This window comes from Mustela erminea, chromosome 18 (assembly GCF_009829155.1).
Source record: "Mustela erminea isolate mMusErm1 chromosome 18, mMusErm1.Pri, whole genome shotgun sequence".
NCBI classification, from domain to species: domain Eukaryota; kingdom Metazoa; phylum Chordata; class Mammalia; order Carnivora; family Mustelidae; genus Mustela; species Mustela erminea.
This window is the reverse complement of record NC_045631.1, coordinates 41,130,383-41,201,845: the sequence shown is the minus strand read 5'-3', so window position 1 is coordinate 41,201,845 and position 71,463 is coordinate 41,130,383. Positions and strand designations below refer to the sequence as shown.

Below are 71,463 nucleotides of genomic sequence, written 5' to 3'. Positions count from 1 at the left end.
TATATATAGCTGCCTGCAGTCATATCAATATTTATATGCAAATCTTCAGAAAAAGCACTAAAAAGGGAAAGGGGAATATTAGCAGGATATCTTTATTGTGGGGTTATAGATGATTTTAATTTTCTTGTTTTTAATTTTTTGTATTTTCCAGAAATTCCACAATAAGCAGGTATGAAATTCATAATGTAAACATTATTTTATTATTATTATTACTTAATTAAATCATCAAAGGCTAATGACAGTCTATAAAATATATTTATAAATCATCATACAGACCAAGCATTCATTTTCTATTTCACAGAGCATTCTTCTCAAAGTGAAAAGACCAACAACCCAACAGAAAAATGGACAATGGTTATAAAAAGAAATTTAGAGAAGAGGGAACATAAATAGAATTTAAGCATATGAAACATTGCTTAATCTCATTCACAATAATAGAAATGCTATTTAAGATGATTGTCAGATCCTATCTTTCTTCTATCAGATTGGCAAGATCACAAACTTTGATTATACATTTTGTTGCTGTGGTTTGAGGAGACAGGTCCTCTCACATATTGTGGATGGAAGTGTAATTCTTACAACCTACGTAAAGGGTGACTTGGCAATATCCATTCAAATTACAAAGGAAAAAACTCAATGACCCTGCAGTTTCTTTTCCAATAGTTTATGGGAGGGATGTAGCAAGCTATGTGTAAGTGCAAAGTTACATAATAGCAAAATGTTTAAAATTAAATTTCATAACACCAAGACATTGGATATATTAGAAATAAATATCTTTCAACAGAGGACTGGTTAATTAAATTATCAATACAATACATCAGTATGAAGAACTTTTTAAGGTACCGATAGGGAATGAGCTCTGAGATACCTTGTAAAGAGGGAAAAAAAGTTAAAACCAATGTGTTCATTATGCTACTATTACACCTGCTATCATATGTAGTGAACAAAAATATATCTATATCTCTATGTTTTTCTTGTATATAAATAATCTCAAATGTTTATCAAATAATGTGGCCAATAAAGTGTTCTAAGTGCTTTATATAACTCACTTAATCTTGAGAACAGTCTATGAGATTGATGTTATTATGATCATAATTTCCACAGATGTGGAAATCTAGGTGCAGAGGGGTGAAGTGAGACTGGGAGCAGAGGGGAGGTGGGTGAAAGAACTGACTGGTGGACACAGAAATAGGAAAAACTTTACACTGCACACTTTTAGATGCCTTTCTCATCACCTGTCACTACAAAGAAAGAGGGGCATCTGGGGGGGCTCAGTAGATTAAGCAACCAACTCTTGATTTTAGCTCAGGTCATGAACTCAGGGTCCTGAAATTGAGCCTTGTGTTGGGCTCCATGCTCAGTGGGGGGAGGGAGTCTACTTGAGATTCTCTCCCTCTCCCTCTGCACTCTTTCTTTTTCTCTAAACTGAGTAGCTGAATCTTTTTTTAATTAAATTTATTTATTTATTTTCAGAAAAACAGTATTCCTTATTTTTTCACCATGAATGGCTGAATCTTTAAAAAAAAAAAAAAGAATGAAAAGCATGTGTCTGTCATGGACACCACTGTATTATACTTACCCAAAGGTGTCCATCAGGGGATGTGGAGTGACGGAAGCAACATCTGGGCTATGAATCTACTCTATCATTAGTCCTCTCTGGGCCTTGATATCAACTTCTGCAGAAAAAAAAAGGCTTGGGGGTGATGGTCATGGTAGCTTTAAATTATATCAGTGTTTCCTAACCTATCTGAGAATTTGAGTCATCTGGGAAACTTTAAAATATATAGTTTCTCAGGCTCTCACGAACACATATTCTGATTTAACAGGACTGGGGTACAGATTGGGAGGTTCTGGATGTTTCAAAAGCCCCTGCCTCAGGCAATTCCGATGTAAAAATCAGGTGTAGAGACCCTGGACCGCATGATCTCTTCCTCCCGGTTCTATATTTCTTCAATGTGAAAAATTTCCCTCATTGTGAAATTTTCTTCAATGTGAAAATTCTTCCCGTCCCGTGAAGTACTGAGCATCCTATCGGATCCAAGCAATCCATCATCTGTCCCCACCCTTCTCAGTCCGTCCAGCCGGTCTTTTAGAGGCCATCCGTACCTCCGGGCCCATCCAACAAGAAAACGCAAATTAAAACAGAAGGGCGGTGTCTTCTGATCCAGATCTCCACTCCCACTGCCCCCTCCACATCCCCACCTCCCACTGCACCCCCTTCTCCGGGTGCTTCCTTCCAAAGCCCGAGCCTTCGTCTCCAGGATTGCCATGACCATTCCAAGGGTATGACAAGGTACCAAACCTGACAGAGGGATAGGAATTTTGACCCATCTCAGAATTTACACATGGACCTGAATCCTCTGTGGATTCTCGCCTCTTTCCAAAAGTATTTTTTTCCCCTGGGATGGTACTCTGGTTGTCTCCTAGTCCCTCATTGTGCCAGATGGTCTGTAAAGTTGGAGCTCTTAAAAAAAAGGACACAACATTCCCGTTTTCATGTGTTGCTTTGAATAGTCAACGGTCGTTCTTCCTTTTTTCTTTCCCCTTCCTTCCCCTCATTCCCCCCCACACCCCCCCTCCATCTCTTTCCATCAAAGAAAGGGTTCTGACCACTGCTCTTCCCGCCCACTTAGAGAGGAGTGTGAGTGTTCAGTTCACCAGGAGGTCCAGGGAGAACGTGGCTCCCACCTCTTGCAGTTTTATGATGAGTCTCTTTCCTTTTCACAAGGCAGTTATTAATCATGACTGATGCTCACTGACCAAGCCCAAACAATTGTGTGGCACACTCCACATACCACACACAGTCACAAATGTTTGCCTTGCTCACATGGGCTAGCACGAGGATGCCATTGCCGCCTGGGAGGAGCCACGGGACCAGACCTTGTATTGCAGTCTCTGCCTGCTACAGGAGGCACAGGACATCCAGCTTTTACTATTCTGATTTTCCAGAATGATCATTCATGATGATCATGGGCTGGGCTGCCCACTTGCCACCAGAGGAGATGAGGAAGGGAAGCACCCATTCCAGAGCCAGAGTCCATGGCTCTCTCCAACCTAGGCTAATGATGGCTGGCTGGCGTTTGGCCGTGATGACAGGTCTTTCCGAAGATGTATTTTTACCCTCTGGACAAATAGCAGTTGGGACGAGTGGGGCTTTTTTATGAGTTGAGGTACTCAGAGCTGGAAAATAAACAGGCAGCTAATGAAACGTTCTTATGGAAACTGGCATAAATAATAACAAAGGAAACATCCTGTCCCCCGTGCCAACACCCTCGGGTGAGGGGCTATAAAAGCTGCTGGCCACCGGCCACCGTCAGACGTGGGGAACTCCGGCCGCGCTCCTGACCTGCCACCTGACCCGTCGGGACCATGGGGTGCTGCCCAGGGGACTGCTTCACCTGCTGCCCTCAAGACCAAGACTGCTGTGAAGTGTGCTGCTGCCAGCCCGCCTGCTGCGGCTGCTGTGGTTCCTGCTGCGGCTGCTGTGGTCCCTGCTGCGGCTGCGGGGGCTCTGGCTGCGGAGGCTCTGGCTGCGGAGGCTGCGGGAGTGGCTGCTGCGGGAGTGGCTGCTGTGGCTCCGGCTGCGGCTCCGGCTGCGGGGGCTGTGGGAGCGGCTGCTGTGGGTCCGGCTGCTGCGGCTCGTCGGGGTGCTGTGGTCCTGTCTGCTGCCAGCCTACGCCTGTTTGCGAGACGAAGTGAAGCCCTCTGCCCCCTCCGCGGAGCTGCCCTAGCAAAGCCTCCACCTGCGGCAGGTGGAGAGACTCCTTGTCTCCAGGACATTCCTGGCCCCCAAGACAGCGTCCTGCCTCCGTGTTATTTGTAGACGAGGGCTTGTTCTCCAATGCCTGCCCTGGTGTTTCAAGGTCCTGAGAGTAAGAGCCATATGCTGGTGAGAAAATGGAAACTGGGTCCCATCCAAAGTGATCCCCGAAGCTCGCAGGGTGACTCCCCATGGCTTTATTTTCATGGACTTAAATGTCTTGTCACTGGAAGGCATCCTCTTACTCAAGGTGGCTTTGGGACTGACCCTTCTCCTCAGCTTTCTGCTGCTTTTGAGTGCAAAAATTTCTCTTTGTTAACTTCTTAATAAATTCGAGCTTGCTGGCATAACCAAATTAGTTCTCCCGCCTCTTCCTTGGCTCCCTCCTGGGCACTGGGCCAGGAAAATTTACTCTGGCATCCACAATTGGGTTTTTGAAATGTGCTTTGTGGACCAGAGTCCCCTTGCATCTGAATCACCTGGGGGCAAGTTAAAAGGGAGATTCTGAAGCCCACCCTCAGGGCTGTAGCTTGACAATTTTGTTTTAAATAAGAAGCCTAGATGTAGACTAAAGCTTCCATGGTTTGTATGAGATTCACTTGGGGAGGTTTTAAAAATACAGATTCTTAGGCTTCACCATTAGAGATTTTTTTTTAAAAAAAGATTTTATTTACTTATTTGACAGAGATCACATGTAGGCAGAGAGGCAGGCAGGGGGTGGGGTAAGCAGGCTCCCTGCTGAGCAGAGATCCCGATGTGGGGCTCGATCCCAAAACCCTGGGATCATGACCTGAGCGGAAAGCAGAGGCTTAACCCACTCAGCCACCCAGGCAACCCTAGAGATCTTATCCATTAGCTCCAGCATGGCTGCCTTGGGAACCTGTATTTTTAAAATGAAGTAAATGGGAAAATGCCGAGGCTGGCCAAGATTTAATCATTTATTTATTTATTTATTTGACAGAGAGAGAGAGAGAGAGAGATCACAAGTAGGCAGAGAGGCAGGCAGAGAGAGAGGAGGAAGCAGGCTCCCCGCTGAGCAGAGAGCCTGATGCGGGATTGGATCCCAGGACCCTGAGATCATGACCTGAGCCAAAGGCAGTGGCTTAACCCACTGAGCCACCCAGGCTCCCCAAGATTTAATCTTGAGTAAGGGGCATGGCTTTCTTCAGCAGTATAGCTCTCCTAAAATGGTTCTGCAGGAGGGCTCCAGGTTTGGTCAGAACTTTCTGGCCAAGTTGGGAAGAGGCTGTTGTAAAACAAGCTTGATTTGAAATGGAAGAGGTTCCTCTGGCAGAACTTGGTGAACACAGTGCTTATGGATGTTATGGGAATTCTAGTTTTTTCTTCTAGCCAAATGCTTTGGCAAAGTCTCCTTCTTCTGGGTTAGGTATTCTTGTCCTGAAACCAGCTGTATTTCTTCTCTTTGGGTCCCAGGGCTGAGAGAGGTGAGTGTTCATCTGCCAGGTGGGGCCTAAACCAGGTGTGAGTCCGGCTGGAAGGTGAAAATTCAGGATAGTTGATTCAACTTCTGGCTGAACATGATTTTTTAAAAAAGAGTTTATTTATTTATTTGACAGAGATCACAAGTAGGCAGAGAGGTAGGCAGAGAGTGAGAGGGAAGCAGGCTCCCCGCTGAGCAGAGAGCCCAATGCAGGGCTTGGTCCCAGGAGTCTGAGACCATGACCTGAGCTGAAGGCAGAGTCTTTAGCCCACTGAGCCACCCAGGCACCCCTGGCTGAACATGATCTTAAGCAACATGTGGAATAAAATTTATTTTGCTCTTGCCTTGGGAGAACAATATTTATTTTTCATTCCTGCAAAGCAATGTTTCATTCAACAAACAAGCAAAAATGTATTTTTTTAAAAGATTTTATTTATTTATTTGACACAGAGAGAGAGATCACAAGCAGGCAGAGAGACAGGCAGAGGGGGAAGGGGAGACAGGCTCTCTGCTGAGCAGAAAGTCTGATGTGGGGCTCGATCCCAGGACCCTGAGATCCTGACCTGAGCCAAAGGCAGAGGCTTTAGCCCACTGAGCCATCCAGGTGCCCCCCCAAATGTATTTTTTTAAAAATTTATTTATTTGACAGAGATCACAAGTAGGCAGAGAGGCAGGCAGAGAGAGGGGGGAAGCAGGCTCCCCACCGAGCAGAAAGCCTGATGCGGGGCTTGATCCCAGGACTCTGAGACCATGACCTGAGCCGAAGGCAGAGGCTTAACCCACTGAGCTGCCCAGGTGCCCCAAAAGTGTATTTTTTATTATAAGCATGGCAATAATCTCTAAAAACATGGAAAAAATAAAGAAAAATTGGAAGGGGAGTTGAACCACGAGAGACTATGGACTCTGAAAAACAATCTGAGGGGTTTGAAGGGGCGGGGGGTGGGAGGTCAGGGTACCAGGTGGTGGGTATTATAGAGGGCACGGATTGCATGGATCACTGGGTGTGGTGCAAAAATAATGAATACTGTTGCACTGAAAATAAAAAATAAATAAAAAAATGAATACTGTTATGCTGAAAATAAATTAAAAAAATTTTAAAAAGATATGCAAATAAATACATAAATAAAAAGAGGGAAAAATACAGAAAAATATGAAGAAGGAATAACAGCCACCTGGATTCTCAACGTCAGCTTCAGCATCTGTAACTGACATAGGTATTTCCACACTCCTTTCTAAGCATACTTACAAATAAAACTGGTATGATGCTATTTTTTTGTTTTTGCCTTTGAAATATTTGTTTTTCATAAGCCAACTTTATTGAGGTATACTTTGTATATAATAAAGTACACACAATTGTAAGGGACAGTTTGATGAGATTTGACAATTGTATATACTTAAGTAACCACCACAGCACTCAAGATATAGAACTTGCCATCATCCCTCAAATTTTCCAGTGCCCCATTTGCAGGCAATCCTCCCCACCTCTGATCCCAGCCTCAGACAACCATTGATCTTTATATCACTATATTTCACCATTTCTAGAATCTCATGTAAATGAAATCATTCAGTGCAGTCTCTTTTCCACTTAGGATAACATTATTTATATTCATCCTTGTGTCAGATATCAACAGTTCATCCCTTTTTGTTAAATAATATTACATTGTATGAATAAAGTTCATGAAAAAATATTCATCTACTAATGGAAATTTGGGTCGTCTCCAGTATTTGGCTATTATGAAGAAAGCTACTATAAACGTTCATGTATAAATTTTTGAGTGGACATATGTTTATTCCATGTAGCAGGGAAAGATTCTTTGAGATGACATTCCAGCATAACAGATGATGCCATGTTGAATTTCTCAGCTGACAGAGTTTATAAGGGACCAGTGGGAGGAAGGCCCTCTCCATGTGAATTTCATTGCTGGCTTAGCTGCAGAAGAAAAAGTGCATGACGAAGAACTGGAAAGGTGGGGATCAGGATCTTGGGGGCTCCTTCTCTGCTTTGCCCTCTGCAAAGTTGTCTAAAAGTCTTCTTTTCCAACTGTCTTGAGAGCTACACCTCAAGGATTTCACTTCTTGTTCCTAATCTTCCACTTTCAACCACTAGCTCTATTGATTCTGGCTCTTTACAACCTCTCCTATTGCTCCAGGCCCAAGGCACTGCCCAGTTCAGGTTGTCACTATGAAGATTTTGAGTCATTGCCCCAGACACCTAATGGTCCCCCTGGTTCCAGACTTGCCCTCCTTCTCCCATCTCTGCACCGTAGCCAGGGAGGTCTTTCCAAAGGGCAAACATGGCCAAGTCACCCCCCTGTGTCAGTGTAAAATCTAACTACTTACCATGGTCCACAAGGTCTTTCATGATTGAGTACCCAATATCCTTCAAGTCCCATTGCTATTCCTTCCTGTCCCTTGTATCTTTCATCCTGGCTATGGAACCATTTACTGCTCCCCAATTGTATCACGCTTTTGAGAAGACTTTCTTAATTTCCTAAAAACCATGTTGGTGTTTCCCCTGGGTCCGTCCATAGGACCCCAGGCATCCATCTGTCATAGCACTTGTACATATACTGTACCTTAATTGCCTATGGATGAGTCTATTTCTCTCCTAAACTTGGACTCCTTGAGACAGGAATTGTAGCTCATTCTTTTTGTAACCCTTGCACAGAACCAAATGATGGTTGAATTGAATGAATGATTGAAAGAGAAATTGAGTGAGTGATTGCATAAATTAATGAATGAAGGCAGAGATGATGAATAGTGGCACAAAGGTTCAGCTTTTCTAGAGAACTGCATTTGCAGCCCTTGACTGAGCAAGGATGTCAGGCCTTGATGTTCAGAAACCGAGGGTACATTTTTCATCTCATGTCTGTAGCATTGACATGCTTTGAGAAAGCATTTGTGTTCTTTGCTTTTGATCACAAAGTTTTTGCAAAAAATCTCTTGTCTTTCTTCTTTATCCTTTGGGTCTTGGAGGTGTCTTTGTTTTAAAAGCTATTAAAATCACCAAAATCAAGAGGGATTCTTGAGGGCCACTGAATGCTTGAGGTGTGGGTGGATGGAAGGAAAATAAGGAGGAGAAGCTGAGAGTCTGGGTCAAGTGCTTTCTGGGGACAGGTAGAACCAGTGGTCTGGGGCAGGGTTGTTCATAGACTAGGATGGAGGACAACACAGTGGGCTGAGCCTGTGACATGTGGCTTTGATAAAGTCTTTTTTTGATAAAGTCCTTGATAAGAAAGTCAGACTAGACAGAATGGTGAGGAGGAAGGAGGGCAGCCTAGATTAGGGGGCAAGTTGTGTGGGGTTGTTAGCAAGTGACTTAAACTTTCTGATTCCGACCTTTTCTTTCCTCTTCTTGACCTATAATGGGGAGGGGGGAGATGAATTCCTATTTCAGAGGATTGCTGATGGTTTTAAATAAGACTATTGCTGTAGGGGCACCTGGGTGGCTCAGTGGGTTAAGCCTCTGCCTTCGGCTCAGGTCATGATCTCAGATTCCTGGGATTGAGCCCCGCATTGGGCTCTCTGCTCAGCGGGAGCCTGCTTCCCCCTCTCTCTTGTCTGCCTCTCTGCCTGCTTGTGATCTCTCTGTCAAATAAATAAATAAAATCTTAAAAAAAAAGACTATTACTGTGAAGTGCAGTCATTTAAAATCCAGCCCAGACAGCCCCTCTCCCACAGAGCTCACCACTGCTCTCCTCTATGAAGCCCTTTATGTCTATTGTTGACTTTACCATAGCATTGCAATGGGTTTACCTGAATGCATGTCTGCCCACCAGAGACTGAGACCTGTGGGAATGGGTGAGTGGGTCCTTTTCATGTAGGCACATCTGTGTCCCCTAGAGAACCTGGTGCAGAAGACTAGAAGATGGATAAATTATAAGTTCCTTTCTGCTCATGATGCTCAGAAACACAGATAATCCAGTTTGAAGGCAATGATGCTTATTCGAAGATGACCTGTTGCTCCAAGGATTCCAAATTTAGCAAGTCAATAAACAAACGCTTCTTGATGGGTAGATAAACAACTTCCAGATCAACAAACCTTGATATAATAAGATGTTCCTCTGAAAACTGCTCAAACAGCAATGAGGAAAAGATGCAGAGGTTCCAAACAGCACATGTCAGTGAGGGGTGTATAAAAGTGAGGGCCTCAGAGAGCTGTTCCAGTCAGGCAGTACCTCTCTCAGCACTCACAAGGGAGCAGAGGCACCTCCACCATGTCTGGAAACTGCTGTTCTAGGAAATGCCCGTCCGTGCCAGGCATCTCTCTCTGCTCCACTGAGGTGAGCTGTGGAGGGCCTGTCTGCTTGCCCAGTTCCTGCCGGAGCCAGACATGGCAACTGGTGACTTGTGAAGATAGCTGTGGATCATCTAGCTGTGGCCCACAGTGCTGCCAGCCCTCTTGTTCTGTGAGCAGCTGTGCCCAACCAGTGTGCTGTGAAGCCACCATCTGTGAGCCCGCCTGTGCTGTAAGCGGCTGTGCCCAACCTGTGTGTTGTGAAGCTACCATCTGTGAGCCCGCCTGTGCCGTAAGCAGCTGTGCCCAACCGGTGTGTTGTGAAGCTACCATCTGTGAGCCTGCCTGTGCCGTGAGCAGCTGTGCCCAACCTGTGTGTTGTGAAGCTACCATCTGTGAGCCCGCCTGTGCTGTGAGCAGCTGTGCCCAACCTGTGTGTTGTGAAGCCACCATCTGTGAGCCCGCCTGTGCTGTGAGCAGCTGTGCCCAGCCTGTGTGCTGTGAAGCTACCATTTGTGAGCCTTCTTGCTCAGTGAGCAGTTGCTGCCAACCTGTGTGCTCTGAGGCCCCTTCCTGCCAGCCAGTTCTCTGTGTACCTGCTCCCTGCCAGTCCATGATATGCAAACCCAGCTGCTGCCAGCCAGTCATCTGTGAGCCCAGCTGCTGTTCAGCTGTCTGCACTGCGCCTAGCTCCTGCCAACCAATGGTCTGTGAGCCCACTTGCTGTCAGCCAGTCTGCCCCACACCTAGCTGCTGTCCGTCTGTCTGCTCTGTGGCTAATAGCTGCCAGGCTGTCTGCTGTGACCCCAGTCCTTGTGAGCCATCTTGCTCAGAGCCCAGCAACTGCCAGCCAGCTCCCTGTGTGGCTCTGGTCTGTGAGCCTGTCTGTCTTCGCCCTATCTGCTGTGTTCCAAGCCCTTGTGAGCCACCTTGTGTCTCCAGCACTTGCCAAGAGCCCTCTTGTTGCATCTCCAGCATCTGCCAATCCATCTGCTCTGAGCCCAGTCCTTGTTCAGCAAGTATCTGTGTGCCCAGTCCATGTCAACCTAACTGCTACATAGTTAAGCGCTGCCGGTCCACCTGCCCTGAGCCTATTTCCTGCCCATCTACCTCCTGCCAACCTCTTTGCTGCCGCCCGGGGTCTTCTGCATCTGCCATCTGCCAACCAACTTGCTCTCGGACTTTCTACATACCCAGCTCCTGCAAACCGCCTTGCACCCCTCCGGTTTCTTATCGCCCATTCTGTCGCCCAATCTGCTCTGGACCCATCACTTACAGGCAGCCGTATGTGACATCCATCTCCTATCGCCCTGCCTGCTACCGTCCATGCTACTCCATCCTGCGCCGTCCGGCCTGTGTCACTTCTCTCTCTTACCGTCCAATCTCCTCCCGTCTGCCTTGTGCTGACTCCTGTAAACGGGATTGCAAAAAATCTACTTCTAGCCAACCAGATTGCACTGACTCAACGTCCTGCAAGGCCGAGGTCTCAAATGCCAGTCCCTGCCAACCCAGTGAGGCCAAACCCACCAGCCCAACCACCCGTGAGGCTGTAGCCAGCTCGCCACCTGCCGCCAAGCCTGCTGATCACTGATCTGGCCTCACCCCACCGATTCCTGCAAAGCAAACCTCCAGCTAGAAAGAAACCTTAACTACTCTCCCCAAAGCTCACAATGACTTAAAAGCTTTCTGTACCACCACTCACCATCTTCTTACACTTCGAAGATCTCATCAGAAATGGCAGTCTCCTAATGGTCCAAATGAAGGTGACCTGGGCACCCGGTGAGGGGGTCATTCGGGGTTCCTGCCTGCTGCTGCTATCAAACTGAGAAGAGCTGCTTCACCACATCATCCTGAGTCTCTTTCCCAGCACTAAGTCTTTTGTCCTCATGCATGTGCTTCCTTGCTGGGTGTGCTCACGTTCCTTGGGGACTTCTTCCATGAGAAAAAGATATTTAACTGTCCAATAAAGTGGCTAAGTTGAAGTGACACGCTTTTCTCATTGCCCTGTTAACATCATATTCTCATCAGCTAACTTGGTTTGCCTTTGAAAGCAACATCATTCATTGGTCTATCCAACAAGATTTATTAGACAGCCATTAGCCAGGGACTGTGTTAGGCTGTAGGAACGAAAGGACGTATGTCTCAGTCCTTGTTCTCAGGGAGCTCACTATCAGGATGGGGGTGGGGGAGACAGATAGGCAGACAGACAGTTACTTCATTGCCTTGTGCTAAGTACTTGGAGAGAGGCAAACATAGGGCAGTTTGAACCCAGCAGGCAGGGGGAGATATAGGGAAGAGTTTGGGGAGTGTGATACTGAAGCTGAGTCTTTCAGCACAAATAAGAATTAACCAGTTCAAAACCAGAAAGGTGGCTGTTTTCCAGGCAGGGGAAACATAGAAATGAATGGGGCTGTGAGCACACCATTCATTAGGGAGGCTTGGGCAGAGGTGTGCTTAGAGGCAGGTGAGCTCTGAGGTCAGCTAAGTAGACAGTGACCTGCCTTGTCAGGCCTTGTAAGTTAGACAGAGACATTTTATTTTTATTTTTATTATTATTTTTTCCTAATCAAAATACCTTTATTGTTTTTTTTAAAATTAATTTATTTTCAGAAAAAACAGTATTCATTATTTTTTCACCACACCCAGTGCTCCATGCAATCCGTGCCCTCTATAATACCCCAACCTCCCACCCTCCCCCATCACTTCGAACCCCTCATTTTAGTTTGGTGCAGGGCTGACATGAAGGCATTTCAGGGCCATATGCTGGGCAGTGACATGAAGAGCACCTGGTTTGGGTATGTCCCTCTGTCCTTGGTCTAGAGAACTGAGTGAAGGAACATGGACTTGGACGTAAGGAGAATGGGAGCAAGCCAATGGCTTTGGGGTTCACAGTGGGATAAAAACAAGTGGGAGGGCACCCTTACAATAAGGCAGATAACCTGGATTTCTTGTGCTGTGAGCCCATTTCCTACCCATCTACCTCCTGCCAACCTCTCTGCTGCCACCTAGGGTCTTCTGCATCTGCCTTCTGCCAACCAACTTGCACCCAGACTTTCTACATACCCAGCCTGGGCAAAATGCCTTGGACTTTATGTTTTCCTAGTCTCTGCAGGGCACGCTCCTTGTGTAAACTCCATTCACACTCCCTTCCAATCCTAAGGACTGAGTCTCTTCAAAGTAGTCGCTTAGTGATGGCATAAAGGGCTATCCCTAGACCTCAAAGTGCAGTGAGGGTAGACCAGGGCTTCTCAGCTTCAGTGTTATTGACATTTTGGGCTGAATAGTTCTTTGTCATGGAGACCATCACTTTCACATTGTAGGGTATTAAGCAGAATCCCTGACCTTTACCAACTAAATGCTGGGAGAATCCCCGGAGTGTGATGATCAACAGTGTCTCCAGACATTAACAAACATCCCTGGGGATAAGGAGCAAACTTGACCTTGTTTGAGAACCACTGGGTTATACAGTGGCAGAGGGAGAAACTCAAAGGTGGAGCTTAACCAGTACATTGGTGTCAGGATTACTGTCTCATCAGGCCATTGCGATTTGTCTCTATCTCCTTACAGAGTCCAGGGGAGTTGGCCAGGGTTTTAAATCTCTGTCCTGGCTCCTGGGTGGCTCAGTGGGTTAAGTCTCTGCCTTCGGCTCAGGTCATGATCTCAGGGTCCTGGGATCAAGTCCTGCATCGGGCTCTCTGCTCAATGGGGAGCCTGCTTCCCTCTCACTCTCTGCTTGCCTCTCTGCCTACTTGTAATTTCTCTCTCTGTGTGTCAAATAAATAAATAAAATCTTAAAAAAAAATCTCTGTCCCAAGCACAGTCCTAGTGATTCATGTGAATCATAGCAATTCTGTGAAGTAAGATTTCTTTCCCTCTGTTTTATAAGATGAATATGAGCAACAATCCAAGGGCCCAAAAACAGAGACAAGAAAATTGTGGTATAGTCACACAATAAATACAATACTGCAGTGAAAACAACTGGACAGGGATGCCTGGGTTGTGCAGTCGGTTAAGCATCTGCCTTTGGCTCAGATCATGATCTCAGGGTTCTGGCATCGAGTCCTGCATTGGGCTCCTTGCTCAGCAGGAAGCCAGCTTCTTCCACTGCCTGCTGCTCCCCCTGCTTGTGCTCTCTACTTCTGACAAATAAATAAAATCTTAAAAAAACCAACACCCCCCCGCCAAATAAACCCCTACAACTGGACAATAGCCATATGCAAAACAAGGGTGAACCTGACCAGAATAGAAGTGATACAAACAAGCCTCAAGACCACATATATGTTTAAACCTCAAAAACAACACTCATACATACATGCATATACATATGTATGAGTATACACACATGTACACATATGCACACACACATACAAATGTATACCTAACATATACACAAGGGAATGTTAAACACAGAATTCAGGATAGCCACAGGGAGTGAGAAACGTACAAAAGTAACATACCGGTTAAATATATATAACATGCAGAACATAGGGTTCTGTCCAAAGTTTGTGTTTTTTATGCATCATGATTCTTGATGTGATCACAACAGTCCTTGGTGGTATACCAGATGTCTTTAGTGCCTTGAGACACAGTAAAATGAAAGATGTCCTTCTTTTTTTCATCTTTATTGAGGCGTCATTGACAAAACTGTAAGGTACTTGAAGTGTCCACGATGAGGATTTCATATACATAATATATCATGAAAAGATTCCTCCCATCTAATTAACACATTCATCAAATCATATTTTTGGGAGGGAAGCATGTGAGAACATTTAAGTTCTCTTAGTAAATTTCAGTTATGCACTACAGTGTTATTAGCTAGAGTGACTATGTTATATATAAGATCCCCATACTATACTCATCTTATAGCTGAAAGTTTGTACCACTTTTTTTTTTGTTTCTAGGTGATTTTTAAAAAATATTTTATTTATTATTTTTTAAATTTCTTTTCACTGTTCCAGAATTCATTGTTTATATACCACACCCAGTGCTCCACGCAATACGTGCCCTCCATAATACCCACCACCAGGCTCACCCAACCTCCCACCCCCCTCCCCTCCAAAACTCTCAGATTGTTTCCCAGAGTCCACAGTCTCTCATAGTTCATCTCCCCCTCCAATTTCCCCCAACTCCCTTCTCTTCTCCAGCTCCCCATGTCCTCCATGTTATTCCTTACGCTCCACAAATAAGTGAAACCATATGATAATTGACTCTTTCTGCTTGACTCAGCATACCATTTACCAACCACTTGAGAAGTTCCTTTAGAAGGAAGAAAGGCAAGGACAGAATCAGAGAAAAATGGGTGTAAAAATGGGTTGCTTTAAGATGGGATTGGGAAGGAGACAAATCATAAAAGACTCTTAATCTCACAAAACCAACTGAGGGTTGCTGGGAGGAGGGGGATAGGGAGCAGGTGGTTAGGTTATGGGCATTGGGGTGGGTATGTGCTATGGGGAGTGCTGTGAAGTGTGTAAGCCTGATGATTCACAGACGTGTACCCCTGGGGCAAATAATATATGATATATTAATAAAAAAACGGGCTGTTTTAAAAACAATAAAAGTGGTAGGTATGAGCATGGGGATTGATAGTTTTCCAGGTTGGGGTTGACATTGTTTCTCAAATATATTCATGTTCCCATTATGACTAACCTATTTGGTGAGACCAAAATATTTCTTCTGAAAGTTGAGAGCTTTGGGATGTAGATAGGAATAAAACGGAGTGCAAGTTTGTACCACTTGTGATCCCTGAAGTTTGCAAGGTGCCAAAATGACTAGTGATGAGTTGGACGGCAAAAGAAATGGTCGGCGCTGTAACACAAAAAGCAATGGTAGAAAAAAAAAAAAGGCATTTGAATGGCAAGAGTGAAGATTTCCCAGGCATCATTCTGATCAGAAAAGTTTTTCTTCCTTTTAGAATGAGGGTAAGGAAGAGGGTGCCAAGGAGAAGGTACTCTTTAGCTGGTACTTTGAAAAGTACCTTCCAGAATTTCCAACATTTTTAGTAATTGTGAGGCAGTTAATAAAAATAAAAATAACCTGAGCAACAGCAATGTGATTAATTGATAAACTCTCAGTACTTTGAATACTTGGGTAATGAACTAACACATCCCACAGAGTGAATTAGTAGCCAGGAAATGGCACTAGCCCTATTGGGATCCCAAGGCCATGATCTTTCTATTCTGTTGTGAATCTCTGGTGTGAACTGGATCAGACATGGACCAGTGTGGGATGCTGAAGATGACTGGTGACACAGAGCCAGGGTGAGCCTAGAGAAAGAGGGGAAGAGTTAGGACAACCAATGCCTCATAAGTCCCTCTTGGAAGGGGGTGATTTAACACTAAAATTATTTTGCAGTGATGTCCTAATATAGCTATTGGTTGTTGTAGTTTTATATTTATAGAATTTATATGTTGTGAACTCCATAATATGATTTAATCCTTGGTAAAATATTTTGTAGTTATTAAAATTTCCAGATTAAAAGATTGTCTTTGGGTGTATGGATAAGTAGAGGTAAGAACTCATACTGGTTTAATCTAGTCACTGGACTGGATGAATGGCCTCTAGCATAGGGCCTGGGCCACCTGCCCAAGAGTCAGCATACTGCTATACAAATGTCAATCTTCAATCACTGGGTTATAGTCTTTTTCTTCCACTCCAAAGTTAGGAGGTCTAACAGGTGATTAAGACCAGAGGTTTTGGGGTCAGCCCAAACTAGGTTTGGACCTTATTTCAACATTTTATTGCTTGCAAAATTTTGGGAACAGGATTTAAACTCTTTGAGTTGGTTTTGCTATACCTCTAACATAGTAGTGAGAATCATACCTTCTACTTAAGGTCATTGCAAGATTCAATGAAAAATGAAGTCAATGACTTGGTATATAGTAAGTATGCTATAAATGGAAGGGAAACATTTCCTACTACTACTGTTGCTGTTATTTTTAGTGGTACTAATAAAACTGAGTTTCAGGAAAACCAAATGGGAAGAAGGTTCTTAGAGGTGGAGATATTGAAGTGCCCTTGGGTTGCACTGCCTGGTTTTCTATTCACCATCTCGTACATCACCCTCTTTCAACTGGGTCAAGGCTTCATTTCCTGATCATCTAAATGGTGCAGAACTGCATTCCTGGAGGAAGAACAGGCTGCTTTGGCTGGGCTGAGGCCTCCTGATGAGAGGTTAGTTCAGAGAAAGGCCTGCTTCAGGGCAGCTGGAGAACAACCTGTAAAAGAGACAGCTCATCCCAGAGCAGGAACCATCAAGGAATCCAAACTCAGCAAAGAGAACTCTCAACTCAACTGACAAGTTTTTAAAGTGGGGACAATATCTATCCAGGCTCATGAAGCCTGCTAATCAGATGTTTGTAGGCAAATGAGTAGAAACAATAACAAGGAAAGATGCTCTAAGTTGTACCAACACCCCTAGTGAAGGACTATATAAGCCCCCATGTATTAGATGTCTTTCGCACTCAGGTATACTGAGTTTGCAACTTCCTAGCAAGGTTAACACCAGTGCCATGGGGGACAGCTGTTGTCCCGGCACCACCATGGCCATTCCAGCTGTGCCCACTTTCATGTGCTCAAATGGTGGTGGCTTCCGAAATGGTATTTGCTTGCCTAGTTCCTGCCGGAGCAGAACGTGGCAACTGGTCACATGCCAAGAAAATTGTCAGCCATCCAGCAGTACCCCAAGTGTCTGTGAACCTGCTTCTTGCCAACCTACCTGCCTTCCAGCAACTTCTTGCGTTGGTTTTGTCTGCCAACCCATTTGCTCCTGCACAGCCGGCTATGAATCTGGAACTGGTCAGTCTCCTTGCCTGGTTAGCTCATGCCAACCCTCCTGCACGGAATCTACCAGTTGTCAGGCAAATTGCAATGAAGCCAGCCTTGACCAGCAAAGCTCCTGCCAAGAACCTGTCTTTGTGTCCAGATCATGTCAGTCAGCTTGTGGCCAATCGGTCTGCTGTGACACTGTGTCCGGCCAGCCATCCTGCTCTGAGGTAACTTCCTGTATTGAAAATTCTTGCCCACCAACCATCTGTGCAGCTTGTCCATGCCAGCCAACTTGCTGCCAGGCAGGTTCTTGTCAACCCATTAATGGCGAAGATCAGCTCTGCAAATCAACTTATTACCAACCCATCTGCTACATTCTCAAGACTTGCCAGTTGGTTCCTTGCATGCCTGTTCCCTGCCAGCCATCAACTTGTATGTTAAGTTCTTGCAGTCCTACATGCTGTGTGTCCTCACCTTGCCAGCCACTTCACTGCCAACCAATGTCTTCTATATCCTTCATCTGTCAGCCAGTGGCTAACTGCCAGCTCCCATGTTCTGTAAACAACCCTTGTAAACGAGTTTCCTGTGGCACTGTGCTTTCCAGCCAACCACCTTGTGATGGATCCACTTCTTGCAACCAAGGTGGCTGCAAATCTCCTTCCTGCCAACCAGCTTGCTGTGTGACAGGTTTAGGCAAATCATCCAGCGGTGGCTGCAATTGCTTTCAGCCAACTGCCCCAAGTCTCTGCAAAACCAACACCTGCTCTCCAACTTCCTGACCACCAGTCACGAATCCAGCTTCCGTAAGGCAAGGCTTCACTGATGCAGGACCCTTCCCATCTACTCTGAGGTCTGCCACTATCTGCAAGTGCATTGCCACCCCATGGTGCTCTCTTCTGGCTGAGGGCAAATTCTATCTGTGTGGTAACTTCATTCTGAGTCCAGCCCCACATTCTCACCAGGTGCTGATGAGGAAATTTGTCCAGCCACTAAGAAATCTTTCTTCATCAAGGAGGACATTTCTGTAAGCCTGGTCCACACTACAACTTGCATTTCATCATGTTGTCAGTTCATCACATCAGCATTGTGTGTTTGTCTTTCTTTTCTTTTCTCTTCTCTTCTATTCTCCTTTCTTCCTTCCTTTCTTTCTTCCTTCCTTTCTCTCTCTCTCTCTCTCTCTTTCTTTCTTCTTCTTTTTTTTTTTTTTTTGGTGTTGTCCAGTCTTTAAAAAGACTCCTTTGATGCCAACTGTTAATAAAAATGTGAGTGATTGAACAAAACTCTCAGAATGTTTTCATTCCCTTCAATATACCCCTACATAGATTTCCTTCAGGTCACATTTGGACACATGACCGCGGGCCCTCTAAATTAGTGGATTTGCTTTAGTCTGAAAGGGTGGTCGGTGTCTGCAATTACAGATGCTCAAGTTGGAAGGGAGGAAGGACAAACAATCCCCTGGCTTCCAATCTTTATATCACCAAAAGCTCTTTTGAGTTGAGTAGACTCCATTTCTCCACAGTGAACAGGCTTGGGAAGCCAAAGACTGAAATGGTCTAGGGAAGCCATAGACTAAAATAAAGTAAGCATTTTGGCCATTGAGAATAGCTAAGGGTTGATTAACTTAATACTGTTTTTTTTTTTTTTTAAAGATTTATTTATTTATTCCAGAGAGAGAGAGAGAGCAAGCAAGACCAGGGGCAGAGGAAGAGGGAGTCCTAAGCAGACTATGCTGAGTGCAGAGCTGGATCCTACAACCCTGAGATAACAATCAGAGCCGAAGCCAAGAGTTGGATACCAAAACAACTGCACCACCCAGGCACCCCTTGACACTGGTTTTAATGATCAGTTCACCTAATGGACAATTTAAATAAAATGTAAAATTTGAAATTTATGGCTGTTGTTTGTTTGCTCAAGTTTTTGACATTTTAAGAGGCAGTTTTAAAAATGATTAGTCTAAGGAAATACCTGACCAAATAGTCGTATTATGTAATTATCAAAACTAAACATTTAAGAAATGGCTGGACTGGTTTTCTTTTCTTTTCCTTTCCTTTCTCTTCTTTTCTTTAAATACTTTATTTATTTATTTGCAGAGATCACTAGTAGCCAGAGAGGCAGGCAGAGAGAGAGAGGCGTGGGGAAGCAGGATCCCTGCTGAGCAGAGAGCCTGATGCAGGACTTGATCCCAGGACCCTGGAATCACGACCTGAACTGAAGGCAGAGGCTTTAACCTACTGAGCCACCCAGGCACCCTGTACTGGTTTTCTTTTGGGAAAGATTAGAGGGAGGTTTGCAGAGTGTACCTGTAGCAATTATGCAGAGTCCTTCCTCAAGGGCATCTGGCTCCTCTTTAACCAAAGGCTCTGGGTCTGTGAAATGATTTAGGTCTGAAACTCAGGACATTCTTACATGGATATATAAGGGGGCATAGTTGAGGATGATCACATTTCTGTGATAATACAGATTTTAAAGGAAATCTGTGTCCACCACTAGGACGGTGGGTAGGCAGCAAGAGGTCATTCTTTCCATGAGGTACTCTCTTGGTCTGGTTCTCCAGAGAGAGCCAATAGGATATATATAAAGAGATGTAATAAGAGGAATTTTCTCATATGATTTTGGAGGCTGGTATGTCCAAATCTGTAGTGTGGGCCAGCAGGCTAGATATCAAGGAAAGCTGACAGTGAAGATAAAGTCTGAAGGCTGTCTGCTGGAGGATATACTTTAAAGAAAATAAAATAGCTGCCTATAGGAAGATAATGGGGCATAAGGAGAACAGGAATTAAATTAATTGGTATGTAAGTACATAAAGAAAAAAATAAGACAGAGATCTTGCGAGGACAAAAAATGGCAATATGCCACAAGGAATATAATTAACTCAATTATTTACAACTGAAGTCCAAAAAGAAAATAAAAAACAGGAAGAAGAGAGGAACCTTGATACCGCAAAAGAATGACCATAGATAGAATGTCTTCTAGAAATGACATTTTGATGGATACCCCATTTAAATTCTCTCTCCACATCTTCCATGGAGATTTCAGTCATGCCAGAGGAAGAATGAGGCTCTGGAAGGTGTGAGGAATCTCACCTCAGTTCTGGACTGAACTGTCAACACTTCCTTACATTATAAATTTAAGGAATTATATCTCTTCAAATAATTTGCTTTCTAATACCAGAATTCTTGGCATAGCTAGAATTTCAAAGTTCATTTTGCAATAGTTTTTGACCCATCTCTATGTATGTTAATTTTTTTCGTTTTTTTTGTTTTTTTTTTTTTTTTAACCTTTCCAGTTGTGGATTTCTCTGTTGTATTGTTAAGTGTTTTACACTGGCTACCTGCCAACATACAAAGCCCACATTTTAAACATGGCAAGTGTAAACAGTGTACTGGGAAGCCATGCACTTCTTCCATACTTGGCAATAGTTTAAATAGTGAAGCATTTATTAGCTCCTTTCAGGTTTGCTAGTACTTGTCCATAACACGTCTGAACCTCCTATCAGAGACAATGTTCTGCCATGCCTGAACATGCTTATAAGTAAATCTTTATTTACACTTACATCCCAAATAGGGGAGCAAAATACAGGGCAGTTTTGAGAAAAATATTAGAAATTCCCACCACTCAGAATGGACATTTTCTTATATCTATTTTAGATCTTTAAAAAGCATAATTTAAGTAAACATTATTGATAAAGTTGAAGTCCCTTTTGTATGGATAGGTCTCCAGCTCCACAACATTTACCTTCTTTCCTTCTCAGATACAACCTTGTGTAACCTTCCAATTCCTGTTTATATAAAAGTATAAACAGTGACTAATATTTATAAAGTAGCTGATATATAACAGTAGGGTTTGAAAATATAAGAATTCACATATACAATGTAAAATTATATAATCTTATTTTTTCCTTCACTACTGCTTTTAAGAATGACATTTTTTAAATCAAGAATTAATATTTATATTAATCATTACTATAGTTCTTTATTAAGAATTAAAAATATATGTATTTTATTCCATTTTGATACATGATCTGTTTCATTATAGTAGTTATTGCTATATAAAAAATGACCCCAAAAGTTTGTGGCTGAGAACAACAAACATTTATTATCTCACTGTTTCTGTGGTTTAGAAATCTGTGGCTTAGCTAGGTACGTCTAACTCAGCTTCTCTTATGAGGTAGTTGTGGAGGTGTTGGCTGGGGCTGCATTGATTTCATAACTTGGTTAGGGAAGGATTCACTTCCAAGCTCACTCATGTGGCTGTTGACACACTATAGGTTCTCACCAGCTGTTGGCCAGATATATCATTTCCTTGCCAAATGGGCTTCTCCATACACTGGCTGATAGTCCTCACGGCCTAGCAGCTGGATTCTCCCAAAGCAAATGGTCATAGAGGGAGAGAATGAATACCTGATATGAATGTCCCAGGTCCTTTACAGACTAATCTTGGAAATGAGATCCCACAACATTCATTGTACTCTCTTCATTAGAGACAACTCAGTAAATCCAGCCCACACTCAGGTAAAAGGTATTGCACAAAGGCATGAATACTAGAAGGTGGGATAATTGGTAGTCATCTTAAAGATTGCCTACTACACTCTGCTTTTTATCATCCCAGTGGTCCACATATTAAATATACTCACTCACTATTGAAGTCCTCCCAGATATCATCTAATTACACAATAAGCTTAAAGTCCAGAATCTCATTGCTGAAATCAGGCCCAAGTATGGATGAATCTCCTTGGGTGTGACTCCTTAAGTATAGCTCCAAAGTACACTTCTTCTAGATCTACAGACTTGCGAAATGAACGGGATAAACTATCCAAAAGGAAGGATAATGGCAATGCATTTGACAGTGTGAACGTCAAAGCAACTAAAGTTTTTGAAGAAGGAAAGAGAAAAATGACATTGTTAGTGGCAAAGCCAATGTGAGAAGTAGGTTTTCTACTCCAACTAGTGCCTTGGTCAAAATTCAAGACAGTGATGCCTAAGTGATCATTGAATTCATCAAATCTTAACAGCTTAAAGAATCTTGCCAGTCAATTAGCCAAATTATCCATTTGTTTACACAATCATTCTGTGACATCCTTCTTAACTTTTATTTTAGTCTATGTTTGACCATCTTCAGAGAATGGGATGTGTCACTTCCCAAGGAAACACTGCATTGCTGGGCAGCTCCAAGAGTGAGTTTTATCTTATTTTAGTCTAAATTAATATTCATAGTCCCCATGATTGGTCTTGTTATTTGATTCCATAAGGCCAACAGAATCTAAGTCTTTGGCAGACAGATATTTCCATATTCAGATACACTGGGGCACTCTTCTCCTAAAGATCTTTTCTCTGGGATAATTATACCCAGATACCTCCATTCTTTTTTTGTTTGTTTAAGATTTTATTTATTTATTTGCTAGAGAAAGAGAGAGAGAGAACACAAGCAGGGAGAGAAACAAGCTGAGGGAGAGGGAGAAGCAGGCTTCCCACTGAGCAGAGAGCCCAATGTGGGGCTTGATCCCAGGACCCTGAGATCATGACCTGAGCCAAAGGCAGATACTTTACTGACTGAGCCACCCAGGCGTCCCACAGATACCTCCATTCTTCATGATGTGATTTGAATTCCAGTTCCATTCCCAGGATAGTTGCTTTCCTCAAGACATTTTTCAATTATTCAGTATTCCTTTAAAAAGGTCATGATCAGAACCTAAGTCAAGATCCAGTTATTTTCTAATTAGCCCAGTATATGTAGAAATCATTTTACTCTTTTGAGTATAGTTCATTTTCTCTCTAGATCATGTCTGTCTGATGATGTAATTAAATACTATTCTCTGAGTTAGATATCTCACCCCCCACCAGGAAATTTTAAGGGATTTGAGTGAGTAAGTGAGGTAAGGGTACATCTGTCCTTCCCTAGGGGCCACTTCTGTCAATCCTCAAGTGGTTTCTTGGTCCCTTTATTGATGTCTCCTGCTCCTGCCTTGGCATGCCTGTTGCTAAGTTCATATTTCTATCCAGTAATACTGATGTCCTTACTTCCATTGCATGGAAGAGAGAGTTCTTCAGGTTCATGTCTAATATCAACTTCAGATATATGGCTCTTTAACTCTGAGTTAACCATAGAGTCTTTTCCTTAGAAACCTTCACATGCTTTGAGTATCTGCAAAAAAATACTACCCAGTGGATCGTCCTCAAGTTGTCTGCTTAACTGCCCTCCTAGTATATCTCTTATCCAGAATCTAAGCTTGAATTTGGGGTCAAGTGCTCATTATTATTGTGTGAAGTGAGATGCTCTCATTGGAAATGAGAGTATTTTGGCATTTGCCATTCAGACCATGCTTCTGCACTTTCCTCCTAAATTGAGAATCCTTTTCAATTAACCTGCTGAAATCCAGATTCATGTTCTACTGAATTTCTTTGATCAACTAATCAAGCAAAAATAACAAGTTAAATTCTTTGACATGACTTGGTTTAAGTGGCCCTATGTTCTATCTTTCTCTAGGAGTTCACAAAGGTTTTTTTTTATTATTTTTTTTTAAGACAAGATCAAACTTAAAGCTGCATGGTCTACAGAAAATTGAAAACAGAAGGACATTTGCTTGTCTCAATACATTTAGCATTGCTTGTTCTGCAAGATTTCCTCAAATATCAACGTGTGTTTTACTTGCAGTCTTTTGGTGCTCTGGGCTATAATGTGCATAGCACACAGTGACATGAACGTATCTAGAGAATATAGGTGCTTGTAAAATCTAGTTGTCCTTATAAAAGTTTAGTCACTTTTTCCAATTTGATTATTCTGCCTTGCCTGAAAAGACAGATACCAAATAAGGGACTTTCTAGCATAACCTCACATTCCTTGTGCTACACTGCAGAGGCAGAATTCAGATCTTATTTCATTCCTGGGTCTTGGCATCAACTAAGGAAAATAGACCCTTTTCATAAACCTGGATTTTCTTTGCTAGATAAGAACATGTTGAGAGCTCACTAGTTGGGTGAGTGGTGCATATGAATGCATCATGTAAAAAAAAAAAAAGGCAGTGTCATAGTGAGGAATTTACTTCATATCAAACTCCTTTTGGTAGTTGTTGTCTCTTAATTCAGATTAAAAGAAATTAAAATCTCTTGCTCTCTTATTGTTGCAGGTTTTCCCCATTTGGTTCAGAAGGAAACACTACAATCTTCATTTTCCTTTTATGATAAAAATATCTCATGCTGGGGCACCTGGGTGGCTCAGTCATTAAGTGTCTGCCTTCAGCTCAGGTCATGATCCCAGAGTCCTGGGATCGAGCCCCACCTCAGGTTCCCTGCTCCACGGGAGGCCTGCTTCTCCCGCTCCCACTCCCCCTGCTTGAGTTCCCTCTCTTGCCGTGTCTCTCCCTGTCAAATAAATAAATAAAATCTTAAAAAAAAATCTCCCGTGTGGGAGGGAAACAATATGTGAACAAAAAAATGAAAAGCACTTGTTTCCCAGTATCCCATCCCACCCAAATTCTGTTCCCCTGGAACAAACTACTGATTTCTGATTATTATGCCCTAATCTTGGAGTTCCCTTTCCCTTTACAAGGGTTGGTTGTTTTCCCAGTTTGAAAGGTGGAAGAAAAATAAAAGAAGCATTTTTGTTGACCTCACAGTTTGCCCAAATAAAGGGGTTTGTCTTACAATAATAGTCCCATTGACTCCAGGAAGTGGGTTTCCTCTGATAACCTACTTTCTCAGGAACTTACAGGCAACGCCCTGAATCTAGATGGAGCTGAAGAAATATTTGATGATTGTGATTTTACGACAGTCCAGAGTTATTGCAAAAAAGTCAGAGTGTTACTCTTTAGAAGGCCACTTAATAACACTCTAGGGCAGCGCTGGATGGGGTCCATATCCAGTGTCTTAAAATGTGGCCTCTTGCCTGAGCAGTGTGGGGATAGATGTGAAAGAATTTTGTAAAATGTAAAGTGCCCTCAAAATATGAGAGCTTATGAAGGACACTCTACACATAAATCTAGATCACAAAAGGATATGTGAAATGAGTCAAGTTTTAGGTGATAAATTGGAAATGCCTTACTTGCAAAGAAGACAACTCAAATGTCCATAATAAGTAGAAAACAAATTATAAACACAACAAAGAAATGTGAAAGGTGGAAAATTTTAGAGGTGGAAAGTAAACAATTATTAGAACAGTTGGCAGGAATGGAGGATGGGGATGGAGAATTTTATGCATAAACAATTTCTAGTGATACTCATTAGCTAAACCCAAACTATCACTAGTGGCCATAAAGCCTAACTTCTTTGGAAGGGAAATAAAGACTAGGATGTGTTCTCTTTTCTTCTTTCCCTTTTTTTTTTTTAAAGATTTATTTATTTATTTTAGAGTCAGGGGGAGGGAGAAGGAGAGAGAGTCTCCTCAAGCAGATTTCTCGCTGAGTGTGGAGACTGATGTAGGACTCAATCTCATGACGTTTAGATCATGACATGAGCTGAAATCAAGAGTTGGATGCTTAACCAACTGAGTCATCCTGGCTCCCCAAGGATGTGTTTTCTTAAATCAAATCCCATTATTTCCCTCATAACATATTTCACCAGAGGAATAAACATAAGTAGCCTGTTTTACAGTATTTCAAACCATCAGAAAAGGAGTCAACTCCACAAACTACCAGTAAAGAGGGGGAAGGAAAAGCAAGTCACTCAATGCAAGGAAGTCTAGCTGTCATGGATGCACCAGGCGTACCTTTCTTAGAATAGATTTGTATAAATGAAGTTAATATTTATTGGTTTAAAGAGGAGGAGGAAGCAACAATTCAGGCACTAAACAGGATGACTCAGTAATTTGAAATACATAAAGCCTTATAAATGATATTACAAACAGCAACAACAACTAATAATAAATCCTCTGCTATATAATAGCTAATTGTGCAATTGCAGAGATATAGATTGTTTAAAGTCTTCAAGGACATTATAAGTTATTTTAAGGATCATCAAGCTAAAACAGCTCTTAAATTCAAATCCTGGTACATATATTTCAAATGCTGGGATGCTCACTTCAAACCCAGAGATACTATTTCTTATTTCCATCAACTCAGACTGTATGAAAATTATCTCTGATGCTTATACCCATCTAGTCTCTTTAGGTCTTAGATTTCCCATGATTTTTCAAATTTTCAAATATTACCAATAAAGTTTCAGGTTCTCACTTAGAAGGTGTCTCTTGGAAGTATTTTGAGAGATAATTACAAATACTTGGAAGTATTTTGAGAGGTAATTTGTCTAAGGTTAAGAAACTAGAACTCATTTGGAGAAACTAATTTTCTCCATACTGTTTACATCCATATGGGGCCACCAATCCCTCTTTGCAATATTCTTTCTGCACAGTACCTTTCAAATGTGTTTTTTTTGCATACATAATATTGAGAGGACTTCTTTACTTATGCATAATTATAATTTTACAAGTAGATCCTAAATGAAGTCTTATGTCTTCTTTTTTAATTTTTAAAAATTAACATATAATGTATTATTGGTTTTATGGCTAAAGGTCTGTGATTCGTCAGTCTTACACAATTCACAGTATCCCCATAGCACATACTTCCCCAAGGTCCATCACCCAGCCACTCCATCCCTCCCACTTGCCTTCACTCCAGCAACCCTCAGTTTGTTTCCTGAGATTAAGAGTATTTTATGGTTTGTCTCCCTCTCTGGCTTCATCTTGTTTCATTGTTCCCTCCCTTCCCTTATGATCTTCTGTCTTGTTTCTCAAATTCCTCATATCAGTGAGATCATATGATAATTTTGTTTCTCTGATTGACTTATTTTGCTTAGCATAATATCCTCTAGTTCCATCCACGTCATTATAAATGGCAAGATTTTGAGTTTTTTTAATGGCTACATAGTATTCCATTCTCTCTCTCTCTCTCTCTATCTCTATCTCTAACTATCTCTATCTATCTCACATCTTCTTTATCCATTCATCTGTTGATGGATGTCTAGGCTCTTTCCATAGTTTGGCTATTGTGGAGATTGCTGCTATAAACATTTGGGTGAACGTGCCCCTTTGGATCACATTGCTGGGTTGTAGGGTAGATTTATACTCAACTTTTCAATGAATTCTGGAACACTGAAAGGAAATAAAGAAAGAAAGAAAAAAAGAAAGGAAAAAAAGAGGAACCTCCATACTTTTTTCCAGAGTGGCTGTACCAGCTTGCATTCCCACCAACAATGTAAGAGGGTTCCCCTTTCTACATGTCCTAGCCAACACCTTTCATTTCCTGACTGGTTAATTTTAGCCATTCTGACTGGTGTGAGGTGGTATATCACTATGGTTTCTATTTGTATTTCCCAGATGCCGAGTGATGTTGGGCACTTTTTCATGTGTCTGTTGGCCATTTGGATGTCTTCTTTACAGAAATGTCTGTTCATGTCTTCTGCCCATATTTTTTTTTAATTAAATTTATTTTCAGCATAACAGTATTCATTATTTTTTCACCACACCCAGTGCTCCATGAAATCCGTGCCCTCTATAATACCCACCGCCTGGTATCCCACCCTCCCATCCTCCCTGCCACTTCAAACCCCTCAGATTGTTTTTCAGAGTCCATACTCTCTCATGATTCACCTCCCCTTCCAATTTACCCCAACTCCCTTCTACTCTCTAACTCCCCATGTCCTCCATGCTATTTGTTATGCTCCACAAATAAGTGAAACCATATGATAATTGACTCTGTCTTCTTGACTTATTTCACTCAGCATAATCTCTTCCAGTCCCATCCATGTTGCTACAAAAATTTCTGATGGAGGCATAATACTCCATAGTGTATATGGACCACATTTTCCTTACCCATTCATCCGTTGAAGGGCATCTTGGTTCTTTCCATAGTTTGGCGACTGTGGCCATTGCTGCTATAAACATTGGGGTACAGATGGCCCTTCTTTTCACTACATCTGGATCTTTGCGGTAAATACCCAGGAGTGCAATGGCAGGGTCATATGGAAAACCCAAAAGACTCCACCCCCCGAACTACTAAAACTCATACTGCAATTCAGCAACGTGGCAGGATACAAAGTCAATGTGCAGAAATCAGTGGCTTTCTTATACACTAACAATGAAAATACAGAAAGGGAAATTAGAGAATCGATTCCATTTACTATAGCACCAAGAACCATAAGATACCTGGAAATAAACCTAACCAAAGAGGTAAAGGATCTGTACTTGAGGAACTACAGAACACTCATGAAGGAAATTGAAGAAGACACAAAAAGATGGAAGACCATTCCATGCTCTTGGATTGGAAGAATAAACATTGTTAAAATGTCTGTACTGCCTAGAGCAATCTATACTTTTAATGCCATTCCGATCAAAGTTCCACCAGTATTCTTCAAAGAGCTGGACCAAATAATCCAGATATTTGTATGGAACCAGAAGAGACCCCGAATCACTAAGGAAATGTTGAAAAACAAAAATAAAACTGGGGGCATCACATTACCTGATTTCAAGCTTTATTACAAAGCTGTGGTCACCAAGACAGCATGGTACTGGCATAAAAACAGACACATAGACCAGTGGAACAGAGTAGAGAGCCCAGATATGGACCCTCAACTCTATGGGCAATTAATCTTTGACAAAACAGGAAAAAATATACAGTGGAAAAAAGACAGTCTCTTCAATAAATGGTGCTGGGAAAACTGGGCAGCTATATGTAGAAGAATGAAACTCGACCATTCTCTTACACCGTACACAAAGATAAACTCAAAATGGATAAAAGACCACCTCAACGTGAGACAGGAATCCATCAGAATCCTAGAGGAGAACATAGGCAGTAATCTCTTCAATATCAGCCACAGCAAAGGAAACAAAAGCGAAAATAAACTTTTGGGACTTCATCAAAATCAAAAGCTTCTGCACAGCAAAGGAAACAGTAAAAAAAACAAAGAGGCGGACATCTAGGTTCTTTCCATAGTTTGGCTATTGTGGACATTGCTGCTATAAACATTCGGGTGCATGTGCCCCTTTGGATCACTACGTTTGTATCCTTAGGGTAAATACCCAATAGTGCAATTGCTGGGTCATAGGGCAGTTCTATTTTCAACATTTTGAGGAACCTCCATGCTGTTTTCCAGAGTGGCTGCACCAGCTTGCATTCCCACCAACAGTGGAGGAGGGTTCCCCTTTCTCCGCATCCTCGCCAGCATCTGTCATTTCCTGACTTGTTGATTTTAGCCATTCTGACTGGTGTGAGGTGATATCTCATTGTGGTTTTGATTTGTATTTCCCTGATGCCGAGTGATATGGAGCACTTTTTCATGTGTTTGTTGGCCTTCTGGATGTCTTCTTTGCAGAAATGTCTGTTCATGTCCTCTGCCCATTTCTTGATTGGATTATTTGTTCTTTGGGTGTTGAGTTTGCTAAGTTCTTTATAGATTCTGGACACTAGTCCTTTATCTGATATGTCGTTTGCAAATATCTTCTCCCATTCTGTCAGTTGTCTTTTGATTTTGTTAACTGTTTCCTTTGCTGTGCAAAAGCTTTTGATCTTGATGAAATCCCAATAGTTCATTTTTGCCCTTGCTTCCCTTGCCTTTTGCGTTGTTCCTAGGAAGATGTTGCTGCGGTTGAGGTCAAAGAGGTTGCTGCCCGTGTTCTCCTCAAGGATTTTGATGGATTCCTTTCGCACATTGAGGTCCTTCATCCATTTTGAGTCTATTTTTGTGTGTGGTGTAAGGAAATGGTCCAATTTCATTTTTCTGCATATGAATGGATCAAGAAGATGTGGTATATATACACAATGGAATACTATGCAGCCATCAAAAGAAATGAAATCTTGCCATTTGCGACAACATGGATGGAACTAGAGCGTATCATGCTTAGCGAAATAAGTCAAGCAGAGAAAGACAACTATCATATGATCTCCCTGATATGAGGAAGTGGTGATGCAACATGGGGGCTTAAGTGGGTAGGAGAAGAATCAATGAAACAAGATGGGATTGGGAGGGAGACAAACCATAAGTGACTTTTAATCTCACAAAACAAACTGAGGGTTGCTGGGGGGAGGGGGTTTGGGAGAAGGGGGTGGGATTATGGACATTGGGGAGGGTATGTGCTTTGGTGAGTGCTGTGAAGTGTGTAAACCTGGTGATTCACAGACCTGTACCCCTGGGGATAGAGTATTATGCCTCCATCAGAAAGGATGAATACCCAACTTTTGTAGCAACATGGACGGGACTGGAAGAGATTATGCTGAGTGAAATAAGTCAAGCAGAGAGAGTCAACTATCATATGGTTTCACTTATTTGTGGAGCATAACAAATAGCATGGAGGACATGGGGACTTAGAGTGGAGAAGGGAGTTGGGGGAAATTGGAAGGGGAGGTGAACCATGAGAGACTATGGACTCTGAAAAACAATCTGAGGGTTTTGAAGGGACGGGGGGTGGGAGGTTGGGGTACCAGGTGGTGGGTATTATAGAGGGCACGGATTGCATGGAGCACGGGGTGTGGTGCAAAAATAATGAATACTGTTATGCTGGAAATAAAAATAAATAAAAAAAAAAGAAAAAAAAAGAAAAAAAAAAACAAAAAAAGAACAAAGAGGCAACCCACGAAATGGGAGAAGATATTTGCAAATGACAATACAGACAAAAGGTTGATATCCAGGATCCGTAATGAACTCCTCAAACTCAACACACACAAAACAGGCAATCATATAAAAAAATGGGCAGAAGATATGAACAGACACTTCTCCAGTGAAGACATACAAATGGCTATCAGACACATGAAAAAATGTTCATCACCACTAGCCCTCAGGGAGATTCAAATTAAAACCACAGTGAGAGATCACCTTACACCAGTTAGAATGGCCAAAATTAACAAAACAGGAAACAACATGTGTTGGAGAAAGGGGAACCCTCTTACACTGTTGGTGGGAATGCAGGTTGGTGCAGCCTCTTTGGAGAACAGTGTGGAGTTTCTTCAAGAAATTAAAAATAGAACTTCCCTATGACCCTGCCATTGCACTCCTGGGTATTTACCCCAAAGATTCTGCCCATTTTTTGATTAGATTATTTGTTATTTGTTGAGTTTGATAAATTCTTTATAGATTTTGGATACTAGTCCTTGGATACTAGTCCTTTATCTGATATGCCATTTGCAAATATCTTCTCTCATTCTGTCAGCTGTTTTTGGTTTTGTTGGCTGTTTCCTTTGCTGTGCAAAAGATTTTGATCTTGATGAAGTCCCAATAGTTCATTTTTGCCCTTGCTTCTCTTGCTTTTGGTGCTATCTCTGGGAAGAAATTGCTGTGGCTGAGGTTGAAGAGATTGCTGCCTGTGTTCTCCTCAAGGATTTTGATGGATTCCTGTCTCACATACATTGAAGTCTTTCATCCATTTTGAGTTTATTTTTTGTGTGTGGTGTAAGGAAGTGGTCCAGTTTCATTCTTCTGTGTGTGGCTGTCCAATTTTCCCAACACCATTTGCTGAAAAGACTGTCTTTTTTCCATTGGACATTCTCTCCTGATTTGTCAAAGATTAGTTGACCATAGAGTTGAGGGTCTATTTTTGGGCTCTCTATTCTGTTCCATTGATCTATATGTCTGTTTTTGTGCCAGTACCATACTTTCTTGATGAAAACAGCTTTGTAATAGAGCTTGAAGACTGGAATTGTGATGCCACCAACTTTGGATTTCTTTTTCAACATTCCTCTGGCTATTCAAGGTCTTTTCTGGTTCCATATAAATTTTAGGATTATTTGTTCCATTTATTTGAAAAAGATTGATAGTATTTTGATAGGCATTGCATTAAATGTGTAGATTGCTTTAGGTAGCATAGACATTTTCAAAATATTTGTTCTTCCAATCCATGAGCATGAAACATTTTCACATTTCTTTGTATCTTCACAAAGATACAATTGTGTCTCCTTGATTTTTTTCTTTCAAAGACACAATTTTGTCTCCTCAGTTTCTTTCATGAGTACTCTATAGTTTTCTGAGTACAGAACTTTTTGCCTCTTTGGTTAGCTTTATACCTATGTATCTTATGGTTTTGGGTGCAATTGTAAGTGGAATCTATGCCTTAATTTCTCTTTCTTCTGTCTTGTTTGTGTATAGAAATGCAACTTATTTCTGTGCATTGATTTTTTTTTAATCCTGACACTTTACTGAATTTCATTATGAGTTCTAGCACTTTTGGAGTGGAATCTTTTGGGTTTTCCACATAAAGTATCGTATCGTCTGCAAAGAGTGAGTGCTTGACTTCTTTGCTGATTCAGATGCCTTTTATTTCTTTTTGTTGTCTGATTGCTGAGGCTAAGACTTCTAGTAGTATGTTGAATAGCAGTGGTGACAATGGACATCCCTGCTGTGTTCCTGACCTTAGGGGCAAAGCTCTCAGTTTTTCTTCATTGAGAATGATATTTGCTGTGGGTTTTTCATAGATGACTTTTATGATATTGAGGTATATGCCCTCTGTCCCTACACTGTGAAGAGTTTTGATCAAGAAAGGATGCTGTAATTTGTCAAACACTTTTTCTGCATCAATTGAGAGGATCCTATGTTTCTTGTTCTTTCTTATTAATGTAGTGTATCACAGTGATTGATTTGTGGATGTTGAACCACCCTTAAATCCAACTTTGTTGTGGTGAATCATCCTTTTAAAGTACTGTTGGATCCTATTGGCTAGTATGTTGATGAGAATTTTTGTATCCATATTCATCAGCGATATTGGTCTGTAATTCTATTGGGTAGGGTGTTTGTCTGGTTTTGGGATCAAGGTAATGCTGGCCTCATCAAAAGGGTTTGGAAGTTTTCCTTCCAGTTCTATTTTTTGGGAGAAGTTTCAGAAGAATAGGTATTAATTAATTCTTTTAAAGTCTTTGGTAGAATTCCCCTACGGAACCGTCTGGCCCTGGGCTCTTGTTTCATGGGGAATTTTTGACGACTGCTTCAATTTCCTTGCTGATTAGGGGTCCCTTCAGATTTCCTTTTCTTCCTGGTTCAGTTTTGGTTGTTTCTAATGTTAGGGTCCATGATCAAAGGAATGAGACTGACACAAAGCGAAAGTCAAGCAAAACTTTATTTTGCGCCAAGCATTGAAAATCAAACTGACCCATCAAGGCCGTCTCTTACGAAGAGGTGATGACGACGAGAACGATGACCCTGACGACGCTGCTCCCGACGACTACTATGACCAGGATGCTCCCAACACGATGCTGCCGACGACAACGCTCCCGACACGATGCTCCTGATGACCACGACGACCACGACGGTCCCAACAGGATGCTCCCAATGACTATCCTTCCCAGATTCACAGACTAACTTTTATAGAGGTGGAGTTGAGCCTGGCTATGCACAGGTGGCCAATGAGATTGCAATACACAGGGAAAACTGCATAGTCATGCTTGGTTGGCAATACAGGTGACCAACTGAATTTCAATTTACCACAGTAAATATATGTGTGCCCCACTGATTGGCTGTCTCCATCTGGCCTGGCTCACCCCTGTATCTGGGGTTTGCAAGTAAGTTCCTCTGGCTAACCAGGCTCTTACACTATGTTTCTGGGAATGCATCCATTTCTTCAAGACTGTCTCATTCATTGACATAGGGTTGGCATTTTATGTTCTTATAATTGTTTGTATTTCTTTGGTGTTGGGTGTAATGTCTCCTTTTTCATTCATGATTTTGTTAATTTGGGTCCTTTCTCTTTTCTTTTTGATAATTCTGGTCAGGGGTTTATCAATCTTATTAATTCTTTTAAAAAACCAGCTCCTAGTTTTGTTGATCTGTTCTACTGGTTTTTTGGTTTCTATTTCATTCATTTCTGCTCTAATCTTTATTATTTCTCTTCTCCTACTGGATTTAGGCTTTATTTGTTGTTATTTCTCCAGCGCCTTTAGGTGTAGTGTTAGGTTATGTATTTGAGACCTTTCTTGTTTCTTGAGAAAGGATTGTATTGTTATATACTTTTCTCTCAGGACCTCCTTTGCTGCATCCCAAAGATTTTGAGCAGTTGTGTTTTCATTTTCATTTGTTTCCATGAATATTTTTAACTCTTTAATTTTTAATTCTTCTTTAATTTTCTGGTTGACCAATTCATTCTTTAGTAGGATGCTCTTTAACCTCCATGCATTTGAGTTCTTTCCAGCTTTCCTCTTGTGAGTTCTAGTTTCAAAGCATTGTGGTCCAAAAATATGCAGGGAATGATCCCAATATTTTGGTATCAGTTGAGACCTGATTTGTGACCCAGGATGTGATCTATTCTGGAAAATGTTCTATGTGCACTAGAGAAGAATGTGTATTCTATTGCTTTGGGATGGAATGTTCTGAATATATCTGTGATGTCCATCTGGTCCATTGTGTCATTTAAAGCCTTTATTTCCTTCTTATCTTTTGCTTAGATGATCTGTCCATTTCAGTGAGGGGGGTGTTAAAGTCCCCTACTATTATTGTATGAATGTTGATGTGTTTCTTTGATTTTGTTATTAATTGGTTTATATAGTTGGCTGCTCCCATGTTAGGGGCATCGATATTTAGAATTGTTAGATCTCCTTTTTGGACAGACCCTTTAGATATGACATAGTGTCCTTTCTCTTCTCTTATTATACTCTTTGGCTTAAAGATCTTATTTAACTGATATAAGGATTGCCACCCCAGCTTTCTTTTGATGTCCATTAGCATGGTGAACTCTTTTTTACCCTCTCACTTTAAATCTGGAGGTGTCTTTGGATCTAAAATGAGTTTCTTGTAGACAGCATATTTATGGGTATTGTTTTTTATCCATTCTGATACCCTGTGTCTTTTGATTGGGGCATTTAGCCCATTTATATTCAGGGTAACTATTGAAAGGTATGAATTTAGTGTCATTGTATTGTCTCTAAGGTGACTGTTACTGTATATTGTCTCTATTCCTTTCTGGTCTACTACTTTTAGGTTCTCTCTTTGCTTAGAGGTCCCCTTTCAATATTTCCTGTAATGCTGGTTTGGTGTTTGCAAATTCTTTTAGTTTTTGTTTGTTCTGGAAGCTTTTAATTTCTCCTTCTATTTTCAGTGACAGTCTAACTGGATATAGTGTTCTTGGTGGCATATTTTCCTCATTTAGTGCTCTGAATATATCATGCCAGTCCTTTCTGGCCTGCCAGGACTCTGTGGATAGGTCTGCTGCCAATCTAATATTTCTACCATTGTAGATTACAGACCTCTTGTTCCATGCTGATTTCAGTATTTTCTCTTTGTCTTTGAGACTTGTAAGTTTTACTATTAAATGATTGGGTTTTGATCTATTTTAATTGATTTTGAAGGGGGGATCTCTGTGCCTCCTGAATTGTGATGTTTGTTCCCTTCCCCAAATTAGGGATATTCCCTGCTATAATTTGCTGCAATATACCTTGTGCTTCTCCTTCTTCTTCTGGGATCCCAATTATTCTAATATTGTTTCATCTTATGTTATCTCTCATCTCTCACATTCTTCCCTCATGATCCAGTAGTTGTTTATCTCTTTTTCTTAGCTTCTTTATTCTCCATCATTTGGTCTTCTATATCACTAATTCTCTCTTCTGTATCATTTATCATAGCAGTAAGAGCCTCCATTTTTTTCTTTTTTCTTTTATTTTCTCAATGTTCATGCACCACACTTAGTGCTCCATGCAATATGTGCCCTCCTTAATGCCCATTAGCAGGCTCACCCACCCTCCACCCCTCCCCCCTCCAAAACTCTCAGCTTTTTTCTCAGAGTCCACAATCTCTCATCCTTTGTCTCCCCTCTGGTTTACCCCAATTCATCTTTCTTTTCTTTCTTCTAATGTCCTCCATGTTATTCCTCACGCTCCACAAGTAAGCGAAACCATGATAATTGACATTCTCTGCTTGACTTATTTCACTCAGCATAATCTCCGCCAGTCCCGTCTCTGTGTACAAAAGTTGGGTATTCATCCTTTCTGATGGAGGCGTAGTATTCCATTGTATATATTAACCATATTTTCTTTATCCATTCATCTGTTGAAGGGGATCTTGGCTCTTTCCACAGTTTTGTGATTGTGGCCATTGCTGCTATGAACATTGGGGGTACATATGACCCTTCTTTTCACTACATCTGTATCTCTGGGGTAAATACCCAGTAGTATAATTGCAGGGTCATGGGGTAGTTCTATTTTTAATTTTTTGAGGTATCTCCACAGTGCTTTCCAAAGTGGCTGCACCAACAGTGTAAAAATGTTTCCCTTTCTCCACATCCTCTTCAACATTGTTTCCTGTCCCAATAATGCTGGCCATTCTAACTGGTGTAAGATGGTATATCAGTGTGGTTTTGATTTGAATTTCCCTGATCGTTAATGATGATGAACATTTTTTCATGTGTCTGCTAGCCATTTGTATGTCTTCTTTGGAGAAGTGTCTGTTCATGTCTTCTGCCATCTAACTAAGTTGAAACAAAAAAAAGCTATTAGGGGCACCTGGGTGGCTCAGTGGGTTGAAACCTCTGCCTTCAGCTCAGGTCATGATCCTAGGGTCCTGGGATCAAGCCCTGCATTGGCCCCTCTGCTCTGTGGGGGGCCTGCTTCCTCCTCTCTCTCTGCCTGCCTCTCTGCCTACTTGTGATCTCTGTCTATCAAATAGATAAATAAAATCTTAAAAAAATAAAAAAAGCTGTTAATGAGGTGCACTAAAAAATGGAGGCTCAACCCTCATTAATAACTTTTTTGATTTCAGCTTTGTTAGATTTTAGTTCTTTTATTTCTCCAGAAAAGGATTTTACTTCTCCAGAGAAAGATTATCTAGTATCTTCTTTGCTTTTTTCAGGTCCAGCTAGCATCTTTATAATTGTCATTCTGAACTCTAGTTCTGACATCTTACTAATGTCCATATTGATTAGGTCCCTAGCAGCCAGTACTGCCTCTTGTTCTTTTTATTTATTTATTTTTTTTCGAGGTGAGGTTTTCCACCTTGTCATTTTGTCCAGAGAGGAATAGATGAATGAGAGAACAAAATGATAAAAGGGTAACAATGACCCCAGAAAAGTATACACTAACCAAATCAGGAGAGACCTGAAACAGGTCAGAGGAGAAGAAAGGAGAAAAGAAAACATGATTAGGCTGGTGAATACAACAAAGCCATACACTTGATTTGGGGTGTATTTTGGTTAGAAGAAACTGTCCTCTGAAATTTTAAAGAAACACACACGCGCGCGCGCGCACACACACACACACACACACACACACACATATACACACATACATATGGGTAAACATTATGAAGGGATGGAATATGACGGTAAAGAAGAAAACTAAAAAAGATTTTAAAAAACAAATTGATAAGATAAGCAGTTGGTTGAAAAAGGAGAAAAATAGGAGAGAATGTGATCAGGCTGGAGACTAGAACAAAGCCATATGCTAGATTTAGCGTGTATTTTGGTCTGTTAGAAGAAACTGTATCTCAAAATTTTAAAGAAAGGAAAAACTTATATGTATACAAAAAATAAGGGATATACAATGAAGGGATAGAATATGACTATAAAAATAAAAATTAAAAAAGATTTTTTAAAAGGGTATTGATAAGATAAAATAGTTAATATAGGTTAAAATAGGAAAGAGGAAAAATTAAAAAAACAGAAAATGAAAAAATGAAAATTAAAAAAAATTAACTTTGAAAGACTAAAGAATCATGGGGGAAAAGCCACGAATTCTATGTGTTTTATTTCCCTAGCACTGGTATTATACAGTTCTCATTGATTAGTAAATTTGGTCTTGGCTGGATGTTCTTGCTGATCTTGCTGATCAGGGGGAGGGGCCTCTTGCAGTGATTGTCAAAGGTCTTTGTCTGAGGCAGAATTTACCACCCTTGCTGGGGCCAGGCTAAGTAATCTGCTCGGATTCGCTCTTGGGAGCTTTTCTTCCCTGAATGCTTGCCGTAGGCCTTTGGAGGAGGAGAATGAAGATGGTGGTCTCCCCGGAGGAGCTGCCCTGGAGGAGCTGAGAGCTTGGGCCCTGCTCTTCAGTGCACCTTCAGAGAAAAGCTGTCAATCCCTCCTGTCTCCCTGGTCTCCAGATACACTCAGAGCTCACCCAGCCTGTGACCGAGCATTTCTATCTCTGGTGCATGGCCCATTTGGAGTCTCCAAACCCAGCAGATTCCTGTGGTGTGCTGCCACGCCACTCCTCCCAGAGGAAAAAGGTGGGGGTCTCCCTGGATCTGCCACTTGTGTGGTCTCCACCTGAAGAGCAGTGGCCTGACTGTGCCAGATCACAGTTTAAGGTAACCCCGAGCTGAGAGCCCCTTCTCAGCTCTGTCTCTTCAGTGGGCTTCCCCACTGTGATACCTGGGAGCTCTGCTGCACTCAAACACCCCTGGTCTTTCTGTGACCCCCAAGGGTCCTGAGACCACTGTCCCGTGAGGGCTCCACCCCCAACTTAGCCTCTGGAGAATGTCCCTCAGAGGAGCAGCCTAAAAGTCCCGATTTTGTGCTCTTGTTCTCTATGGCTTGCCAGGAGCCAGCCCCTCCCCCCACCATCTATCTATCTTCCTGTATGTTGCCTCAGATTCACTACTTTGTACATCCTACCTTCCAGTAAGTCATCGCTTTTTTGTTCATAGAATTGCTGCTATTCTTGTCTTGGATCTTCTGAGAGAAGCTGGTGCAGCTTGGCTTGTGGGGCATCTCTGAGGTTAGTTATTCAAGTGTGGGCAAAACTACAGCTGGGTTGGGCTGAAGCTACAGGAAGGCAAGCACTCCGTCCACTCAGGTGAGCAGCATTCAGTCTTATGGTCACCTATTTTTGTGGGGGGAAATACTGTTCTTTTTTTGTTTTGTTTTGTTTTAGTCTCCATTGGTCATTTTACATATTAAGTATATTTATGCTTTGCTATATTTCTCACCATTGGGCAATTACAATGAAGTACTTCAGAAGAACTGGATTGACTTTGCTAAGAATCAACTTCAAGAGGTATAGGAGCTTTTGACACTTGTCCCTTTTCTTCTCAATCTTTGTTCTAAACAAGAATCTGAATGAAGTTGAAAAGTTCAGTTTTCAGTAGGCCCAAAAGTAAAGCTTTTGTTTTAGAAAGAGGGCCCAAAGCTTTCTGACCAGAGACTGGTTACAACACCTGCAAACACAGAGGTAATAAAGGATGAGTGAAGCATGCATGCTTCCCTTACTGAGTTCCCACTATACAGTTTAGGTTCTTTGGATTTATATTTTGGGCATGGAGGAAGAGTCTGATAATGGACCCTTCTGGTGTGTAAATCAAGGATCCTCAAAAGAGAAGGCCTGGGGAGAGCTAATGGTGCAAGATTACTTTTCCTTTAGTGTTCATTGTTCTGGGTCAGGTCGCTTCAAAGAATGAAGACATAGACCAGATGAAGAGTGGTGGGCAGCAAAACAAAGTGATATAAAGCAAAATTTATTGAAATTTTTTAAAGCTCCCAAAGAGGGAGGGGACCCAAGAGGGTTACCACCAGAATTTTTAAGTCTAGGGGTTTTTATGGGTTTGTTTGTGGGCTATCGTAATCTGGGTAATCCTCTATGTGCCTGTCACATCAGGTTTTTGTTCACGCGCTCGTCTGCCAATCAGGTAGTTACCCGGAAAAGGGTGGAGAGCTCCTTCCAGGGTGGTGTAAAATCATTTTAAGGGTGGTTTCCCTTGGGTAGGGGAGCCTTGTCCTTGACTGTCTTTATTCCAACTAACACTGGATTCTACACCTCCTAGAAATGGCCTCTAATCAAGAGGTTTTCATGTTGCCAGGAGGGGGTGAGATTGGGAAGAGAGAGTTGTGTCTGTTTTCAGATTAAGCACAGCTGTGCTGTACACTCAATTTCCATTAACATTGGTAAACAGGCACATTTTTAGGACACCCTTTTAGGTCTTCTCATAAGTTCTTAGCGATAGGGTGACTGAAGGAAAAAATATGAGGGTGACCTAAAATCATGGGTTTGATTCATGGCTCTGGCAGAAGCTAAGATCAGTGGAGCCTCTGTGGTATAGCCTAGGGATAGTCTAGGGATAGCCCTGGGATAGTCCCCTAAAGGACTGGGAAATGGAGAGGAGGAGACTGATGGCACAAACACTATGTCAAGGGATGTGAAAATCAAAGACAAAGCCTTCTGTTTGAACTGCAATGTTCTTTATGTTTGTAACTATGTCAGATTTATAAATTAAACCTTAAAATTTAAAAATAATTCAGTTTAATTGAGTTAACATATGGTGTATTATTGTTTCAGGGGTAGAATTTGGTGATTCATCAGTTTTATACAACACCCAGTGCTCATTAATTGCATCAAGTGCCCTCCTTATTGCCCACCACCTAGTTACCCCATCCCCCTCCTCTCCAGTAATCCTCAGTTTTTTCTTATAGTTAAGAGTCTCTTATAGTTTGCCTCCCTCTCTGTTTTTATCTTATTTTCTTATTTTTCCTTCCCTTTTCCTATGTTCATCTGTTTCGTTTCCTAAATTACACATATGAGTAAAATCATAAAATAGTCTTTCTCTGACTTATTTCGCTTAGCATAATGCTCTCTATAGAGTTCTATCCATGTTTTTGCAAATGGCAAGATTTCATTTTTCTTACAGCTGAGTAATATTCCATTGTGTGTGTGTCCACCGTCTGTTGATGGACATCTGGGCTCTTTCCACAGTTGGCTGAGGATATAGCTTTTAGAGAAATATGAAAAGACTGAGGTGGGAATCTCATTGGATGGTAACTCGTCGTCATTTGCAAAGGTTTCTAACCACTTGAGCTGGGGCTACGTAGAGTCTGAAATGTTGTGAACATCTCTCTGGTCAATTTCAACTAATGATTCTTAGTAATCTAATTTTTCCCTTTGCAGAATACCCTTTATTTTCCTAGAATAATGTCTGTATTTGTTTGTTGAAGATGAAATCATTATAATTTGATTTCTCATTTATAATCCTGTATTTTCTATATAAGTTATCTCTGAGACTGTAAGATTCCTATTTCTTTTGTGACTAATGTGGCTTTGAAATCACTTCTTGTGTTATCATTTCTAAAAGTTATCTTGTTCTTCTTAAATTTATCTTGGGTTTGGGCTTCAGATATAATATTTTTTTTGTTGTTGTTTTGAGTACATAATACACACAAAAAATCCTAAGGTAAAATTTCTTAACTGTGTACTATAGGAGAGATCCCAAGGAGAAGGTTTTCAGTGATGAAAGAGCTATTCTCAATGGAGCAAACAAAAACTGAGACTGGTTTTCTGAAATAAACTCTTGTTCTTTCCCCATAAATATTATATTGCACTAGAGCTCCTAACCTAGGGATTGACTTTTAAGTATTACACTAGTGCTCACGTTGTAGTTAATTTACTTTACTTATGATTTGGAGAAAGCATGAAAGTCAACCCCTAGGTTTGGTAGCTTTAGTACAACTCATGGGAGGGAAGGAAGAAATATGATAGGTGTGTCATTCATAACAAGCTGGTGATGTTAGATTATAGCCCAGTGAACAAAGACACAAAAAGATAAGAGTCAGTGCAACATTCTAAGGATAACTCTACATCACTGAGAATTCTTTTTTTTTTTTCCTTCGGTAGAGAGAAAGGCAAATAAATACAAAGTCATCCAGAAATATAATTAGAAATGTCATTAAGTAGCCAACAGATATTATGGTAGAAATAAATGAAAACATAGATGCCATCATGTATGTTCACAATGCAGTAGTGTGAATGAAAATGTATGACAGGATAGGACTATAGAGCCTTACCACTAAGCCTCAGAATCTACATTAAGAAGGACACAAGCTGGGACACCTGGGTGGCTCAGTTGGTTAAGCTGCTGCCTTTGGCTCAGGTCACAATCCTGTGGTCCTGGGATCGAGTCCACATTGGCCTCTCTCTCTGCCTGCCTCTCTGCCTGCTTGTGTGTACTCTCTCTCTCTGACAAATAAATAAAATAAAAAAAAAAAGAAGGACCCAACCTAAATTATGTGAAGTCACCTTAAAAAGAAAGGTATCTTCAAAGTCTGAGCAATTCATTCAGATCTGATTGAAGATACAAGAAATATGAAGCTTAACTGAGGGTGTTTGTGAATCATGGAAACTCAGAGTTAGGCCAAGCACTGAAGCAAATGTTGGCAGTGCCTAGCCAAGGACTGCTCAAAGGGAGACAGAGCTAGTCACAGGAACTGTAAATTTTGTAAAATTGTAAACATTTTGTTAAAATTTGATGGCATCTAATGCCATCTGACATTTAGTTTCTTTAACTTATCTACTGATTCCTTGCTCAGGAGGCAGTTGAGAAGTTCCTGTTATAGTTAAATCTCTTTAAGTACATAAATAGGCGTCCTTGCTTTATGGGCTTGGCTAACAGGAGTCTGCTCCAAGAGGTGGCTCCACCCTTCATATGTAAACAAAGTCAGGTCTTAGAGACTGGAAGCCTCAGTGTGATATCTAACTCTGTCAAGGCTATGAATTCTGTCCTGAATGCCTTTTGGAAAACAGCCTCCAAGGGAATGCCTGTTCTCATGACAGTGTGTGTTTTCTTTAAAGCATTGTGGACTTCAGAAAATGAAAACATGTTAGTAAGCAAGCAATCAAATAATGATAGGGCAAGGCAGAGAGTGTTTAGGGACCTCAAAGAATCTTAGGCATGGAAGGAATCTGGATAAACTTCCTGCCAAGCAGTTGTCAGTTCCAACGCAGAGTGTCTAGTAATAAAACATTCATACACCTGGGGTGGTCCATCCGGGAAATTATTTTAAAGAGTGTCTCCACATTTTACATTACTTTTACTTTGGCTCTCCGGACTTTTCCTCCATTGGAAGCATCTGTGACTGTATAATCAGAATAGCATTTCTGAGCACTTCCTTACCCTTATTAGCTTTGCTCTCTATTTCAGTGTCCTGGGCCAGGAAATCTCATTCCTTTTCCTCTAAACATGGCAATTATCTTTCTGCTCTGCAGTAATTCTGCCTTGCTGTAATGCAGTTTCAGTTAAGCACACATTTCCCTACTTGGTTATCACATATTTTAAGATAGTCCTTCTGTAACAAGTTTATCATTATTAACTTTGCTCACCAGATCTTCCTCTCTGTTAAAAGTCAAGTTCAGAGGGGTCTATTTGGATGCTTAAGAATTTTCTACTCTGTTTTAGTTACACTGAGATCCTGCGTTAGAGTATCTAGAGATTTGGGTGTACCTTCATCCCTTTCTCTTGCATATATGCCATTTTGTAATCTGCATTTTCAGTGTATAATCAATTTTTTGTGTCTGGCCAGGAAGGCTCTATAACATGCTCACATAATGAGAGCTCATCTATGCATCTCTCCTTCTATGTTCATCTGTATCTTCTCCACTTCAGAAGTAAACAGGAGAGGCTGGGCCGTGGGGATTGAAATCAGATAAATGAGTATTCACATTATTCGTGTTCTGCTACGGACCAGCTACAGGCTTTTGGGAAAGTTACTTGATATATTCCAACCATCTTTCATTGCTTTTTGCATATACACTGTTGGGTGAGCTTCTATACCCCAATTCTTCTTTCAATATCACTCTTTCTGTTCTACATTATAAGTTGATTCATGAGTTCCATATGGAATTTACCTCTGTCCCTCCCTGACTGGGTTGGTCAGATACAAATTTTGCATAGATACAGATCTCTCATCCCACTCTTCCTATATCCTTAGTGATAAAGGCTCATCAACCCTACTTCTTGCATATAAATTTCATCTCCTGTTTGTATTTCACTAGAAGCACAATAAGGCAGGGGATCTGGAATGTCTTGTTCACTTCTGTAGTTCCAGCACCTGACACAGTACTTAATACACAGTAAGTACTCAGTAACTCTTATTGAAATAAGGGACCCTTGTAATATGCAGATGTAACTCTCAGTTCTTTTTCTCCTCCCCCAAGCAAGTCCTAACTATAGACAGGAAGAGACATGAAAATATGTGAAAGTACTAAGTAATTTGCCTTCATGTTCAAGGCTACATAGGCCGTATTCTCTCCCTAGCCTGTTGGCAAGGGAGTAGAGGCGCAAAGTGACTGTGGCATGTTAACCTTAAAAATAAAACCATCAGCGGGCGCCTGGGTGGCTCAGTTGGTTAAGCAACTGCCTTCAGCTCAGGTCATGGTCCCAGAGCCCTGGGGTCGAGTCCCACATCAGCCTCCCAGCTCCATGGGGAGTCTGCTTCTCCCTCTGACCTCCCCTCTCATGCTCTCTCTCTCTCTCTCTCAAAATAAACAAATAAAAAATATAAAAAAAAATAAAACCATCAGATATCTTACTAGTATAAATAAGTCTATTCTGGTGTAGCAGAAAATTGTAACTTGGGTTAAGGAAGCTAGGGCAAAACCATTGGCAAGTCCTAAGAGGAAAGGTGGAAGTTGGGAGAACTCTTGTAAACAAAAAGGCCATTGGAGCAAACTGGGAGTTTGAAGTACAGTAATTTTTCATTCCTCATCAGCTGTGATGGTTTCTCATTGACTGGACTATTGCTGGGGGAGAGGAAAAAACCCAAAAACTTTTGTTCCTCCTGCTGGGATAGTAAAATAGCTGAAGTTTGGACTTGCAAGATACTTGCAAAATGTGGCTCTTCCTGACGGGGTTTGCAAGTGATGAAGAGTGGTAGGGCATGAGAATTTCCCACCTCTGGCCTCCTTACTCCATTGTAATTTAATTTAACTTAATTTTAAATTTCAGTATAGTTAATATACAGTGTTATAATAGTTTCAGGTGTACAATATAGTGATTCAACAATTCTGTACATCACCTGTTGCTCTTCACAACAAGTGCTCTCTTTAATCCTACTTTCGTCCATCCCCACCCACCTCCTCTCAGGTAAGCATCAGTTTGTGCTCTGTAGTTAAGAGTCTATTTCTTGAGGAGCACTGGGTGTTATACTTAACTAATGAATCATTTAACACTACATCAAAAACGAATTATGTACTATATAGTGGCTAACTGAACATAAAAAAAAGAATTTATTTTTTGGTGTGTCTCTTTTTTCTTTGCTCATTTAAAAAATTTATATTAGTCACCATACAATACATAATTCATTTTTTAAAATTTATTTTCAGCGAAACAGTATTCATTGCTTTTGCACCACACCCAGTGCTGCATGCAATCCATGCCTTCTCCAATAGCCACCACCTGGTTCCCCCAACCTCCCACCCCTGCCCCTTCAAAACCCTCAGATTGTTTTTCAGAGTTCATAGTCTCGCATGGTTCACCTCCCCTTCCAGTTTCCCTCAACTCCCTTCTCCTCTCCATCTCCCCTTGTCCTCCATGCTATCATTCATTTTTGATGTAGTATTCCATGATTCATTGTTGTGTATAACACCCCATGCTCTAAGCAATATGTGCCCTCCTTAATACCCATCATTGGGCTAACCCATCCACTCACCCCAGTCCCCTCTTTTTTTTCTCAGAGTCTGTAGTCTCTCATGGTTTGTCTCCCCTTCTGATTCCCTACCCCACCTTCAATTTTCCCTTTCTTCTCCTAATGTCCTCCATGCTATTCCTCTTGTTCCACAAATAAGTGAAACCATATGATAATTTACTTTCTTTATTTGACTTATTTCACTTAGCATAATCTCCTCCAGTTCCATCCATGTTGATGCAAAAGTTGGGTATTCATCCTTTCTGATGGCTGAGTAATATTCCATTGTATATATGGACCACATCTTCTTTATCTATTCGTCTGTTAAAGGGCATCTAGGCTCTTTCCACAGTTTGGTTATTGTGAACATTGCTGCTATGAACACTGTGGTGCATATGGTCCTTCTTTTCACTACATCTGTATCTTTGGGGTAAATATTCAGTAGTACAATTTTTGGGTCATAATGTAGCTCTATTTTTAATTTTTTGAGGAATTTCCACACTGTTTTCCAAAGTGGCTGTATCAATTTGCATTACCACTGACAGTGTAAGAGGGTTCCCCTTTCTCCACACAGCCTCTCCAACATTTGTTGTTTCTTGCTTTGTCAATTTTTGCCATTAATTCTGGTGTAAGGTGGTATCTCAGTGTGATTTTTGATATGAATTTCCCTGATGGCTAATGACGATGAACATTTTTTCATGTGTCTGTTAGCCATTTTTGTGTCTTCTTTGGAGAAGTGTCTGTTAATGTCTTCTACCCATTTTCTGACTTGAGAATTTGGTTTATGGGTATTGAGTTTGAGAAGTTCTTTATAGATCTTGGAATTTTGATCAGGATGGCATTGAAAGTATAGATTGCTCTAGGCAGTTGTAGACGTTTTAACAATGTTTATTCTTCCAATCCATGAGCATGGAATGTTTTTCCATCTCTTTGTGTCTTCAATTTCTTTCATAAGTGTTCTGTAGTTTCTAGAGTATAGATCTTTACCTCTTTGGTTAGGTTTATTCCAAGATATCTTTGTTCATTTTTTCTTTGTTTGTTCCTTAAATTCCACATATGAGTGAAATCGTATGATATTTGTCTTTCTCTGATTGACTTATTTTGCTTAGCATTATACTCTGTAGCTCTAGCCATGTTGTTGCAAATGGCAAAATTTCATTCTTTTTTGTGGCTGCATAATAGTCACTATATATACATATACATACACATATGGACTCAATATATTTATATTTACTATATATATTTACATTTATTTACATATATTATTTATTTTACATACATTATTTATATATATTTACAATATATTTATATCTTATGCATATATATACTTTCAATCTATTCATCTATCAATGGACACGGGCTGCTTCCATTTCTTGGCTATTATAATTAATGCTGCTATAAACGTAGGAATGCATCTATCTCTTTGAATTAGTATTTTTGTATTTTTGGGGTCTCAGTAGTGCAATTACTGCACCATAGGATAGTTCTGTTTTTAACTTTTTGAGGCACCTCAGTGGATGCACCAGATTTTATTTCCACCAATAGGGCAGAAGGGTTTGTTCCTCTTTCTCCACATCCTCACCAACGCATGTTGTTTCTTGTGTTGTTGATTTCAGCTATTTTGACAGGTATGCAGTGATAGCTCATTGTGGTTTTGATTTGAATTTACTTGATGATGAGTGATGTTGAGCATCTTTTCAGGTGCTCCTGACTCCATTTTATTTTATTGTTTTATTTTATTTTTTTATATAAATGTAATTTAAAAATTTTTTTTAAAATTTATTTTCAGTGTAACAGTATTCATTGTTTTTGCACCACACCCAGTGCTCCATGCAATCCGTGCCCTCTCCAATACCCACCACCTGGTTCCCCCAACCTCTCACCCCCCACCACTTCAGACCTCTCAGATTGTTTTTTAGAGTCCATAGTCTCTCATGGTTCACCTCCCCTTCCAATTTCCCCCAACTCCCTTATCCTCTCTAACACCCCTTGTCCTCCATGATATTTGTTATGTTCCACAAATAAGTGAAGCCATATGATAATTGACTCTCTCTGTTTGACTTATTTCACTCAGCATAATCTCTTCCAGTCCTGTCCATGTTGCTACAAAAGTTGGGTATTCATCCTTCTGATGGCTGAGTAATATTTCATTGTATATATGACCCACATCTTCTTTGTCCATTCATCTGTTGAAGAACATCTCAGCTCCTTCCACAGCTGGGCTATTGTTGACATTGCTACTATGGGGTGCTTATGGCCCTTCTTTTCACTACATCTGTATCTTTGGGGTAAATGCCTAGTAGTACAATGTTCTATTGCATTGTTTATGTTTACCAGTTTATGGGAGTTATATATAGGTTCTTGACACCCTTTGCCCCTTGTGTGTATTATGTTATCTTCTTCCAGTCAATACCCTATGGGACAAAAGAACTGAGCTCAGTCAGCCCAGGGATCATGAGAAATAATAAACAATTTTTGTTCTTCAGTAGTAGTTTGTAATACAGCAACAGATAATCAAAAATAATTTTATTTTGTTATTATTTAAAAAATCCATTTCATCTATATTTTATGCCTAACTTTTCCTTACATATTATTTTTATCTTTTAAAGAAATTATTAGCTTATCAGTCTTCCCAGACTTTTATCTATTTTGTTCACCTTTTTTTGGTTTTATTGAACTTCACTATTTTCCTTTCTCTTCTGTTTTATTAATTTCCATTCTTTTAAAAAAGTATTTATTTTCTTCTATGTAGTTTGGGTGCATTTCTATTGCTTATCCTTTAATTTTTTATTTTTTAAAATTTAAATTCAATTAATTAAGATATGTAGTGTATTAATTAATAATTAATTAAGATATATATGTATATAATGTATTATTAATTTCAGAGGTAAAGTTTACTGATTCATCAGTTGCTTATAATACCCGCGTTTATTATATCAAGTGCCATCCTTAATGCCCATCATCTAGTTACCCGATCCCCCACCCATTTCCCCTCTAGTAACCTTCAGTTTGCTTCCTATAGTTAAGAGTCTCTTATGGTTTCTCTCCCTGTCTGATTTCATTTTATTTTATTTTTCTCCCCCTTCTCTGAAGATCCTGTATTTTGTTTCTTAAATTCCACATTGAGTGAAATCATATAATTTTCTTCCTCTGATTGACTTATTTCACTTAGCATAATACCTTCTAGTTCCAACCACATCATTGCAAATGGCAAGATTTCATTTTTTTGATGGCTGAGTAATATTCCATTGTGTGTGTGTGTGTGTGTGTGTGTGTGTGTATACATATATATATGTATATATACATACATATATATAGAGAGATCTGTATATATCTATATAGTTACATTTAGATAGATATAGATAGAGATAAAGATAGATATTTATATATTTCTGTCTACATCTATCTATATCTATCTATCTATCTATCACATCTTTGTTATCCATTCATCTGTCAATGGACATCTGGGTTCTTTCCACATTTAGTCTATTTGTCTATTGTGGACATTGCTGCCATAAACATTGGGGTGCTGGTGCCCCTTTGGATGACTATGTTTGTATCCTTTGGATAAATACCTAGTAGTGCAATTTATGGGTCATAGGGTAGCTCTATTTCTGACTTTTTGAGGAACCTCCATGCTGCTTTCAAGAGTGGCTATACCAGCTTGCATTTTCACAAACAATATTAAGAGGGTTCCCATTTCTCCATATCCTAGCCAACATCTGTCATTTCCCAACTTATTTTAGACATTCTGACCGTGTGAGGTGGTATCTCTTTATGGTTTTGATTTGTATTTCCCTGATGGTGAGTGATGTTGAGCATTTCTTCATATGTCTGTTGGCCATTTGTATGTCTTCTTTGGAAAAATGTCTGTTCATGCGCATCTTCTGCCCATTTCTTAACTGGATTATTTGTTCTTTGGGTGTTGATTGTTTGTTTTGGGGAGTTTGATAAGTTCTTTGTAGATTTTGGATATTAGCCCTTTATCTGATAAGAAATTTGCAAATATATTTTCCCATTCAGTAGGTTGTCTTTGGGTTTTGTCAACCGTTCCTTTTACTGTGCAAAACTTCTTATTTTGAGGAAGTCCCATTAGTTCATTTTTGCTTTTGTTTCCCTTGATTTTGAGGACATATCTAGTAAGAAGTTGTGGCCAAGGTTAAAGACATTGTTGCCTGTGTTCTCCTTTAGGATTTTGTTGGGCTCCTTCCTCACATTTAGGTCTTTTATCCATTTTGTGTTTATTTTGTATATGATGTAAGAAAATGGTCCAGTTTCATTCTTCTGCATGAGGCTGTTGAATTTCCCCACATGATTTGTTAAAGAGACTTTTTCCCATTGGATATTCTTTCCTGCTTTATTAAAGATTAGTTGACCATAGAGTTGACTGTCCATTTCTGTGTTCTCTATTCTGTTCCATTGATCTATGTGTCTGTTTTTGCAGCAGTACCATATTGTCTTGATAATTACAACTTTGTAATACATCATTGCCTCCAGCTTTGGTTTTCTTTTTCAACATAACTTTGGATATTTGGGGTCTTTTCTGGTTCCAAACAAATTTTAGAATCATTTATTCCAGCTTTGTGAAGAATGTTAATTGTATTTTGATAGGGTTTGTATTGAATGTGTAAATTGCTCTGGGTAGCATAGACATTTTAACAATATTTGTTCTTCCAATCTATGAGCATAAAAATATTTTACCATTTCTTTTTGTCTTCCTCAATTTCTTTCATAAAAGGTTCTATACTTTTCAGAATACAGATCCTTTACCTCTTTGGTTGAATTGATTCCTAGGTATCTTATGGGTTTTGGTGCAGTTGTAAATGGGATCAATTCCTTCATTTCTCTTTCTTCTCTATCATTGTTAGTGTATAAAAGTGCAACTGAATGTGCATTGGTTTTATATCCTGCTTCTTTGCTGAATTCCTGTATGAGTTCTAACAATTTTTGGATGGTGTCTTTTGGATTTTCAACCTAGTGAATATCATGTCATCGCTGAAAAGTGAAAGTTTGACTTTTTCTTTGCCAATTTATATGCCATTTATTTATTTATTTATTTATTTATTTATTTATTTATTTATGTTGTCTGATTGCTGAGGCCAGGACTTCTAGTACTATGTTGAACAACAGTGGTGAGAGTGGACCTCCCTGTTGTGCTCCTGAGCTCAGGTGGAAAGCTCTCACCTTTTCCCCACTGAAAATGATATTTATTGTGGGCTTTTCATTTCTGGCTTTTATGATCTTGAGTTATGTTCCCTCTATCCCTACACTGTGGAGAGTTTAAATAAGAAAAGAATGCTGCATTTTGTCAAATGTTTTTTCTGCATCTATTGAGATGATCATATGGTGTATCACATTGATTGATTTGCATATGTTGACCCACCCTTTCAGCACAGGAATAATCCCACCTGGTCATGGTGAATAATCCTTTTAATTACTGTTGGATCCTATTGGCTAGTATTTTGGTGAGAATTTTTGCATCCATGTTCGGTCTGTAATTCTTCTTTTTGATGGGGTCTTTGTCTGGTTTGGGGATCAAGATAACACTGGCCTCATAAAATGAGTTCGGAAGTTTTCCTTCAACTTCTGTTGTTTGAAACAGCTTCAGAAGAATAGGTATTAATTATTCTTTAAATGTTCCACAGTTGGCTGAGTAATATTTCACTGTATACATGAACAACATCTTCTTTATCCATTCATCTGTTGAAGGACTCCTTGGCTTCTTCCACAGTTCAGCTATTGTTATATGCAACTAATGAATCATTGAATACTTCATCAAAAACTAATGATGTAATATTTGTTGACTAACTGAACAGAGTAATAAAAAAATTAAAAAAATAAAAATCACCTTTCTGGGTAGGTTGATCTGGGTAATTAAGCACTGAAAAAAATAATAAATATTTGATAAAACTGCACTGGGAGGCCATCTGGTATTGGATTCTTGTTTGTTGGAAGATTTTTGATTATTGCTTAAATTTCCTAGCTGGTTATGGATCTGTTCAGGTTTTCTATTTCTTCCTGTTTCAGTTTTGATAGTTTGTATGTTTCTAGAAATGCATTCAGTTTTTCCCATTTGTCTAATTTGTTGGCATGTAGTTACTCATATGTTCTTATAATTGTTTATATTTCTCATAATGTTCTTATAATTGTTTATATTTCCTCAGTGTTAGTTGTGATCTCTTTCATTTATGATTTTATTTATTTGGGTCCTTTCTTTTTTCTTTTTGATAAGTCTGGTAGGGGTTTACTGATCTTATTAATTATTTTCAGAGAGCCATCTGTTAGTTTTGTTGATCTGTTCTACTATTCCTTTGGTTTCTATTTCATTGATTTCTGCTCTAATTTTTCGTATTTCTTTTCTTCTGCTAGATTTAGGTTTTATTTGCTGTTATTTCTTTTAGGTGTAAGGTTAGGTTGTATATTTGAGACTTTTCTTGTTTCTTGAGAAAGATTTATATTTTTATATATTTCCCCCTTAGGACTGTGTTTGCTGCATCCCACAGGTTTGAACTGTTGTGTTTCCATTTTCATGAAATTTTTTTTATTAAATTAATTTATTTATTTTCAGAAAAACAGTATTCATTATTTTTTCACCACACCCAGTGCTCCATGCAATCTGTGCTCTCTATAATACCCACCACCTGGTACCCCAACCTCCCACCACCCCCGCCACATCAAACCCCTCAGATTGTTTTTCAGAGTCCATAGTCTCTCATGATTCACCTCCCCTTCCAATTTCCCCCAACTCCCTTCTCCTCTCTAACACCCCTTGTCCTCCATGATATTTGTTATGCTCCACAAATAAGTGAAACCATATGATAATTGACTCTCTCTGCTTGACTGATTTCACTCAACATAATCTCTTCCAGTCCCATCCATGTTGCTACAAAAGTTGGGTATTCATCCTTTCTGATGGAGGCATAATATTCCATAGTGTATATGGACCACATCTTCCTTTTCCATTCGTCCGTTGAAGGGCATCTTGGTTCTTTCCATAGTTTGGTTGGTGACCGTGGCCATTGCTGCTATAAACATTGTGGGTACAGATGGCCCTTCTTTTCACGACATCTGGATCTTTGGGGTAAACACCCAGGAGTGCAATTTCAGGGTCATAGGGAAGTTCTATTTTTAATTTCTTGAGGAATCTCCACACTATTCTCCAAAGAGGCTGCACCAACTTGCATTCCCACCAACAGTGTAAGAGGGTTCCTCTTTCTCCACATCCTCTCCAACACATGTTGTTTCCTGTTTTGTTAATTTTGCCCATTCTAACTGGTGTAAGGTGATATCTCAATGTGGTTTTAATTTGAGTCTCCCTGAGGGCTAATGATGATGAACATTTTTTCATGTGTCGGATAGCCATTTGTATGTCTTGATTGGAGAAGTGTCTGTTCATATCTTCTGCCCATTTTTTGATATGTTTGCCTGTTTCATGTGTGTTGAGTTTGAGGAGTTCATTATAAATCCTGGATATCAACCTTTTGTCTGTATTGTCATTTGCAAATATCTTCTCCCATTCCGTGGGTTGCCATGAATTTTTATTTTTTTTTTTATAAACATATAAAGTATTATTAGCCTCAGGGGTACAGGTCTATGAATCGCCAGGTTTACACACTTCACAGCACTCACCATAGCATATATCCTCTCCAATGTCCATAACCCCACCACCCTCTCCCTACACCCCTCCCCCCAGCCACCCTCAGTTTGTTTTGTGACAGTAAGAGTCTCTTTTGGTTTGATCCCTCCCGATCCCATCTTGTTTCATTTATTCTTTTCCTACCCCCTTAACCGCCCCCTCCATTGCATCTCCACTTCCTCATATCAGGGAGATCATATGATAGTTGTCTTTCTCCAGTTGACTTATTTTGCTAAGCATAATACCCTCCAGTTCCATCCACATCATCACAAATGGCAAGATTTCATTTCTTTGGATGGCTGCATAGTATTCCATTGTATATATATACCATCTCTTCTTTATCCATTCATCTGTTGATGGATATCTAGGTACTTTCCATAGTTTGGCTATTGTGTATATTGCTGCTATAAACAGTCAGGTGCACATGGATCACTGCGCTTGTATCTTTAGGGTAAATACCCAGTAGTGTAATTGCTGGGTCATAGGGTAGCTCTATTTTCAGCTTTTTGAGGAACCTCCATGCTGTTTTCCAGAGTGGCTGCACGAGCTTGCATTCCCACCAACAATGTAGGAGGGTTCCCTTTTCTCCGCATCCTCGCCAGCATCTGTCATTTCCTGACTTGTTAATTTTAGCCGTTCTGACTGGTGTGAAGTGGTATCTCATTGTGGTTTTGATTTGAATTTCCCTGATGCCCAGCGATGTGGAGCACTTTTTCATGTGTCTGTTGGCCATTTGGGTGTCTTCTCTGCAGAAATGTCTGTTCATGTCTTCTGCCCATTTCTTTTTTCTTTTTTTTTTTAATTTTTTATTTTTTATAAACATATATTTTTATCCCCAGGGGTACAGGTCTGTGAATCACCAGGTTTATACACTTCACAGCACTCACCAAAGCACATACCCTCCCCAATGTCCATAATCCCACCCCCTTCTCCCAAACCCCCTCCCCCCAGCAACCCTCAGTTTGTTTTGTGAGATTAAGAGTCACTTATGGTTTGTCTCCCTCCCAATCCCATCTTCTTTCATTTATTCTTCTCCTACCCACTTAAGCCCCCATGTTGCATCACCACTTCCTCATATCAGGGAGATCATATGATAGTTGTCTTTCTCTGCTTGACTTATTTCGCTAAGCATGATACGCTCTAGTTCCATCCATGTTGTCGCAAATGGCAAGATGTCATTTCTTTTGATGGCTGCGTAGTATTCCATTGTGTATATATACCACATCTTCTTGATCCATTCATCTGTTGATGGACATCTAGGTTCTTTCCATAGTTTGGCTATTGTGGACATTGCTGCTATAAACATTCAGGTGCACGTGCCCCTTTGGATCACTACGTTTGTATCTTTAGGGTAAATACCCAGTAGTGCAATTGCTGGGTCATAGGGCAGTTCTATTTTCAACATTTTGAGGAACCTCCATGCTGTTTTCCAGAGTGGCTGCACCAGCTTGCATTCCCACCAACAGTGTAGGAGGGTTTCCCTTTCTCCGCAACCTCGCCAGCATCTGTCATTTCCTGACTTGTTGATTTTAGCCATTCTGACTGGTGTGAGGTGATATCTCATTGTGGTTTTGATTTGTATTTCCCTGATGCCGAGTGATATGGAGCACTTTTTCATGTGTCTGTTGGCCATCTGGATGTCTTCTTTGCAGAAATGTCTGTTCATGTCCTCTGCCCATTTCTTGATTGGATTATTTGTTCTTTGGGTGTTGAGTTTGCTAAGTTCTTTATAGATTTTGGACACTAGCCCTTTATCTGATATGTCGTTTGCAAATATCTTCTCCCATTCTGTCAGTTGTCTTTTGGTTTTGTTAACTGTTTCCTTTGCTGTGCAAAAGCTTTTGATCTTGATGAAATCCCAATAGTTCATTTTTGCCCTTGCTTCCATTGCCTTTGGTGATGTTCCTAGGAAGATGTTGCTGCGGCTGAGGTCGAAGAGGTTGCTGCCTGTGTTCTCCTCAAGGATTTTGATGGATTCCTTTCTCACATTGGCGTCCTTCATCCATTTTGAGTCTATTTTCATGTGTGGTGTAAGGAAATGGTCCAATTTAATTTTTCTGCATGTGGCTGTCCAATTTTCCCAACACCATTTGTTGAAAAGACTGTCTTTTTTCCATTGGGCATTCTTTCCTGCTTTGTCAAAGTGTAGTTGACCATAGAGTTGAGGGTCTATTTCTGGGCTCTCTATTCTGTTCCATTGATCTATGAGTCTCTTTTTGTGCTAGTACCATGCTGTCTTGATGATGACAGCTTTGTAATAGAGCTTGAAGTTCAGAATTGTGATGCCAGCAACTTTGGCTTTCTTTTTCAATATTCCTTTGGCTATTTGAGGTCTTTTCTGGTTCCATATAAATTTTAGGATTATTTGTTCCATTTCTTAGAAAAAAATGGGTGGGATTTTGATAGGAATTACATTAAATGTGTAGATTGCTTTAGGTAGCATAAACATTTTCACAATATTTGTTCTTCCAATCCAGGAGCATGGAACATTTTTCCATTTTTTTGTGTCTTTCTCAATTTCTTTCATGAGTACTTTATACTTTTCTGAGTATAGATTCTGTGCCTCTCTGGTTGGGTTTATTCCCAGGTATCTTATAGTTTGGGGTGCAATTGCAAATGGGATTGACTCCTTAATTTCTCTTTCTTCTGTCTTGTTGTTGATATAGAGAAATGCAACTGATTTCTGTGCATTGATTTTATATCCTGACACTTTACTGAATTCCTGTATAAGTTCTAGCAGTTTTGGAGTGGAGTCTTTTGGGTTTTCCACATATAGTATCATATCATCCGTGAAGAGTGATAGTTTGACTTCTTCTTTGCCAATTTGGATGCCTTTAATTTCATTTTGTTGTCTGATTGCTGAGGCTAGGACTTCTAGTAATATGTTGAATAGCAGTGGTGATAATGGACATCCCTGCCGTGTTCCTGACCTTAGCAGAAAAGCTTTCAGTTTTTCTCCATTGAGAATGATATTTGCGGTGGGTTTTTCCTAGATGGCTTTGATAATATTGAGGTATATGCCCTTTATCCCTACACTTTGAAGAGTTTTGATCAGGAAGGGATGCTGTACTTTGTCAAATGCTTTTTCAGCATCTATTGAGAGTATCATATGGTTTTTGTTCTTTCTTTTATTAATGTATTGTATCACATTGATTTGTGGATGTTGAACCAACCTTGCAGCCCTGGAATAAATCCCACTTGGTCCTGGTGAATAATCCTTTTAATGTACTGTTGAATCCTATTGGCTAGTATTTTGGTGAGAATTTTCACATCTGTGTTCATCAAGGATATTGGTCTGTAATTCTCTTTTTTGATGGGATCCTTGTCTGGTTTTGGGATCAAGGTGATGCTGACCTCATAAAATGAGTTTGGAAGTTTTCCTTCCATTTCTATTTTTTGGAACAGTTTCAGGAGAATAGGAATTAGTTCTTCTTTAAATGTTTGGCAGAATTTCCCTGGGAAGCCATCTGGTCCTGGGCTTTTGTTTGTTTGGAGATTTCTGATGACTGTTTCAATCTCCTTACTGGTTATGGGCCTGTTCAGGTTTTCTATTTCTTCTTGGTTCAGTTGTGGTAGTTTATATGTCTCTACGAATGCATCCATTTCTTCCAGATTGTCAAATTTGTTTGCGTAGGGTTGCTCATAGTATGTTCTTATAATTGTTTCATTTCTTTGGTGTTAGTTGTGATCTCTCCTCTTTCATTCATGATTTTATTTATTTGGGTCCTTTCTCTTTTCCTTTTGATAAGTCGGGCCAGGGGTTTATCAATTTTATTAATTCTTTCAAAGATCCAGCTCCTGGTTTTGTTGATTTGCTCTATTTTTTTTTTTTTTTTGCTTCTATTTCATTGATTTCTGCTCTGATCTTTATTATTTCTCTTCTCCTCCTGGGTTTAGGGTTTCTTTCTTGTTCTTTCTGCAACTCCTTTAGGTGTAGGGTTAGGTTGTGTACTTGAGACCTTTCTTGTTTCTTGAGAAAGTCTTGTACCGCTATATATTTTCCTCTCAGGACTGCCTTTGCTGTGTCCCACAGATTTTGAACCAAAGATCCCGAAGACAAGCATTCTCTGGAAGGGGCAAAGCAGCACTGGGGGTGTCCCCAATCCCGAGGACGCTGTCGTCCTGGAAAGAGGATGGGACGCACGCCAAACTCGACCCTCGGACCTGCCACACAGGACAGAAAGCCCAGGAAGAACCCGACAGTGGCGTGCTCATCAGTCAGATGTCGACCATGGCTGGAGGCCAGAAAACGCAGTGGTGGCCAAACATGGAGCCTGTTCCACAATTGCTGCTGGGAGAACCGGACAGCTCCAGATGGCAGAATGAACCCAGACCCCTTCCTTCGTCCGGAGGCACACCCCAAACCTTCCAAGTGTTTCCAAGGGCAAAATGGGACCCCTGAATCCAGAAAGGTCCTAGGAGATGGCGCAGGCAGCCATGTCCCTGACGCCGGCCTGAGCAAAGCCCTCTCCACATAGGTCTCCTGAAGCAAGGGAAAGGAAGCCAGCTCAACCTACTGGAATGACATCCCAGGGAAAGGCATCAGCACAGCCAAGGAAACAAGGAATGAGGCTCCAAGGTCTCTGATGCCTAGGGAGATGATCTGTGCCAACGGCATGGGCGGCAAGGCTTAGGATCCCAAATCCGGTCAAGAACATACACTCCCACAACCACCTCAACTCCCCCAGAACCCAAAACCCCAAGCCGTCATGGGTAGAAGACAGGAACAGACATTTCTCCCAAGAAGAACGATAGATAACCCACCGATGCGCGCACCCATGCTCCACATCACACATCGACTGCCGAGTGCCATGCTGGGTTCTGAGGAGCTAAGATCTCAACCCCGCCAGCGTGGCCCCCATCCCCAAGAGAGGAAACAAGAGGTGTTGGGGAGGCGGTGGAGAAAGGGGAAGCCTCCCATGCTGTGCGTGGCAAGGCAACCACTGGGGGCTGCCTCCCCTGCCGAAAAGGCTATGGCGTTTCCTCACCAACGAGGTAGAGGCAGAACGAAGCCACGATCGGGGAATGGCACTGCTTGGTCTTCCCCACCGTCCCCCGATTCTAGAACACAAAGCCGAAGGGACACACGCACCCCTTTGTTCAGAGCAGCGTGGCTGACACCAGCCCGCTCACGGAAGCAGCCCGAGCACCGAGCGGCTGATGATTGGAGAAAGAAGATGGGGTCTTGATCCGCGACAGAAAAGGATCCAGCCGCACCAGAGAAAGACATCTTGCCCTTGGCCGTGCCATGGAAGGAGCCGAAGACGATCCATCGGAGCAAGAGAAGTCAGTCAGAGAGAGACCCGTACCTTGGGATGGCACTCGTAGGGGCCGCTGGAGACGCACCACCAAACAACAAAGGGAAATAGATGCAGGTGGGCAGGGATGGAGATTGGCAGAGAGACAGAGAAAGGGGTGGGGAGAGAGGGAGGCAGCAGGAGAGAGACCGAGAGACCAACAAGGGGTGCTACCAAGCAGCACATTCTTGAACTACAGAGGAGAAACCAATGGTTCCCAGAGGGGATGGGGATTGGGGGATGGGTGCCCCCATGGATGGGGGTTAAGGACGGCCCTTGCGGGGATGAGCACGGCGTGACCTCTGGGACTGCGGAATCGCTCCATGGGAGCCCTAGAGGCTGGTGACCCCATAGATGAATTCTGCTGGCACTCTAAGAACATCTTCCGGAAAGAAAAGAATGAAGAGCAGCAGACAGGAAGCACTGCGTCCCTACGTAGCCACCCAGGTCGTGTCTGTTCTTCCCCTCATCATGCAACCCCGCAAGCTCCTAAGGACCAGGAGGAGGCACGCTCGGTCTCGGCAGTGTGTCCAGAGCCTCCCGGACCGCACGTCTTCTGTGTTGGCGTGTGCCCTGGACGGGAGCCGTCCTAGGGCCTCAGAGGGCCTTCCGCTGCTCCCAGGAGGGAACTCGGGGCCTAAGCGTGCTCTTCGTTCAGAGCCTGAAGGCAGCCTCACGACCCCGAGTGCCAAGGCAGCAGCGTGCCTCCGTTGCGGACCAGAAGCGCCAGCCGTGCGGCTGTCGGGACTCTTGGGAATGCCCGTGCTCCTTTCTCTTTCTTCTTCCTGGCGTAGTGCCACCCCGCCCCCGCCCTCCAGCCCACCCGAGCCGACAGCCCGCTCCCATAGAGGCCCGTTGATTTCCCCCACCGACACTTTAAGCTTCCTTCCCCAAAGCCCAGGAGCTTGTTTGGTTCCCTTCCATGATCTGGAGGTCACAGATGACTCCATGTCGTCCTTCCCGCCCACCGCACGAGCTCTCGGTCTGGGACTTGCCCGTCCTAGCTTTTCTTGGTGCCCTGTGGATGCCGACGCCCTATTGCAGGCCCGTTGGGCAGCACCATGTGACCGGTACCCAACCGCCTGAGACCTCCGTTATCTGCTGCGAGGCCCTGAGGACCAGGAGGTCCAAGTAGAGGGGGAATCGCGTGTCCCCAGAAGATGTGCGTGTGTAGAGGCGGCCCTTGGGCGTGAGGCCACCGCAGGATCCCCTGTCTGTGGAGGAGTGCACAATGGGCGAGAGGGCGCCCGCGGCCACAAAAGTGTTCCCGCGGCCACGAAAGGGTCCCCGTCTTCCCAAGAGCTCTGAAGTGCAAGGCCGCTGCCCTTCCAGAGGCCTCCAGGCCCCTGAGTGCTGGGACTTGGCTGGCCACCACTTTGTCCCAGATACCACCCGCATGGACAGGAGAGGAGGACTTGCGCGGTCCAGGAGGACACTCCAACCAACCTCTCGCCGGTGCCTAGGCCCAGGGTGTTGCCTGACTCGCCTGCAGAGGAGAACGGGTGTGCCCTTCAGCAAGGGCAGGACAAGCAGCTGGGCGTCCTAGTGCGTCCCCGTCAGCTCTAGGACAAGACGTCCCATGAGTTCCTCATCTGCAAATGGAGACGTGAGTTGGTGGAGGAGTGTAGGAGGCTCTAGATGGACAAGGCGTGTGGTATGCGAGCTGTGGATCGACGCCGTGACATCGTGAATGCCGCCTAAGGACAAGGACACCATACAGGATGCAGAATGCTACAGGGTTTATTAGGAAAGAGAGGAGAGGCGACCTCCCCTCGCCCCCCAGCCCCACCCTCCGAGAAACCTTCACCGGGATCATGCAAGGGAGGAAACAGGAGGCAAGGACCGTGAGGGCACAGACCAAAGAAAAGCCAGCATGCCCGGACTTTGGGTCGTGGCAGACACCTGTGCCCGATGCATGAGTGTTGGTTCCTCGAAGTTGCTGAGAGGGAGAGGATGAAGATGTGGACAGTGGAGGAGTGAAGGCAGAGATGAGGAGTCTACGACAGGATGCGGGACGCGGGCACAGGACACAGAAGACGGAGGAAGCAGAGACTCGGGGAGAAATGGTCCAGGCTGCATGGGGCCAGTGCCTAAGCCTGTGGGGAGGCCGCTGTGTGGCAGAAGGCTACATTGGGCCGGTGCCCAATCCTGGAAGAAGGCAGCGGGCGGTGGCGTGCCGGCTTTCAGCCACGCTTGGCAGTGACTTGGTTTCCCAAATGGCCAACGATTGCCATGTGCACCTGGTGGTTCTGGGGGAGGCAGTGAGCAGCGGGAAGGCTGGCATCAGCTGGACACGCAGCAGGGGCGGCAGGAGGTGGTCGTCGAGTGGGTGGTGCGGTAGCCAGTGGGGCAGCAGCCGTAGACGCAGCAGCAGCAAGGCTGTCAGCAGCTGAACCCGCAGCAGCCGGACCCGCAGCCGCCTTGTCCACAGCCGCTGCCGCACCCGAGGCAGCTGGGCTGGCAGCAGGTTGTTCTACAGCAGGTGGTGTGACAGCAAGTTGGGCAGCAACAGCAGCAGCAAGGCTGGCAGCAGCAGGACCCGCAGCCGCCGTAGCCGCAGCCGCCTTGTCCACAGCCGCCGCCACAGCCGCAGCAGCTGGGCCGGCAGCACGTGGTCCTGCAGCAGGTGGTGTGACAGCAAGTTGGGCGGCAGCAACAGGACCCGCAGGAGCTGGACCCGCAGCCGCCTTGTCCGCAGCCGCAGCAGCTGGGCCGGCAGCACAGGGTCCTGCAGCAGGTGGTCTGACAGCATGTTGGGCGGCAGCAGCAGCAGGGCTGGCAGCAGCAGGACCCCCCGCAGCTGGACCCGCAGCCGCCTTGTCCACAGCCGCCGTCGCACCCGCAGCAGCTGGGCCGGCAGCAGATGGTCCTGCAGCAGGTGGTCCTGCAGCACGTAGGCTGGCAGCAAGGGGAGCAGCACGAGCCGCACATGGTGTCACGGATGGAGCGGGAGCTTCTGTTCAGAGCGGAGGGTCTCAGATTCGGACTGTGGCCCACTTCTCTTCTGGGCCTTTTATACACTGGAACCCACACACCCCCCACTCCCCACCCCCAACTGGGACCAATAGGCAAGACTTTCCTTGTTGTGGTTTACATCGTTTCCCATAGTCTCTGGGCGCTGGTAGAGGAGGAAGCTCCCTCCAAGTTAGCCATCCGTAGACAAGGAGTGCTTCACGTGTTTCCTAATGGAGAATCACTCCTGGAAACGTTTACCCAGGAAAGCAAGGTGGTCCCATCAGCAGCGTCCGACTTGCCTCACTGATCCTCGGATCGCGGGAGAGACTTCCTTCCTGTTGGGCTGAGGGCCAGGCGACCGAGCAGCGTTCTTTCCCCAGCCTGGCTGCCTAGCGTGTATGTCGATGGGGAGTATCCCCGGGGCGGGGCGGGGATGGCTGGGGTGGATGGGGCCGGAGAAGGACATGCGGAGGTTCCCGGGGACCGCCAGAATCCATGCCCGAGCCCACGTCGGCTTTGCCACACAGCCTGTTTCCGGGCCACCACAGCCATCTGACTCTCCCAGCACCCTAGCCCTCCTGTGGATCCCAGTTCAACCGAGGACCTTGGGGAGAGGCCGCATGGCCTCCTGTCTTCCAAAGGGCGAGGCGGAACCAAAGGGCAGGTGGGCCGAGGCGGCACCAGTGCCCTGGGCCAAGGCAAGCCTCAGTCTCAGGCCAGGTGCGTCCTGGTCGACCAGCACTCTCGACTGATCTAGGCTTCAGCCCTTGCCCAGCACCTGGGACGTTCCGTGACCGACGTGCGCCAGCGATGGGCACCGCAGGAGGATTTGGTGGCTCCCGTCCTCACTTGGAAACCAGCCTGGTCCGTGATTTGCTGCGGCTGCCTCCACCTCGATTGCGCTGGATCCTGTGGAAGGAATCCTGGCTTCTTTGGTTTCCTTCCTTCCGCCTGCACTGCCTTCCCATCTCCAAGCCCCGCACGCCCCTGCGCCCCCAGCCCACGCCCGCCCTCCTTCCCTGCCTCCCTCCCTCTTTCTGTCCCTTCCTTCTTTCCTTCCTGTTTCCTTTCCCTCGGGGCTCCATGTCTGTCTCTCTGTCTCTTGGTCTCTTGGGCTTTCTGTACCTCTGGATTCCTGCCTCCTCCTTCCTGCCTTCGTGCCGTCCTGCCTCCCGCCTTCCTTCTTTGCTTCCTCCCTTCCATCCTTCCTCCTTCCTTCTCGCCTGGGCGCCCTGCCTGCCTGGCAGCTCCTCTTGCTCCTCGTCATCTCCTTTGTCCTCCGTCTGAGCTTCCCACCTGCCCGTGGGGCCGTCGCCCCATCTGCTCAACCCTGTAGGGGAAGGACCGGCGGGAAGCAGACACTGGCCACGAGGTCTCGCCCACGTCAGTGCCACGCCTCGGATCGCAGCGTGGAGGGGGCAGTAGCTACCCAGCAGATCTGCATCTCCATGCCTGAGGGCTCTTCTCAGGCCACAGCAGAACGTCCCCCAGCCTGTGCGTGCCACACGGACCGAAACGCTCAACCAGTGCTCCTAGGGAGCTGGTGTATGTCCAGAGTGCAGAAATCTCGTTGCAGAATTCGGGGCATCCCGACATGTGTGTCCCTTCCCTGCTGATCCCTTCCTCGGGGTACAGCTCCCCTCGCAAGCTGGCACACGGGCCTCTGAGGGCCTCTTCCCTGGGTCACGTCCCCACCCTCCAAACGGGGGGATCGGCCCTCCCCAAAGGAACGACGTGCCTGGACGCTCTTCTTCACAGTAGCTTCCTGGAGAACCCACACTCCGACGTGACTTTACCCCGTCCACGTCTCGAGTTCCTCATCCCTGCGACGGGAACCTCAATCGTTACGTGGAAAAAGGGTTCAAGACATCCGGAGACGACCGGTGTCCTGCTGTCCCCTACCAGAACACCAAGGGCAGGTTTCTTCCTCTTGGACAGAACGAGAGTGACGCGGCGGACCGTGTGGATGGGGCCACAAGAGATCCCGAAGACACAGGGTTCTCTGGAAGGGGCAAAGCAGCGCTGGGGGTGTCCCCAATCCCGAGGACGCTGTCGTCGTCGAAACAGGATGGGATGCGTGCCAAACTCGACCCTTGGACCGGCCGCACAGGACAGAAAGCCCAGGAAGAACCCGACAGTGGTGTGCTCGTCAGTCAGATGTCGACCATGGCTGGAGGCCAGAAAACGCAGTTTTGGACAAAACACGGAGCCTGTTCCACAATTGCTGCTGGGAGAACCGGACAGCTCCAGATGGCAGAATGAACCCAGACCCCTTCCTTCGTCCGGAGGCACACCCCAAACCTTCCAAGTGTTTCCAAGGGCGAAATGGGACCCCTGAATCCAGAAAGGTCCTAGGAGACGGCGCAGGCAGCCATGTCCCTGACGCCGGCCTGAGCAAAGCCCTCTCCACATAGGTCTCCTGAAGCAAGGGAAAGGAAGCCAGCTCAACCTACTGGGATGGCGTCCCAGGGAAAGGCTTCAGCACAGCCAAGGAAACAAGGAACAAGGCTCCAAGGCCACCGACACCTAGGGAGATGATCTGTGCCAATGGCATGGGCGGCCAGGCTTAGGATCCCCAATTCGGTCAAGAACATACACTCCCACAACCACCTCAACTCCCCCAGAACCCAAAACCCCAAGCCGTCATGGGTAGAAGACAGGAACAGACATTTCTCCCAAGAAGAATGATAGATGGCTCACCTATGCGCGCACCAAAGCTCCAGATCACTCATCGTCAGACGAGCGCCATGCTGGGTTCTAAGGAGCTAAGACCTCACCCCCGTCAGCATTGCTCCCATCCCCAAGAGAAGAAACAAGAGGTGTTGGGGAGGCAGTGGAGAAAGGGGAAGCCTCCCCTGCTGTTTGTGGCAAGGCAACCGCTGTGGGCCGCCTCCCCTGCCAAAAAGGCTATGGTGTTTCCTCACCAACGAGGTTGAGATAGAACGAAGCTACGATTGGGGAATGGCACTGTTTGGTCTTCCCCACTGTCCCTCGATTCCAGAACACAAATTCAAAGGGACACACTCACCCTTTTTTTACGAGCAGCATGGCTGACACCAGCCCACACACAGAAGCTGTCCAAGCTGTGAGTGACAGATGAATGGAGGAAGAAGATGGGGTCTTGATCCGCGACAGAAAAGGATCCAGCCGCACCAGAGAAAGGCATCTTGCCATTGGCCTTGACATGGAAGGAGCCGAAGATGATCAATTAGAGCAAGAGAAGTCATTCAGAGAGAGACCTGTACCTTGTGATTGCACTCCTAGGTTTGCTGGAGAAGCTCCACTGTTGGGTTCATTATCAAAGGAAGGAGGAGACTGAGACAAAGCTACAGAAAGCCTTATTCTATGTCAAGCATTAGAAGTTAGACTGACCGGTCAGGGAAACGAGGCTGAGACAGAGTAAAATTTTTGTAAAACTTTATTCTATGCCAAGCATTAGAAGTCAGAACGACTGGCCAGGCCCGCCTCCGAAGAGAGTGACACCCCTAGGTCTTACAGGCTAGCTTTTATAGGGCACACTGCAGATATCCACATATGTGGCTTTGGGTGATTGGATGTCTCCTACCTGTGTGATTTAGTAACGGTTACCTGGAACCGATACTAGTAACTGTTGAGGTGTTTATTGAAAAACAAAGTGGCCTTGTTTTAGGTATGTGTTTTAGTAATAGTTACCTGGAACTGATATAAACAAAATGGCCTTGTTTTAGGTGTCGGTTTCAGTAACTGTTACGTGGAATTGATATCAGTAAGTGTTGGGGCATTTACGAAACAACAAAATGTCTACCTAGGCAACATGGAGTCACTATGGCTAAGTAGGCCCAGGCAGGCCCTAGGGGGTTAACATGTTTTAATGTGGAATTGACCTCAACATCCCCCCCTTTTCTTTTGAGATTAGTCAATTCTTTGACTTTTTAAAGAATCAGTTAGTGCTGGAATTAGGACAGGAACCACAGGTTTTGTCTGTTTTATTTCTGCAGTAAGATGTTGGAATCCTTTGGGTCCTCTATATATGACAGTAACAGTTCCTTCCAATGAGACTTCAAGATTTTTTCACTCGGTGGCGGCATATTCAAACCAAGTCTTTGGGTTGGTAAGGATGTGGTTTTACCTCCGTTTCCATCTCAGTGTAGGCAGTTTGGATCCCTGCATGGGCTCTTTTTAAGACAGACTGTCCTGCCTGTAGTGATTGGAATACAGACGGATCAGTCATTTTTGTTAGGGTAACTGTAGCCATGGGCAGAGTGGAGGGGTCTCCTGAACATTATTTTAAATGGGGTAACCTTGTTTAAGTAGGATGTACATTACGCCCTGAGGAGGGTGAAAGGAAGGAGATCCACCCATCCACCACCAGTCTCCAGATTTAGCTTTGTCAAGGTCTCTTTAAGAGTCCAGTTCATTCTACTTGCCTGGAACTCTGCGGCCGGTAGGCACAATGTAGTTTCCACTTAGTCCCTGCAGACTTGGCCGATGCCTATGAGACTAAACTCACAAATGCAGGGCCGTTGTTTGACCCAATCATGAGAGGCAACCCAAACCCAGGAATTATTGTTTAGTAGCTTTTGGCTACTATTCCTGCCATTTTATGTTTGGCAGAAAAAGGTTTTTACTCAGTCTGAAAAGGTATCTACAAAAAGTAACACATTTTTTAAATTTTATTTTTGTAAAAATCCACTTCCCAATAAACTCCTGGTTTTTTGTTCGTTTGTTTTATTTTTTAACCTCTTTCTCTCTTTTTTTCCATCATAATTTTCCTGCTTCTACTGCCGGACATTGAGCACATTTATCAACTATATCCTGAGCCATACGCCCTAATTTAGATACCTGAAATTCCTTGCCCATGAGTTCTTTAAGTTTGTGTGTCCCTAAATGTGTTTCCTGATGTATTTGGCTTACTAGTTTTTTTTTTTAAGTCGTTGAGGAAGAATGAACTTTTTTGTCCTGGTCTTAGCCCAGTCCCCTTTATAGTCTAATTTAGTCCATTTTTGTAAATATTTTAAATCTCCCTCTGAATAATCTGGTTTTTCTGGTATGGCTAGAGTTGGGAGTGTAACCAGTTTTTGAGTCATTTTCCTGGCTGCTTGCTTTGCTGTTTGATCTGCTAATTGGTTTCCCCCTTTTTTTAAAATTAATTTATTTATTTTCAGCATAACAGTATTCATTAATTTTTCACCACACCCAGTGCTCCATGCAATCCGTGCCCTCTATAATACCCACCACCTGGTACCCCAACCTCCCACCTCCTGCCACTTCAAACCCCTCAGATTGTTTTTCAGAGTCCATAGTCTCTCATGATTCACCCCCCCTTCCAATTTACCCCAACTCCCTTCTCTTCTCTAACACCCCTTGTCCTCCATGCTATTTGTTATGCTCCACAAATATGTGAAACCATATGATAATTGACTCTCTCTGCTTGACTTATTTCACTCAGCATAATCTCTTCCAGTCCCGTCCATGTTGCTATAAAAGTTGGGTATTCATCCTTTCTGATGGAGGCATAATACTCCATAGTGTATATGGACCACATTTTCCTTATCCATTTGTCTGTTGAAGGACATCTTGGTTCTTTCCATAGTTTGGTGACCGTGGCCATTGCTGCTATAAACATTGGGGTTCAGATGGCCTTCTTTTCACGACATCTGTATCTTTGGGGTAAATACCCAAGAGTGCAATGGCAGGGTCATAGGGAAGTTCTATTTTTAATTTCTTGAGGAATCTCCACACTATTCTCCAAAGAGGCTGCACCAACTTGCATTCCCACCAACAGTGGAAGAGGGTTCCCCTTTCTCCACATCCCCTCGAACACATGTTGTTTCCTGTCTTGCTAATTTTGGCCATTCTAACTGGTGTAAGGTGATATCTCAATGTGGTTTTAATTTGAATCTCACTGAGAGCTAGTGAAGACGAACATTTTTTCATGTGTCTGATAGCCATTTGTATGTCTTGATTGGAGAAGTGTCTGTTCATATCTTCTGCCCATTTTTTGATATGATTGTTTGTTTTGTGTGTGTTGAGTTTGAGGAGTTCATTATAGATCCTGGATATCAACCTTTTGTCTGTATCATTTGCAAATATCTTCTCCCATTCCGTGGGTTGCCTCTTTGTTTTGTTGACTGTTTCCTTTGTTGTGCAGAAGCTTTTGATTTTGATGAAGTCCCAAAAGTTTATTTTCGCTTTTGTTTCCTTTGCCTTTGGAGACATATCTTGAAAGAAGTTGCTGCGGCTGATATTGAAGAGGTTACTGCCTATGCTCTCCTCTAGAATTCTGAGGGATTCCTGTCTCACATTGAGGTCTTTTATCCATTTTGATTTATCTTTGTGTACGGTGTAAGAGAATCGTCAAGTTTCATTCTTCTACATATAGCTGTCCAGTTTTCCCAGCACCATTTATTGAAGAGACTGTCTTTTTTCCACTGTATATTTTTTCCTGTTTCGTCGAAGATTATTTGATCATAGAGTTGAGGGTCCATATCTGGGCTCTCTACTCTATTCCACTTGTCTATGTGTCTGTTTTTATGCAAGTACCATGATGTCTTGGTGATCACAGCTTTGTAGTAAAGCTTGAAATCAGGTAACGTGATGCCCCCAGTTTGATTTTTGTTTTTCAACATTTCTTTAGAGATTTGGGGTCTCTTCTGATTCCATACAAATCTTAGAATTATTTCCTCCAGGTCTTTGAAAAATACTGGTGGAATTTTGATTGGAATGGCATTAAAAGTATAGATTTCTCTAGGCCGTATAGACATTTTAACAATGTTTATTCTTCTGATCCAAGAGCATGGAATGGTCTTCCATCTTTTTGTGTCTTCTTCAATTTCTTTCATGAGTGTTCTGTAGTTCCTCAAGTACAGATCCTTTACCTCTTTGGTTAGGTTTATTCCCAGGTATCTTATGGTTCTTGGTGCTATAGCAAATGGAATCGATTCTCTAATTTCCCTTTCAGTATTTTCATTGTTAGTGTATAAGAAAGCTGCTGATTTCCGTACATTGACTTTGTATCCTGCCACATTGCTGAATTGCTGTATGAGTTCTAGTAGTTTGGGGGTGGAGTATTTTGGGTTTTCCATATAAAGAATCATGTCATCTGCGAATAGAGAGAGATTGACTTCTTCATTGCCAATTTGGATACCTTTTATTTCTCTTTGTTGTCTGATTGCTGTTGCTAGGACTTCTAATACTATGTTGAACAAGAGTGGTGAGAGTGGGTATCCTTGTCGTGTTCCTGATCTCAACAGGAAGGACGCAAGCTTTTTCCCATTGAGGATGATATTTGCTGTGGGTCTTTCATAGACAGATTTGATAAGGTTCAGGAATGTTCCCTCCATCCCTATACTTTGAAGCGTTTTAATCAGGAACGGATGCTGGATTTTGTCAAAGGCTTTTTCTGCATCAATTGAGAGGACCATGTGGTTCTTCTCTCTTCTCTTATTAATTTGTTCTAACACATTGATTGATTTGCAAATGCTGAACCATCCTTGTAGCCTAGGGATGAAACCCACCTGGTCATGGTGGATAATCTTTTTAATATGCTGTTGGGTCCTGTTGGCTAGGATCTTGTTGAGAATCTTAGCATCCATATTCATCAGTGATATTGGTCTGAAATTCTCCTTTTTGGTAGGGTCATTGCCTGGTTTGGGGATCAGGGTAATGCTGGCTTCATAGAAAGAGTCTGGAACTTTTCCTTCTGCTTCAATTTTTTGAAACAGCTTCAGGAGAAGAGGTGTTATTTCTTCTTTGAAAGTTTGGTAGAATTCCCCAGGGTATCTGTCAGGTCCTGGGCTCTTGTTTTACTGTTGGAACTTATTATCTATGATCTTGTTGAGAATTTTGGCACCCATATTCTTCAGAGATACAGGTCTGAAATTCTTGTTTTTAATGGGGGTTTTGCCTTGCTTTGGGATCAAGGTAATGGTTGCCTCATAAAACATTCTGAAAGTTTTCCTTCTGTTTCTATTTCTGAAACAGCTTCAGGAAATAGGTATTATTTCTTCTTTGAATGTTTGGTAGAATTCCCCCAGGGGATCCATCAGGTCCTGGACTCATTTTTTGGGAGGTTTTTGATCACTGCCTCAATCTCATTACTGGTTATTGGTCTATTTAGGTTGTCAATTTCTTCCTGTTTCAGTCTTGGCAGTTTATAAGTTTCCAGGAATGCATCCATTTCTTCTAGGTTGCTTAATTTATTTGTAAATAGCTGTTGATAATAATTTCTGATGATGGTTTCTATTTCCTTGGTGTTAAGTCAAAATATCTCTCCTTTCATTCAAAATTTTATTAATTTGGGCCCTTTCTCTTTTCTTTTAGATAAGTCTGTCCAGTGGTTTATCAAGCTTATCAATTCTCTCAAAGAAATAGCTTCTACTTTTATTGATCTACTTCTATTGATCTACTGCATTTCTGGTTTCTAATTCATTGATCTGTGCTCTAATCATAATTATTTCCCTTCTTGTGTGTGGATTAGGTTTAATTTGTTGTTGATTTTCCAGTTCTTTAAGGTGTAAAAAGAGCTGGAGTATTCAGGATTTTTCAGTTGTTTTTTGAGTAAGGCTTGAATGGCTATGTATTTCCCCCTTAGGACCCCCATTGTTGTATCCCACAGGTTTTGGACTGATGTCTTTTCATTTCCATTGGTTTCCAATAATTGGTTAAGTTCCTTGATTTCCTGGTTAATACAAACATACTTGAGCAGGATGGTCTTTACCTTCCAAGTGTTTGAATTCTTCCAAACTTTTTCTTGTGATTGAGTTCCAGTTTCAAAGCACTGTGGTCTTAGAATATGCAGGGAATAATCTCAATCTTTTGGTATTGGTTGAGACCTGATTTGTGACCCAGTATGTGGTTTATTCTGGAGAAATTTCCATTTGTACTCGAGAAGAATAGTATTCTGTTCTTTTAGGGTGGAATGTTCTGTATATGAGGTTCATGTGGTCCAGTGTGTTATTCAAAGCTCTTGTTTCTTTATTGATTTTCTGCTTAGAAGAGCTGTCTATTGCTGAGTGTGGAGTGTTGAGGTCTCCTACTATTAACATATTATTAGCAATATGTTTCTTTAATTTGGTTAACAGTTGGGTTATGTAGTTGGTTGCTCCCATATTGGGAGCATATATATTTACAATTGTTAGGTCTTTTTGTTAAGAATGACATAGTGTCCATCTGTATCTCTAACTGCAGTCTTTAGCTTAAAATCTAGAATGTCGGGGGAGGAGTCAAGATGGTGGAGAAGTAGCAGGCTTAGACTACATCAGGTAGCAGGAGATCAGCTAGATAGCTTATCAAAGCATTGCAAACAGCTACAAATCCAATGGGAAATCGAAGAGAAGAAAAGCAATTCTAGAAACAGAAAATTGACCACTTCCTGAAAGGTAGGACTGGCAGAGAAGTGAATCCAAAGCAACGGAAAGGTTGATGGGTGTGTGTGGGGGGTGGCTCCCAGCAAGCGGCAGAGCAACAGCACTAAATCAGTACTTTTAAAAGTCTGTTCCACTCAGGGACATCGCTCCAGGTTAAACCGGGGTGAAGCCCACGTGGGGTCAGCATGGCCCCAGGTCCCGCAGGGTCATGGAAGGATCAGAGGTGTCTGAGTGTCAGAGAGCTCGCAGGTATTAGACCGGGGAAGCCAGCTACAGAGACAGAGCTGAGGAGTGAGCTCTCAACTCGGGGTTACCTTGAACCAGTTGCAGGCTGGGTGAACTCAGAGCACGGCCTGAGGCCAGGGATATGGGGGTGATTGGGCTCTTTTCTCTGAGGGTGGGCTGAGGAGTGGGGCCCCAAGCTCTTGGCTCCTCCAGGCTGGAGACTGGGAGGCTGCCATTTTCATTCCCGTCCTCTGGAATTCTACAGAAGGCATTCAGATGACAAAAGCTCCTGAAAGCGAACCCGAGCAGATTACTTAGCCCAGTCCCTGGTAAGGGCAGTACAATTCCACCTCGGGCATAGACACTTGAGAATCACTACAACAAACCCCTCACCCAGAAGATCAACAAGAAATCCAGCCAAGACCAAGTTCACCTACCAAGGAGAGCAGCAGAATTCCAAAGGAAGAGAAAGCAAAACACGGAACTCATGGCTTTCTCCCCATGATTCTTTAGTCTTGTGGTTAATTTA

At 42.6% G+C, this 71,463-nt stretch overlaps 4 protein-coding genes and 1 pseudogene across 4 annotated transcripts; 4 read left to right on the top strand and 1 right to left on the bottom strand.

The window, feature by feature from the left end:
- The first annotated feature begins 3,369 nt into the window (after positions 1-3,369).
- On the top strand, positions 3,370-3,784 carry LOC116577609 (keratin-associated protein 17-1). Its single transcript, XM_032321097.1, has one exon. The coding sequence runs from the start codon at positions 3,370-3,372 to the stop codon at positions 3,697-3,699; it is 330 nt and encodes a 109-aa protein (XP_032176988.1). The 3' UTR covers positions 3,700-3,784.
- A 5,634-nt stretch (positions 3,785-9,418) lies between these two features.
- LOC116576930 (keratin-associated protein 16-1) lies at positions 9,419-11,029 on the top strand. The gene has a single exon (XM_032319483.1). The coding sequence runs from the start codon at positions 9,419-9,421 to the stop codon at positions 11,027-11,029; it is 1,611 nt and encodes a 536-aa protein (XP_032175374.1).
- A 5,917-nt stretch (positions 11,030-16,946) lies between these two features.
- Positions 16,947-33,400, top strand: KRTAP29-1 (keratin associated like protein 29-1). The gene is made up of 2 exons (XM_032319482.1): positions 16,947-17,943; positions 33,243-33,400. Exons 1-2 carry the CDS (start codon positions 16,947-16,949, stop codon positions 33,398-33,400), a joined length of 1,155 nt encoding a protein of 384 aa, XP_032175373.1.
- Positions 33,401-59,949: 26,549 nt separating this feature from the next.
- Positions 59,950-61,338, bottom strand: LOC116576928 (keratin-associated protein 4-2-like). Its single transcript, XM_032319481.1, has 2 exons — positions 60,807-61,338; positions 59,950-60,104 (listed from the first exon to the last, which is right to left on the bottom strand). The coding sequence occupies exons 1-2, from the start codon at positions 61,336-61,338 to the stop codon at positions 59,950-59,952; spliced, it is 687 nt and encodes a 228-aa protein (XP_032175372.1).
- Positions 61,339-64,007: 2,669 nt separating this feature from the next.
- LOC116576927 overlaps positions 64,008-71,463 on the top strand; it is a 190,365-nt pseudogene continuing 182,909 nt past the window's right edge.

Coding starts and splice junctions, on each gene's coding strand:
- LOC116577609 (XM_032321097.1), top strand. CDS start 3,370: ATGGGGTGCTGCCCAGGGGACTGCTTCACCTGCTGCCCTCAAGACCAA.
- LOC116576930 (XM_032319483.1), top strand. CDS start 9,419: ATGTCTGGAAACTGCTGTTCTAGGAAATGCCCGTCCGTGCCAGGCATC.
- KRTAP29-1 (XM_032319482.1), top strand. CDS start 16,947: ATGGGGGACAGCTGTTGTCCCGGCACCACCATGGCCATTCCAGCTGTG. Junction 17,944..33,242: donor CTTTCAGCCAACTGCCCCAA/GTCTCTGCAAAA, acceptor TTTTGCGCCAAG/CATTGAAAATCAAACTGACC.
- LOC116576928 (XM_032319481.1), bottom strand. CDS start 61,338: ATGTGCGGCTCGTGCTGCTCCCCTTGCTGCCAGCCTACGTGCTGCAGG. Junction 60,105..60,806: donor CGGCTGCGGGTCCGGCTGCT/GCGGGTTCAGCT, acceptor CCTTGTCCTTAG/GCGGCATTCACGATGTCACG.